Consider the following 72,089-nt stretch of genomic DNA (forward strand, 5'->3'; position numbering starts at 1 on the left):
ATTAAAACCCTAGTTGATAGTCTTAATGTTCAATCTCTATGTTCTTAGTTATTACATGTCTACTGCATTAGTTAATGTTTATTGCTTCCTTCCGTTTATGTTTTGGTGATTAGAGTGCGAGATAGTGCCAGACCCAACTACCCGATTAGAGTGTTTAGGTTTCCTTTCCGTTTCGTGTGAGTAATACAATTAAAGCCCTGCTAAGCCTTCCGTGTGAGACGACTTGAGTCACCTTACCACCCTAGGACGACCTCGTATAAATTCGAGTCCATCCGCTAGGTGTTTTTGGATGAGTCAAATTTTGGCGCCGTTGCCGGGGAAGGCTTTAGGCATTTGATTGTGTTGCATTTGTTTTCAGTGTTTATTTTGTTTCTTTCTTTTAACTTGGTTATTTTTCTCCCTCCGGTGCGTTTGATTTGTTTGTTCGTGTTGTATATGCAAGGACGCAGAAGCTTGAAGAGAAAGCTTGCACCTTACTACGACAATATTCACCGACCTCGTGAGGTCCTTTTAAGCCTGGAGGAGGAGTCCGAGTCCAGTTCGAGAAACCTTGTGGAATCACAGTCTCGAGAGGAAGACCGTGAAGAGAGAATCACTTCCAACCCCATTCTGGAAGCCGTTGAGGATACGTCTTCATTGCACTCTGAAGGAGAAGAAGAAGCTCGGCCTAATCCTGACCGAGAAACCATGGCGGAACAGAATGTACAGTACATGGGAGATTTCTTCAGGCCGGTTATTGGGAACACTAGCACTTTAGCGATAGTGCTTCCCACGGCGGTCCGGAATTATAATCTGAAGCCCAACGACTCGAACCTGCTGCCGCTCTTTCATGGGATGCCGAGTGAGGACGCCTTACAGTTCATCCGTGACTTCTGCACTCAAGTGCAGACCTTCCCACTGTTGGAGCTCACCGAGGATCAGTTGAGACTCAAGTGCTTACCTTATGCACTCAAGGACCGGGCTAGAACGTGGTTGCTGTCCCTGCCGCCGAACTCTATCACTACATGGGGAGAGGCGTGTGAGAAGTTCATGCTCAAGTACTACCCTAATCACAAGACTCAGGAGATTAGGACCCAAATAATGAACTTCATGCAAGGAGCTGACGAGCCCCTCCACGAGGCTTGGGAGAGATTCCAAGAGCTCCTCCGCCAGTGCCCACAGCACCAGTTAGCACCCGTCATGTTGATGCAGTTCTTCTATGACGGATTGATTCAGACGGCACAGTTTATGGTGGACAGTACAGCAGGGGGCAACATTGCCCGAAAGACAGCTGATGAGCTCAAGGAGATCTTCGACACACTTGCCGCGAGTTCTCAACAAAAGTCGGTTAGAGGAAGGAGGGTTGAAGCGAATGCAGTAGCTCCAAACAATGAGCTTCAGAAGCAGGTAGCAGACTTGATGAGGCAAGTACAGCACCTCACAATGAATAAGGTGGAAGCTCCACCCGTTCGCGCGCCACCAGTAGAAGGTTGTGGCATATGTGGCGAACTTGGCCATGGAATCAACGCGTGCCATCGAATGGGAGAATTCACACCTGAAGGAGAAGCAGAGGTCTATGCTGCTCAGGGCTATCCGGGGAGGCCTCAATTTGAACAGAGGCCCATCTCTAATCAAGGGCAACAAAGCTCCAACTCGGTTTAGAGAAATGAGCAGAATTCGGGATGGAGGAACCAAACTCCTGGCCAAGGGTCGAGATCAAACCAAGGCAATCAGTTCCCCCGACCTCCACAGCAATTGGGGTATCAGAACCAGCAGCAGTTCTACTCATCTCAACAACAGTCGTCATTTCCTCAGCAGCAGCATTACCCTCAACCATATCAGCAACAGCAACCCCCGCAGCAACTCTACCCACCTCAGCAGCACCAACCTCCAGGCCCCTTATTTGAAGATCAGATGCAAGCTTTCATGCAAGCTAGCAAACAGGCGATGGAGGCTCAGAGTGCTACCATCAAGCGTCTCGAGACTACAGTTGGGCAACTAACATGAGCCTTGAATCAGCTGCAGCAAGAACCGCCAACTGGGAAGTTCCCAAACCAGGACCAACAGCCGCATCAAGCTCATGTCGTGGTGGTGATCAAGGAAAATACCCCAATACCCACGGGGAAATGGAGAAGCAAAACCGTGCAAGCAATCAAGGCTACCCAATGCCCCAGTGAGCCACTGCCACCCTTCACTGTTGCATCAGACCAACCACCACCCAAGCAAGGAGATCCAGGTAGCTTTATTTTTTATATTAGTTTAGGTGGGGTTGAAAAGGTTTTGGGAATGCTTGATTTGGGCGCGGCAGTCAATTTGATGCCGCTTGATATTTTTGAGAAATTGGGGAATAAAGAGCTGAAATGCACGAATATTAAGATAGAGCTAGCTGACGGCTCTATTAGCAGCCCACGAGGCCTTGTTGAGGATGTTGAGGTGGTTGTGAGGGGGATTAGTGTTTTGGTTGATTTTGTTGTACTTGATGTGGGAAAAGGGATTAGAGGAGAGAATGGGCATCTCGTGCTGCTTGGCCGACCCTTTATGGCTACCACCCATACTCGCATCGATGTGGGTACGGGAACTGTAAGTACGGTAGGGGCAGGTAGAGCGGTAACATTCTCTGCTTTTGATAAAAAAACCTACTACCCCCACTCGCTTAATTCAAATCTGCTCTTATGTTGAAACATTTGATGCTTTGGATGAGAACTATATTGTGCAGGAATTCCTTAATAAGCTGCAGGAGGAGGACGAGATCGTGGAGGAATTCCTTGCTAACTTGCAGAATGAGGCTGACATTGAGCAGGAATTTCTGGAAAAGCTGCAAGAGGAAGATGATAAAGAGCAAGGCCTTCTGTGCGCTTTGCTATTGGAAGAGAAGCTTGATGAGGTTGGGTCACTCAATTTCGTTGGATGTGTGGATAGAGGGCCATCCCAGGATATGAGCGTGGAGGACTCATTTGGAGGACCCGCAGCTGCAATTCAAGAAGATGTGTTTACAAGGGCGCTAAGGCAGCTGGATCTTCAATCGGATTTTGGCTAAGGGGTTCTCTTAGTCGGGCTGGCGACTTAAAAACTAGCGCTGCATGGGAGGCAACCCATGTTTTCTTGCTTTTTCTTGTTTCGTTTTTCTTTCGTTTTGTTTGTGTTGTGTTTTGTTGCTTCTGTTGTTTGGTGCAGGTTGTTGCGTTGGAGACTGCTTGTTCTATGGATGAGAGAGAGGCAAACATCGTGGGACACTACAGACTCACCACTGGATCGGTATTTAGGGAAGTTTCCTCTTTCACCCCTCTTTTTGTTTGCACTGATGACAGTGCCAGATTTTAAGTGTGGGGGGGGGGTGTTTGTTGGTATTTGTAAATCCTGTGGGTGTCTTCTTGTTGTGTTCTTGGGCTTTCTTGTGTTGGGGCGAATGGTCCCCTTGTCTTGATTTCTTGTTTGTTTTTAAGTGCACCTCGCATGTTGATGGTGGTTCACTAGCGATTCTGGTTTGTGTTTCGAGTGGTTTGTTGTCCTTGTCCTTTGTGATTGATTGGTTCCCAATGTGGTGTAAGTAGTTTAATGTTTGGATGCAACACCCTGATGAGCAACTCTTGATGTGATTTGTCCGATAGAGGCTAGGGGGAGTGTTTTCATTGCAATATCCTAATATCTTTCTCTGTGTTGAAATGTATGGTTGGTTGTTGAGTTTTTGATAGCTCTGGGTCTCTGCTCCTCTGATGGCATCATTATGAGCATGGGAAACCACACGAGAATATTTTGGATCACCTCCAAAAGTTCAATCTCGTGAATTACGGCCTATCTATTAAGAGCGAAAATAACTTGACCAAAAAAAAAAAACAGAGAAGTGAGATGTGAAAAAATGAAAGAATGTGAAAAAGGAACGAGATATGATTGTAAAGGGAATTGCATTAGGAAATTCACCCCTAGCGGAGAATCGGGTCTGATCGGATTGAGTTGTATCACCTTGTTGTTGCATTTTTAAACCTTGACTTTGAACACCTGATTGGGGACATTGATATCTTGAAGGACTTGGTTTGGTTGGTGTTTCACTTGGTGAGAAGAATCGTTTGTGGATTTTCTGTTGATGTTGTGATTGTTGCTTGAGGACAAGCAAGGATTTAAGTGTGGGGGGGTTGTTTACCTCATTTTTGGGTAGTATTTGCGAGTTTTCTGCTATGCATTCGAGCGTGTTTCTTATCGTCTTGCTCTATTTTTCATGTGCTCGATGACTTTTTGGGTGTTCTACTGTCGTGCGCAGGATTCGGGAGTTGTTGAGCGTTTTTGGCATCGTTTCGAGCAATTTTTGGAAACAAGCTCACGGCCGCCGCGGTGCGCGCCGTGCAAATCTGGGAGAAATCAGCGAAGGCAGGCCACGGCGGCGCCGTCCCACGGCGGCCGCCGTCCACGGTGTTGGACCTTTGAATTCCCTGCTCGAAGCGATTCCTCTGGCAGCGGGGAGACTTCCCTGCTCGCCGCGATTCTTCTCCTCGGGGAGACTTCCCTGCTCGCCACGATTCCTCTGCTCGGGGAGACTTCCCTACTCGCCGCGAGATAGTGCCAGACCCAACTACCCGATTAGAGTGTTTAGGTTTCCTTTCCGTTTCGTGTGAGTAATACAATTAAAGCCCTGCTAAGCCTTCCGTGTGAGACGACTTGAGTCACCTTACCGCCCTAGGACGACCTCGAATAAATTCGAGTCCATCCGCTAGGTGTTTTTGGATGAGTCAACTTCCACCAGGTCGAGCTCTGCTCTGTGGAGTTCCGAGTTTTGCTCTGCATTGTAAGTTGTAATGCGATATGACTCCAATCTAGCCTCTGCTGGTATTACTGCATTGGATCCATATACCAGGGTAAAAGGCGCCTCTCCGGTTGCTGTCTTTGGGCTAGTTCGGTAGGCCTAAAGGACAATATCCAACTCCTCGACTCATTTCCCTTTGCTCTGGTTCAGCCGCTTCTTGATTCCCTCGCATATTGATCTGTTTGCCAACTCCACTTGCCCATTTGCTTGCGGGTGAGCCACGGACACGAAACGTTGAGTGATGTCCATTCGGTCACAGAAATCAGCAATCCTCTGCCCTGTGAATTGAGTTCCATTGTCTGATACAATGATTCTAGGGACTCCGAATCTACGACAAATGTTTCGCCATATGAACCGCTCCACTGTCACTTCGTCGATCTTTGCAACAGCCTCAACTTCCATGCACTTCGAAAAGTAGTCCACTGCTACAATGAGAAAACATTTGCCCCCAGGTGCTGTGGGCAACTTCCCCACGATGTCAATGCCCCATTTATCGAATGGGCACGCAGTGTACATGACTCCCATGGTCTCTCCTGGAACATTGATTCTTCCGGCGTGTTTCTGACAAGCTTCGCAGTTGCGGACGAATTCTCTGGCATCTTTGTTGATGTTTGGCCAATAAAACCCTGCCCGAATGATTTTTCGTACAAGATCCCTGAATCCCGTGTGCCCACCACAGCAACCTGCATGAATTTCTTTTAGGGCAAAGTTAGCTTCATCGGGAGATAAGCATTTTAATAAGGGGTGGGTAAAAGATCACTTGTAGAGTTGATCATTGATCCAGCAATAATTCTCGTATCGAGCCCTCTGATTAGATTCTTTATTCAGCCGCTCCCCTGTCTTGAGGAAGTGTATAATTGGGGCCCGCCAATCATCTCGGATTTCTACTGAAAAGACCTGTGAAGCCCCCATTTCCCTGGTGTCACAGAGCAGCGTGATCTCATCGTTCCACGTCTGTTCCACTGCGCTGGCCATTCGCGCTAGTAAGTCTGCCTTTGTATTCTCTTCCCGGGAAATCTGTTCGATTTTAAACTCCATGAACTTTTGCTTCATTTCATTGATCTTGCAATGGTATGCTTTCATTCTAGGTTCTTTGATATGATAGCCCCCAGAGAATTGTTGAGCCACCAACTGGGAATCGGTTCTGATGATGACACACTCGGCCCGTAGCTCTGACAAAATGTGCGCTCCTCTGACCACAGCCTCGTACTCAGCCTCGTTGTTGGACATTTTGCAAGTGAATTTTATGGCGAATTGATACACCTCCGAGCTTGGGGATACTATATACACCCCGATTCCACATCCCTCCTTTGTGACTGACCCAATCACAAAAGCTATCCAGAATTCTTGTACTGGGCGGCGAGTAGTTTCCTGAATGAAGTCCGCGAGGGCCTGCGCTTTGATAGCCGTCCTTGGCTCGTATTCCACGTCATACTGCCCCAATTCCACAGCCCACTTTACCATTCTTCCTGACAAATTCGGTCGCCCCAACACCTGCCTGAAAGGTAAAGCAGTTCGCACCACTACCCGATGTGATAAGAAGTAGGGCCTCAGCTTCCGAGCTGTGACCATAACTGCCAGAGCAGCCTTTTCAATCTCCGAGTAATTCAGTTCGGGGCCCTGAATGATCCTGCTGACAAAGTAGATTGGCCTCTGATGACTCCCCTCTTCTCTGATAAGCACAGAGCTGACTGATTCCTCTCCCACTGCTATGTACAAATACAGGACCTCTCCTGGTACCAGTTTGGTCAGAGTTGGGAGCTCCGCTAAATATGCTTTAAGATCATCAAATGTTGTTCGGGATTCCGCTGTCCACTGAAACTTGGTCCCTTTCCTCAAGATTTTGAAAAATGGCAAACTCCGTTCCGCTGACCGTGAAATGAATCTGCTCAGAGCAGTGATTCGCCCATTCAGAGTCTGCACTTCCTTGATTCCTCTGGGTGGTACCATATCCATGATGGCCTTGACCTTATCTGTGTTAACCTCGATTCCTGCGGGAGTAACTTTGTATCCTAAGAATTTTCCCGTGGTGACCCCAAATGTGCATTTCGCTGGATTGAGCATGAGTCGGTGATTTCTGATGACTGTGAAGACCTCTTCCAAGTCAGAGACATGATCCTCCTTTCTGACACTGCGCACAAGCATGTTGTCCACATAAACTGATATATTCTTTGAAAGTTGTTCTTTGAAAATTTTTTCCATCATTCGTTTGTACGTAGCCCCCACATTCTTCAAGCCGAACGGCATACTCCTCCAACCAAAAACCCCACAGCAGACGGCAAAAGCTATTTTAGCAATATCCCCTCTGTTCATTTTCACTTGATGGTATCCCTAGTATGCATCCATCATTGACAAGAGCGCGCAAATAGAGGTATGGTCATTTGGGCAGGCGGCATTCAAATCTCTGTAATCCATGCACATTCGCCAAGTATTCATTTTCTTTGCCACCATTACGGCGTTCGAAATCCATTCAGGGTATTGTACTTCCTCGATATGACCCGCGTCAAGGAGTCCCTGCACTTGTTCCCTGATTGCTGCGTCTTTCTCAACCCCAAAATGTCTCGTTCTTTGTTTCATTGGTTTGACCTTAGGATCCACATTAAGGCAATGTTCTGCCAACTCTCTGTCTATTCCCTTCAGATCGGCCGTGCTGAAAGCAAATACGTTCGCATTTCTCCGCAGACATCTGATTAGCTCCTCTTTGGTTTGGTCGTTCATGGAAGACCCAATCTTGGTCTAGAAACCCTCTCGCCTGGGAAATAATTCTATCATATTGCACACATCGCTGGTGGAAACCAGTGTGGATTTCTCTGTACTATCCCGATCTTTTAACAATTCCGCCAACTCCTGACGCTCCTCTACCGGAGCAGTGATTTCGCCCACTTTTTCTTTCTTTCGGGTGTCCGATTCCTCTGTTATCCTTTCTCTTTTCTGCCCCGAAGAGTGTGTAAGCATCTGCACATGGCATGCTTTTGACATTTTCTAGTCGCCCCATACTTCTCCCACTCTTCCCCTTCCGATGGGGAATTTCATCTTTAGGTGGAACATGGAGATGACTGCTCTGAACGCTGTTAAGGCAGGGTGGCCGAGTATTACATTATAGGATGGTTTCGGCATGTCCACTACCAAGAATCGTATTACCCTGGTCCTGCTGGCGTCGGCGTTGCCAAGACTTAGCGACAGTTCCACAAACCCTATCGGCATAACCATTTCTCCCCCAAACCCGAATAACGGGGCATTCGTTGGTTCAATGTGGGCTTCGACTCTCATGTTCTGGAGACACTCCAGATATAAAATATTCACTGCACTGCCCGAGTCTATGAAAACACGATGGATAATGCAACCAGCTATGTCAGCGGTGATCACCAGTGCATCGTCATGTGGGTACATAAGCGTTCTCAAATCTTCTGATCCGAAGGTGATGGTTGGCTCCTCTGCTACATCCGTAATCCCCATCGCTTGCTTGGGGTAGTACCCTGATTTTACTGCGCGTACAACTTGTTTCTTGGCCCTATTGGATGTTGGTATCCCATTTCCCCCAAAAATCATGTGTACTTCTCTTCGGTACAGGAAGGGAGGTAGCCGACCCTCTGCTGCCCCTCTGCGGTTGATTTATGCTTAATTTACTCTATTTTTGAGGATTTATACGTGCGTGTTTAAAGATAATCTTCTGGAATTTGGTGCGTTTATGGTGTATTTTATGCTTTGCAGGAGATTTAGGCTCTCGAGATGGAAGAATGCAGTTTTGGATGAATCTGGCGTTTTCCAGAGGAACCGACATCTCCAGAGCAGAGAAATCACCATTGCACTGGAGTCAGAAGAATCAAGTCTCCAGTGCAGAGGAATCGTCAGAGAAATCACTTCGCCAGAGAAGTCGCTAGTCAGAGAAGTCAAGTCCTCAATTTCAGAGGAGTCACCATTCCTCTGAAGTAAGCCAGAGCTGAAGAAGACCAGAGCGGAAGACATTCCGCTGGTGACCCATTCCGCTGACGAAGTACCAGAGATATCACCCGTTCCTCTGGCGAATGCCAGAGAGATCATCATTCCGCTGGCAAACCATTTCTCTGGCGAGGTCAGAGAAATCATCTAATCCTCTGGCGTGACCCGTTACTCTGGTGACATCCATTCCTCTGGCGAGAACTGCGAATTTGGCAAGAGTAGGAGTATTTTCCGGAGCGCGCATCCAGCTGGAGAGTTGCCTTATTTCACACGATTCTATTACCTTTAGAATTCCACTTTGCATGGCAACTTCCATGGTGATCCGAAGGAAATCTGAAATCTATAAATAGGTTCTCTTTTGACCTATTCGAAGAGAGACCACCAAACACCCGAACCCTAGCATTCATACTTTAGTTTTTAGCTTTAGATTTTTATTGTTTTCTAGTTTTCAAGGCTTGGATCAAGATTGAAGATTCAAGCCGCTACTTCAGTTTTTATTCGGTTTTTATACAATTCAGTTTTTACAATTGCGTTCAATTTAATTATGCTTTTGTTTTATTTTGCTATGTCTGGCTAGTTTCTTTTAGCTGATTCTAGGGTTTGTAAATAGTTGATTGAATTTATGTGATTTATTTGTTAATACCTTTGTGCCTTCCAGTTTATGATTCATAATCCTGGTGCTTAATTTCTTGTGAATTATCTGATCAATAGTTTGCATGTTTAGCTATTCGGTTTGAGACCTAGCGGAGATAACTGTTTAGCGGATTCAGGAATGTATGATATGATTTTAACCTTGAGACCTAGCGGAGATAGGTGGATCAGAGGGAGCTATTCTTAGGAGCTATTGGGAGTTAGTAGATTTTCTTGAGACCTAACGGAGATAGATAATTTACTAATCTACGATCGTTGCTGCTCTAGCGAGAGTGATTGATTAATTAAGTGATCTCTCATCATAACTGGATTAAATTGGTACATAGGATTAATAGATTTATTGCATAGATTTAATTAATGAATTTACTACCCTAGGATCAGTTGCTTTTAATATTTGATTTTCTCCTACGTACTTTTATTTTTTATTTGTGTTTTAGTTTAAGATAATTGAATCTTCTACTTTTGTTTACCTGTCTACTATCATAGTCTGTTTAGGAGATAGATAAAGTCGTTTCGTTGTGTCAATCCCTGTGGATACGATATCTGGTTACTATTTCTGTGCTACAATTACACCGTGTTAGTTGCGGTATTTTGTGCTAATAATTTAGTGATCAACTTTTTGGCGCCGTTGCCAGGGACTATTTAGAATTTACTTTAATATTTCTGACTGGACTTAAGTATTATTTCAGGCGTTATAAGCTTATTTTTATTTTCTAGTTTTTAAATTTCTGTTTTTGTTTGTTGTCTCAGGCGTGTATGATCACGAGATCCAAAGGAAAGGAACATCTAGTACCTTTGAACTTGGAAATCGAAGAGACAACCGCGAAAAGAAGAAGCAAGCAATGGCAGAGCAACAGAATAACATGGACCTTGAAACTCTTGTGCGAGCCGTGACACACCTTTAGAGGCAGCTAGACGAAGAGAGAGAGCGCAACCGGGATCCTCCACCAGAGCCACCACTGAATCACATGTATCAGCCTCGAGTTGATCAATTCCAAGGAGGCAGCTGGGGACCAACTGTGCAGGCTAACACGTTCGAGCTGAAGCCGGGATTGATAAACATGGTGTGTAACGACCCGACTTCTCCACGGCAAGAAGAAATAGGAAAATAATTGAAGAACTTAATTAAGCTGAATAAACTTGCCAAATTACTCGTTAAATCGGGTATGCATATCTAAAGAGATAAGATGAAAGGAGATAAAATGAAAGACATTAAGAGATGCTAATCAAATGACAATATTCGAACTCAGGATCGCATACGTTTAGTTTCGTGACTCTGATCATAATCAGTGATAGCTTCATTAAAAGAAATATGGGTTAAAAGTCTAAGCCCAACAAGATAATATTATACCACACAATAGAAATTCTCAATTTAGGGGATGGAGGATGAGGTGACAAGATAGTTATTAGCGGAAGCAAAAGACATCGTGGAACCTTAGCCTCAGCTCAGCCTCGTCTGCACCAACTGATCAACCTGAAAACATTTGAAAATAATTTGGGCTGAGTACTAATGTACTCAGTGGGCACAAGTTTCTGAAATATTTTATGAAGTAATCGAAGCAGTTTATCCAATATCTCAATCATGACTTAGAAGGTTTTAAAACGGAATCCCACTTCTAAGCATGACAAAACTTTTTTCATTAAGTGGCGCGCCATGTACGTTCGATTGTTACTCACTTTCTCCCCCACGTTCACTGATCTCGGGACACACCCAGTCAGATCCAAAAATATGTTATTGATCTCGGGACGCACCCGGTCAGAATCAATAGTCTTAACTGTGCTCCGGATAACCTCCTGTCAAGCACCGTGCTCCGGATAACCTCCTGTCAAGCACCCACCCTTATAACGTTCTAAATCTGTTAGTGCGCGATGGTGATCAACCCATCGAGCCACTAACCCTGTGTACACAATCCTCATTTAGCGTGTTAGGCCAAATGAGGATCTCGATCGATACTTAAGTGAGCCTTAAACAATTACAGAACGCACATAAAAACATTTATATTGGATAAACAGATAATTTTCATGAAATATCAGAGCTTATATAACTCAAGATACATTGTATGTAAAATATAACCCACCTCGAAGTGGAGATTCAGTGCTTGCTCTGCTTGAAGCTCTAATGCCCTTGGTTACTCGAACCTACAAGAAATCTATTCTTAAATAGGTCTCGAGGTGTCATCCTAATTTCTAAGTAAAATGGGAATCGCTAACTATTGATACACTTTGTCCGAATTAAGGAATACGTATTTATTGAGGATCAAAGTTCCAAAAATAACTAATAACTTAATGAAAATTAAATAAATAATGAATTTAAAATTTTTAAAATACTTAGTAATTTAATCAAAATATAAATTTAATCCATGAGGAATTAATAGACTACTTAAGTCTCATTTATAAAATAATAGAGTCCAAAGAATTTAATATAAGAGGCCTGCTTAATTTAAATGAGCCCAGATAAAAATAAATAAAGAGAGCCCAGTCAAAATAATAAAATCGGCCCATTAATAATTAAGTGGGAGCCCAAATTGAAAGTTCAATTAAAAGGGTCAACACCCTAAATGAAAAAAAATCTGAAATTAAAAACATATTTCCTCACTTTCTCTCTCCTCTCAAACGGCTCTCCCCCTCTCCCTCTCTATCTCTCTCTTTCTCCCTCAAAACCACCGCCCTTCTCTCTCTTGGCCGGACGGCCATCGGCTTCTGCCGCCGCCGCTCCAAGTCCGGCGGAATCATCGCCGCAAACCACCTCCGGTCGTCCCTCTCTCACCACCTCCCATCCGCCTCTCTCTCTCTCTCTAAAACTTCTCTTTTTCTTTCTCTCAAAGCCACCGCCTCTTCTCCCTCCACAGATCCGCCGCCGCCGCCTGCTCCAGCCCCGGTGAATCGACGGCAGCCGTGCCTCCTCACGGCCCATCCCCTCTCTCCATCTCTCTCTTGCGTTCTCGACGACAGACGGCCAAGGAAGGAGCACCGCTGCCGCCGCTCGCCTCCCTCGTCCTTTCTCTAGCGTTTCCGGCAGCGGCTTCGGCCGCGCCGCCCCGGCCTCGCCGACGACGCCGCCTTGCTCCGACTCCGTCTGTCTTGGCCGTGGGTGCCCGGCAGCCGCGGCTTTGACAGCTCGACGTCGAGCTCAGACAGCCCGCACTCGTCTTCCTCTCGTCTCTCACACTCAACAAGGCAACGAAAGGAAAAATTCTCAGATTTGGAAAGATTTGATTTTGGTGTTCTATATTTCTGAAAACTTTTAGAAAAACAATATCTCTTGCTTGCTCCTATTCAGAAATGTAAGAAAAATATGCACTTGATTTCTGTTCTTGCTTTTGTTCTTCGTTCATTTGAATAATCGTGAAATGAAATAAAGTAATAATGTAGAGGTGTTTTTGGGAGTCATATGTCTGTTCTTCTGTCAAAGTCTAGGAATTTGAGCAAAGAAAAATGATTTGGGGAGAAGATGAACCTGGTGCAGAGTTCTTAACTCTTGAATATGTTGCTGCGTTTCTTTAGGCTTTTCTTGATTTACTGAATATGATCTGAAATGAACTGCTTCGCAGCTGCAGAGATGGGAGCATGTGGATGGAAAATATTTGTGGGTGAAGGGTATACTTAAATGGAGGTGGAGGGGGTTGCTTATAGGCTGAATTGCCAAGATTTAGAGACAAAGTATAAGATTTGATACTGCAGAATTTTTGGGAAAGAGGGAAGATTTGATACAGCAGAATTTTTGGAAAATGGAGAATGTTTCAATTCACAAACTGCTACACACACGTTCCAGTTTCTCCTATTGATCTCCTAATCTTGGGCTATTAATGAGTTCACAAATTTTGGACTGCAAGCCCATAAAAATAAATGTATAAATATATAATTAAATACATAAATAAATAATAGATAAAATGGAAAATGCTTGAAAATATTTCACGTATACATTAGCAACGAGCTCAAGGTCTTTGATCGATAAAATAGTAATGAACTACAATTTATGAAATTTCTTTGAAGTATTATAAGTTACATATAAAAAAAATCGGACGTGTATCAATAGTATACTACTTTAAGGGTTTCTTATATTCCTCATGAAAAAGTCGGGGTGCTACATACCACCCTCCTTAAAAAAAATTTCGTCCTCGAAATTTACAAGCCGTAGCAATCTAACTCGGGGTATTGAGCTTACAACTTTTCTTCTAGTTCTCACTTCGCTTTTTCTACAACATGGTGGTGCCAAAGTACTAACCAAGGGATTTTGCTCGTTTCTTAAAACTTGGATCTTTCGATCAAGCATCGGGATTAGCTTATCTCCATAGTTCAGGTGTTAGGCTAGAACTACTTCATCCTATTTTACTACGCGCTTTGGATCAAACACGTACTTTCTTAATTGTGAAACATGAAACACATCGTGCACATCCAAATTGCTGGGTGGTAGTGCCCACATATAAGCTATGGGTCCCACTCTACCTAGGGTCTCGAAAGGTCCTACATAGCGGGGTCGCAATTTATCTCTACTTCTAAAACGAATAATTCTTTTTGTGGAAAATTTTGAGAAAGAGTCGATCCTCAACATCGAATTCTAATTCAGTGCATCGTGTATCGACATCTGACTTTTGTCTATCTTGTGCTTCTTTTATCTTCTGCTTAATCTAGTCGACTTTCTCAATCATCTGTTGAACTAGTTGTGATCCCAACAATTTTTGCTCACCTGCTTCTTCCCAAATAAAGTGGTAATCTGCATTCACGTCCATGTAGCGCTTCGTAAGGTCATTCCAATCGTTGACTAGTAGCTGTCATCATAGGTGAACTCCATGAAAGGCAGCAGGTCCTCACAATTTCCTCATTTCTCTGCAACAATTGCTCGAAGCACCTCTTCCAATAATTGGATTGTTCATTCAGATTGACCGTTTGTTTGGTGGTGGTAAGTTATGCTAAAGTTTATCTTGGTGCCCATGGTTTCTCGTAAGTTTCTCCAGAATCTAACTGTGAATCTGGAATCACGATCAGATTTGATTGACTCAGGTACATCACCAAGACGCACAATTTCTTTAACCTATAGCTCCGCAAGCTTCTCCAATCCGAAAGTCATTTGTATGGGGAGGAAATGTGCCGAACTTGATAGGCGATTCACGATCACCCAAATGATGGTGTCTCTATGCGTTGATCTGGGTAAGCTCACCACAAATCCTATATTGATATGCTCTCATTTTCATTCCGGAATTGACAACCGTTGCAGTGTTTTGTAGGGTTTTTGGCGCAGAGCTTTGATTTGCTGGCATGCAAGACATCGTTCCACGAACATAAATATACCTCTCTTCATTCCTTTCAACTGGAACGTTTTTCTTCAAGTCTCGATACATTTTCGTGCTTCCTGGGTGGGTTGTAAACGGCGTGTCGTGTGTTTCACTCATGATTTCACTCTTCAGCTCTTCTTTGCGTGGCACACACAATCTTTCACCAACCATTAACGCATTATCCTTATCTTCGGTGAATCCTTTAGTTTCACTTATTCTTGCAACGAGACGAATCTTCTCCAAGAACCCATCTTCCTTTTGTTCTTGCACAATTCTTTCGCTCAAATCAGGTTTAGCTATTAGTGCAGTTACACAACCTGATATTGCATCTGATGATTAGCAATTTCTAAATTGAGTAAGGCGAAGTCACGGTTCAGTTCCCTCTGTTGGGTGGTGAAATACCCTAACTTGGCTCTCGTCTTTCGATTTAAGGAGCCAGCTACTACATTCGCCTTTCCTAGGTGGTAACTGATGGTGCAATCGTAATCCTTTACTAATTCGAGCCATCTTCGTTATCTCATGTTCAAAATCCATTTTGCTCGAAGAGGTACTTCAATTCTTATGATCTGTGAAGATCACACACTTAACTCCATAGAAGTAGTGTCTCCAAATCTTCAGCTTGTACATGACGGCCGTGAGCTCTAAGTCATGAGTCGGGTAGTTCAGCTCATGGGGCTTCAGTTGACGAGACGCGTACGCTATCACTTTCTAATTTTGCATCAACACGCAACCTAGTCCTAGCTTTGAGGCATAATGCCAACACCACAAATCCTTCATTTTCTTCTGGTATTGCTAACACTGGGGCAGTAGTCAGCCTTGTCTTGAGTTCCTAAAAATTTTGTTCACAAACTTCGGACCAAAAGTATTTGATTCTCTTTCTCAAAAGCTAAGTCATTGGCCCAGCCAATTTTTAAGAATCCCTCAATTAATCTTTAGTAGTAGCCCGCTAGATCGAGGAAACTTCTGATCTCATTAACGTTTGATGGTGCCTTTCATTCCCTGACTGCTTCGACCTTGGCAGGGTCCACTTTGATTCCTTTAGTCGACATGATGTGACTGAGAAACATCACTTCTCCTAACCAAAACTCACGCTTGCTGAATTTGGCGGGTAGTCTCTCATCCCGCAACGTCTCGAGTACGATGCGCAAGTGTTCTTCGTGTTGTTCTTCAGTCTTAGAGTAGATGGGAATGCCCTCAATGAACACTAAGGCGAAACTATCGAGATACTGATGGGACACTCTATTTATTAGGTCCATGAAAACGACTGGGGCATTTGTTAATCTAAAAGCATCACTGTGAACTTGTAATGTCCGTAACGCGTTCGAAATGCTATCTTTGGAAAGTCTCCCCTTTTTATTTTGAGTTGATGGTAACCAGGGCTTAGCCCACTCTTAGAAAAGACACCGACTCCCTTCAACTTATCAAACAGGTTGTCGATCCTCGAAAAAGGATATCTATTCTTTATTGCAAGCATGTTTATTTCGCTATAATCGATACACATTCTTGGCGAACCATCTTTCTTCTTAACGAATAGGACCGATGTTTCCCCACGGTGGTACGCTAGGCTGTATGAAACCTAGGTCCAGCAATCCTTGCAGACGCACTTTTAAATTCTCTGGTGGGGCCATTCTATACGACGTCTTCGACACTAGAGCTGCTTGAGGTTCTAGGTCAATTGTAAATTCTAGTTGTCGGTCTAGTGGCAAACCGAGCAATTCTTCAGGAAAAACATCTTTGAAATCTCGAACAACTGGAACTTCTTCGGTCGTTTTCCTCTGATTCTAGTTTTCCTGTCAAATTGACTAAGAAAGTCTAATATTTCCATTTCCTCATTAGCTTGGTAGCAATGACTCAATCGTGAGAGCTCTGCTCAGTGTTTGTGCATAAGTGAGACCTCCCTGACTTGCTAGGGAATTCGATATCTCATGGCCCAGTCCGTTCCTGAACTTCTCCGCGCATTTCTCATCAGTATCCAATAGGAGTGGAGCATATCGTGACAGTTGGTCGAAAGTCCTGTCATACTCAGTCACCGTTCCAGCCTTCTGCCTCACGTTCCAGAACTCGTTTTGTTTTCTCTGTCGGTAACATTCCGGTGTGCACCTCTCATATAACTCTGCCAAAAGTAATCCCCGGTGAAATTCTCCCATTGCTTTGATCCCCTTCTCGGCACTCATAGGGTCGCCAAAACCGTCAAACCTAGGTGACTTCTCTTCGCAGAATCCTTCCACTACTAAACGATCTGGTGCTACTTGTGGTGCACATCAGGGGAAATTCCTCGTCGTCGTCCACGCTCTCTTATTGCCATATCCATTGTGTGGTTAAAGGTTCGATTGGTTATACGTCCTAACAGTACCGTATGTGAATCAATCATAAAATCGACGTGTTATGAGAAAGCAATTTGAACAACACGCACCAGGTATGAATAAATTACTTATATATCTGCCTCAAAGGAGGACTTCTATAATATTCAAAATAATAATAATGTATCTCAAAGGGGTTATTTTGATTAACACGATTGAACAATGTCGGGTCTAAATTAATCATAATAACTAGGCGTGTTATGAGGAAGGAATTTTGAACAACACGCGTTAAAGTACAAACAAACTACTTATGTATCATATGCCTCAAAAGAAGACTTTCAATATAATGAATACAATAGTATACTCCAAGTGTTTCTTTGGAATACATTAAGCATAATATGAGAATTTATTAAAAGAATTGAGGCTTTAGGTAGGGTCTGAGTTAGATGTAGAAGAGTTCGACCTTACAATCAAAATGATTGGTGATTATGTCAAAAGAAACGTGATTCCACACAACTGGTACCACCACTAATCTAATAACATATGCAGACAATTGCTCTCTCGTAAATTTCTTGTGATAGCTTCCTCAATATTGTTCTTATGATCTTCTTACGCTGTCAATGGCCTCGGCTTGGTGCTCTTGGTCAGCGGCGGAAAATTGTTGATCACAATTCTTGGGCATGTGTTGGTTGTCCCTATATTCCATTCATTTGAAAGGTGCCGCACGAGCCTCGTTGATGATTCGATATCTAATACTATTCCATTGCGCGCATCTATTCAAAACATGAAAATCTCCCAAAATTCTTTGAAGAAAACATCTAGGTTCTTGATGTAGTCATGGAACTTCTCTTCATATTGTTCTTGCAAGTACATTGGAGTTTAAAGCTTGCAGAATTTCTCGCCTTGTTTGTCCGTCTAAAAAGAAAGATCAATGACATTCAAACAGAAATAGCGCAAGGCTAGATCTAACCAAGTTTCTCTATTCTATAAGCATCATAGGTATTCTGAAAGCATTCTATGTTCATCAAGGTTCTATTCTTCGTCCTTCTAAAGTCTCTAGGCAAAGGTATAGTTCATATGGATTGAAATCCTATCATAGCATTAACTAGAGCACCTCTAACTATGAGGCAAAGCATACTCTTATAAGTTCATAACTTTGTTGACTATTGAGTCAACCTACTTATAACTATAAGGTCAAAAAGGTCATGAATAACCGAGGTAAACAAATAAGGTCACTTATGCCATCTGAAATATTACTCAACATGCATGAAGTTAAAAATCATAACATATCTTTAATCATAAATGATTCATAGAATCAAAACATAAACAACAAATCTTTTCTCTTTCAAACATGCTTATTTGAGCTCAAAGAGACTCGTCATAATATACTTATTCTGAAAATAGATCATGTGGGCTCGGAGAGTCCCATCATGATTACATACTTTGCTTCTTGTAAGGACTCGTTGGTCCAAAAATCGCACTTTTCTTTCTTTGCATAAAAATTATCTCCTTGCATATGTGGAATCATTCAAGCACTTCACAAGATAATCTTTTGCGCGCACTTTCTTGGAACAAAACCATTTATTTGAAAATTTTTGAAAACGTACCTTTGTTGATCAAGCAGTGAGACGGTGAGCTGAGGGTTGCAGGAACGCTTAGAAGTCTAGAGGTACTATTCTAGACTCGGAATAATTCAATTAGCGATAATCAGAGACACGAAAGAAAACTTATGCTCTGATACCACTTGTAACGACCCGACTTCTCCACGGCAAGAAGAAATAGGAAAATAATTGAAGAACTTAATTAAGCTGAATAAACTTGCCAAATTACTCGTTAAATCGGGTATGCATATCTAAAGAGATAAGATGAAAGGAGATAAAATGAAAGACATTAAGAGATGCTAATCAAATGACAATATTCGAACTCAGGATCGCATACGTTTAGTTTCGTGACTCTGATCATAATCAGTGATAGCTTCATTAAAAGAAATATGGGTTAAAAGTCTAAGCCCAACAAGATAATATTATACCACACAATAGAAATTCTCAATTTAGGGGATGGAGGATGAGGTGACAAGATAGTTATTAGCGGAAGCAAAAGACATCGTGGAACCTTAGCCTCAGCTCAGCCTCGTCTGCACCAACTGATCAACCTGAAAACATTTGAAAATAATTTGGGCTGAGTACTAATGTACTCAGTGGGCACAAGTTTCTGAAATATTTTATGAAGTAATCGAAGCAGTTTATCCAATATCTCAATCATGACTTAGAAGGTTTTAAAACGAAATCCCACTTCTAAGCATGACAAAACTTTTTTTCATTAAGTGGCGCGCCATGTACGTTCGATTGTTACTCACTTTCTCCCCCACGTTCACTGATCTCGGGACACACCCAGTCAGATCCAAAAATATGTTATTGATCTCGGGACGCACCCGGTCAGAATCAATAGTCTTAACTGTGCTCCGGATAACCTCCTGTCAAGCACCGTGCTCCGGATAACCTCCTGTCAAGCACCCACCCTTATAACGTTCTAAATCTGTTAGTGCGCGATGGTGATCAACCCATCGAGCCACTAACCCTGTGTACACAATCCTCATTTAGCGTGTTAGGCCAAATGAGGATCTCGATCGATACTTAAGTGAGCCTTAAACAATTACAGAACGCACATAAAAACATTTATATTGGATAAACAGATAATTTTCATGAAATATCAGAGCTTATATAACTCAAGATACATTGTATGTAAAATATAACCCACCTCGAAGTGGAGATTCAGTGCTTGCTCTGCTTGAAGCTCTAATGCCCTTGGTTACTCGAACCTACAAGAAATCTATTCTTAAATAGGTCTCGAGGTGTCATCCTAATTTCTAAGTAAAATGGGAATCGCTAACTATTGATACACTTTGTCCGAATTAAGGAATACGTATTTATTGAGGATCAAAGTTCCAAAAATAACTAATAACTTAATGAAAATTAAATAAATAATGAATTTAAAATTTTTAAAATACTTAGTAATTTAATCAAAATATAAATTTAATCCATGAGGAATTAATAGACTACTTAAGTCTCATTTATAAAATAATAGAGTCCAAAGAATTTAATATAAGAGGCCTGCTTAATTTAAATGAGCCCAGATAAAAATAAATAAAGAGAGCCCAGTCAAAATAATAAAATCGGCCCATTAATAATTAAGTGGGAGCCCAAATTGAAAGTTCAATTAAAAGGGTCAACACCCTAAATGAAAAAAAATCTGAAATTAAAAACATATTTCCTCACTTTCTCTCTCCTCTCAAACGGCTCTCCCCCTCTCCCTCTCTATCTCTCTCTTTCTCCCTCAAAACCACCGCCCTTCTCTCTCTTGGCCGGACGGCCATCGGCTTCTGCCGCCGCCGCTCCAAGTCCGGCGGAATCATCGCCGCAAACCACCTCCGGTCGTCCCTCTCTCACCACCTCCCATCCGCCTCTCTCTCTCTCTCTAAAACTTCTCTTTTTCTTTCTCTCAAAGCCACCGCCTCTTCTCCCTCCACAGATCCGCCGCCGCCGCCTGCTCCAGCCCCGGTGAATCGACGGCAGCCGTGCCTCCTCACGGCCCATCCCCTCTCTCCATCTCTCTCTTGCGTTCTCGACGACAGACGGCCAAGGAAGGAGCACCGCTGCCGCCGCTCGCCTCCCTCGTCCTTTCTCTAGCGTTTCCGGCAGCGGCTTCGGCCGCGCCGCCCCGGCCTCGCCGACGACGCCGCCTTGCTCCGACTCCGTCTGTCTTGGCCGTGGGTGCCCGGCGGGCTGCTACAACGCATGCAGCGCCGGCAGCCGTGGCTTTGACAGCTCGACGTCGAGCTCAGACAGCCCGCACTCGTCTTCCTCTCGTCTCTCACACTCAACAAGGCAACGAAAGGAAAAATTCTCAGATTTGGAAAGATTTGATTTTGGTGTTCTATATTTCTGAAAACTTTTAGAAAAACAATATCTCTTGCTTGCTCCTATTCAGAAATGTAAGAAAAATATGCACTTGATTTCTGTTCTTGCTTTTGTTCTTCGTTCATTTGAATAATCGTGAAATGAAATAAAGTAATAATGTAGAGGTGTTTTTGGGAGTCATATGTCTGTTCTTCTGTCAAAGTCTAGGAATTTGAGCAAAGAAAAATGATTTGGGGAGAAGATGAACCTGGTGCAGAGTTCTTAACTCTTGAATATGTTGCTGCGTTTCTTTAGGCTTTTCTTGATTTACTGAATATGATCTGAAATGAACTGCTTCGCAGCTGCAGAGATGGGAGCATGTGGATGGAAAATATTTGTGGGTGAAGGGTATACTTAAATGGAGGTGGAGGGGGTTGCTTATAGGCTGAATTGCCAAGATTTAGAGACAAAGTATAAGATTTGATACTGCAGAATTTTTGGGAAAGAGGGAAGATTTGATACAGCAGAATTTTTGGAAAATGGAGAATGTTTCAATTCACAAACTGCTACACACACGTTCCAGTTTCTCCTATTGATCTCCTAATCTTGGGCTATTAATGAGTTCACAAATTTTGGACTGCAAGCCCATAAAAATAAATGTATAAATATATAATTAAATACATAAATAAATAATAGATAAAATGGAAAATGCTTGAAAATATTTCACGTATACATTAGCAACGAGCTCAAGGTCTTTGATCGATAAAATAGTAATGAACTACAATTTATGAAATTTCTTTGAAGTATTATAAGTTACATATAAAAAAAATCGGACGTGTATCAATAGTATACTACTTTAAGGGTTTCTTATATTCCTCATGAAAAAGTCGGGGTGCTACATGGTGCAAGCTGAACAGTTTAGTGGAATGGCTGATGAAAATCCGCATGTTCACATCACTCAGTTTCTAGATATCTGCGACACTATTAAGCAGAATGGAGTGCCACCAGATGCCATCAGAATGAAGATGTTTGGATTCTCTCTCAGAGATAGAGCAAAGGAGTGGTTCAAGAGTTTGGACAGAGGTGCTATTACTGGATGGGAGGATTTGTGTAGAGCTTTCCTGGCAAAATACTTTCCTGCTTCTAAAGCTCAAAAAATCATTGCAGAGATTTCTCACTTTTCCCAGCTAGGAGATGAGACCATTCATGATGCTTGGGAAAGATTTCGTGAGCTGCTCAGGAAATGCCCACAACATGGTTTCACGGAGGATCAGCAAATCATTCACTTTTATAATGGTTTGACTGGTCTGACAAAAAGTATGGTAGATGCCACTGCAGGTGGATGTCTTCTCCATAGAAATACAAAGGAGGCTTATCGTGTGATAGAAGAGATGGCCTCCAACAGTTATCAATGGCCGAATGACAGAAATTCCACGAGAAGAATTGCAGCTGTGAATGAGGAGAGAGATGATTTTAAGGAGAAATATGAAGCTCTTCAAAAGCAATATGAGTTGGAGAGAAAAGCACTGCTGGCCAAAATCCCTCAGCAGCCGATTTTATCCGATGTGGCACAGTCTGAAGATGCTAATTTTGTCCAGCGGCAGTACCAATTCCATAGGCCAAACTATCAGGGACATCAGGGTGGAAATCCCCCGTATCATCCAAATAATAGGAATCATCCTAATTTTTCCTATTCAAATCCCAACAATGCTTTGCAACCTCCACCAGGATTTTCTGTTTCCAGTGGGGGAGTAATCAATGAGCCAAAGAAAGATTCAATGGAGGAAATGATGAAGCAAGTATTGGTGAAGGTCACCGGGATGGAGGCAGACTCGGCAAACTTGGGAACCAAAATGTTCAGCATGGAGCAAAATGTGTCAGCACTGTCCAAGCAAGTGCAAATATTGGAGACTCAAATTGGTCAGATTGCCAACCAAGCAGTCGCGCAGCACAAGTCGGGCCAATTCCCGAGCAACACTACTGTCAATCCAAAAGGCCAATGCAATGCTATTTTCGATGGCACTCTGTCTCCAAAAGACAGGAGGATGAGCAAGGAGAACGAACAACCAAGTGAGGAACCATACAAATCTCCTACTCCACTTAGGGAGTACATCCCAAAAGCTCCATTCCCCCGTAGTCTGCCGAAGAGGGAGGTACATGAAGAGCAATGTGCTGTGAAGCCAAGCAAAAAGTGTAACGCAATTCAATTCAGAATCAGGCCAGAGCAGCGAGATCGGCCAGAGCCAGAGCAGCGAGATCGGCCAGAGCAGCGGGACGGCAAGGATGCCAAGGAAATCAAGCTGGAGATCCCCCATTGCAAGAATGAGAAAAAAGTTGCCAATCCCGAGGAGACAGAGCATAGACGCATAGTGGATGAGCTAGAGAGGCTACTTGAATAATCAGATCGGCGTGCACAGCCTCAAGATATCAGAGCAGCGAAGCAAAGCTCAGTGCTCAACAGTCAGAGCAGAGAAATCAACCATTTCTCTGCCAATATCCGTTCCTCTGCCAATGATAAAGAAGAAAAGGCAATTGTTCACACCAAGAAGATGGGGGATGAGGATAAGAAAATCTCGCAGGCAAGAGCTGTGTGCACTGAGCTGCCAATGAAGCTACTATCGAAGAAGAAAGATCCGGGTAGCTTCACCATTGAGTGCGAGATTGGAGGAAAGCTCTTTTCAAGGCTCTTTGCGATTTAGGAGCTAGTATCAATGTGATGCCCATCTCTGTTTTCAAGCGGTTGGGAATTGGAGATCTCAAGCCGACCTTGATGGAGATTCAAATGGCGGATAGATCAAGAGTAAAGCCGAGAGGAAAGCTCAAAGACATCTTTGTGAAGGTTGACAAGCTCGTCTTCCCTACGGATTTCTTGGTCCTCGATATTCCTGAAGATGCAAATCCACCGTTGATTCTTGGTCGATCATTCTTAGCTACGGGAAGAGCTATGATAGATGTGCCAAATGGAAGTGTCGTCTTTCACGCAGCCGATGAGCATGGGTATTCTACCTCTGTTCGTGTAAAGCGTTCTGTCACGCCCGCTGTGTTTGATGTTCATTGAGATCATGAGGTATCGTCGAGCTCTAGACGTTAAATTAAGCACTTATTGGGAGGTAACCTAATTGTTTTTCTTTGTTTTGTTTTCCTTTCTTTCTGTATCGTTTTGTTTCGTTTTGTTTTTCTTTGTTTCTTTGTTTAGTTTGGGGCAGGTGTTTCTCTGCCAGATTTCTGGTGATCTTCATGTTTCAGTGCAGCCACTCTTTACTCTGCCCAAGGCCGCAAACCTCCTTTTTCGCCACCTCTCACGATGGTTTAGCTTTTCATTGCCGATAATCAGGGATGTTTTCTACACTCTTCGTATTTCTTTTATGCCCTGAGGACATGGCATGCTTTAAGTGTGGGGGAGTGGTGTTTTGTTGCTTATATTTTTCAAAAATTGGGCGAAATTGATTTTTCTATGCTTAGTTTTTGGTCTCGAATCTGGCTAATTTTTATGAATTTGTGGAAGAGAAGATGGTTTTCGATGTGAATTTTGGGTTTGTGAATGAATGGAGGATATTCTTGTTTTACTTTTGATATATGTTTCTTGTTTGTGCAAAGAATTATGAGTTTTGTTGCAACACTTTTGTAAGTTAGTAAAACGTGATTTGTCCGGTAGATGCTAGAAGGAGTGTTGTCATTGTGATTGCCTACGATCATATCTTATCTGTGAAATGTGAAAAATGTTGGACGAATTGCCAACTTCAAAATTGCCAGCTCTGAAACATCTGGCCTGTTCTGAAATGTGATAGCTCTGAGTCTCTGCTCCTCTAGTTTAACTATGAGCATGGGAAACCACGTGAAAAGACTTTGGATTACATTCAAATGGTTTTATTTCATAAATTATGGCTCAACTGTCGAAATCTCAAGCACACAAAGTGTGAAAAAATGGTGATATTGATTATAAAGGCGGTCACATTAGGGAATTCACTTCTAGCGGAGAATTGGGTCTGATCGAATTACTCGCATTACTCTTTTGTTGCTTCATAAACTTTGAGTTACTTGCATGACCGAGAGATGTGTGTTGACTGTAAAGTTTTGAATTGACTTTGTGAATGTTTGATTGGAAATTTACATTGTTGAAATCAATTTCTTCCTAGGATTCATATAGATTTTGCTTGAGGACAAGCAAAAGGCTAAGTGTGGGGGAGTTGATTTATGCTTAATTTACTCTATTTTTGAGGGTTTATACGTGCGTGTTTAAAGATAATCTTCTGGAATTTGGTGCGTTTATGGTGTATTTTATGCTTTGCAGGAGATTTAGGCTCTCGAGATGGAAGAATGCAGTTTTGGATGAATCTGGCGTTTTCCAGAGGAACCGACATCTCCAGAGCAGAGAAATCACCATTGCACTGGAGTCAAAGGAATCAAGTCTCCAGTGCAGAGGAATCGTCAGAGAAATCACTTCGCCAGAGAAGTCGCTAGTCAGAGAAGTCAAGTCCTCAATTTCAGAGGAGTCACCATTCCTCTGAAGTAAGCCAGAGCTGAAGAAGACCAGAGCGGAAGACATTCCGCTGGTGACCCATTCCGCTGACGAAGTACCAGAGATATCACTCATTCCTCTGGCGAATGCCAGAGAGATCATCATTCCGCTGGCAAACCATTTCTCTGGCGAGGTCAGAGAAATCATCTAATCCTCTGGCGTGACCCGTTACTCTGGTGACATCCATTCCTCTGGCGAGAACTGCGAATTTGGCAAGAGTATGAGTATTTTCCGGAGCGCGCATCCAGCTGGAGAGTTGCCTTATTTCACACGATTCTATTACCTTTTGAATTCCACTTTGCATGGCAACTTCCATGGTGATCCGAAGGAAATCTGAAATCTATAAATAGGTTCTCTTTTGACCTATTCGAAGAGAGACCACCAAACACCCGAACCCTAGCATTCATACTTTAGTTTTTAGCTTTAGATATTTATTGTTTTCTAGTTTTCAAGGCTTGGATCAAGATTGAAGATTCAAGCTGCTACTTCAGTTTTTATTCGGTTTTTATACAATTCAGTTTTTACAATTGCGTTCAATTTAATTATGCTTTTGTTTTATTTTGCTATGTCTGGCTAGTTTCTTTTAGCTGATTCTAGGGTTTGTAAATAGTTGATTGAATTTATGTGATTTATTTGTTAATACCTTTGTGCCTTCCAGTTTATGATTCATAATTCCTGGTGCTTAATTTCTTGTGAATTATCTGATCAATAGTTTGCATGTTTAGCTATTCGGTTTGAGACCTAGCGGAGATAACTGTTTAGCGGATTCAGGAATGTATGATATGATTTTAACCTTGAGACCTAGCGGAGATAGGTGGATCATAGGGAGCTATTCTTAGGAGCTATTGGGAGTTAGTAGATTTTCTTGAGACCTAACGGAGATAGATAATTTACTAATCTACGATCGTTGCTGCTCTAGCGAGAGTGATTGATTAATTAAGTGATCTCTCATCATAACTGGATTAAATTGGTACATAGGATTAATAGATTTATTGCATAGATTTAATTAATGAATTTACTACCCTAGGATCAGTTGCTTTTAATATTTGATTTTCTCCTACGTACTTTTATTTTTTAATTGTGTTTTAGTTTAAGATAATTGAATCTTCTACTTTTGTTTACCTGTCTACTATCATAGTATGTTTAGGAGATAGATAAAGTCGTTTCGTTGTGTCAATCCCTGTGGATACGATATCTGGTTACTATTTCTGTGCTACAATTACACCGTGTTAGTTGCGGTATTTTGTGCTAATAATTTAGTGATCAGTGGTTATAAGATTTTCCTCTGGTCTACGGTCTCGGTTATTCCCCTGATCCTGTCGGGGCTCATTTCTCTGTTCGGGCCTTTGATCTCGGTCTTCATTCCTTCCGGCGATGAACTGATCCAGATTACCCTGGCGCACCAAAAGCTCCAGCTGATACTTAAGGTGCCCACAATGCTTGGTGTAGTGCCCATAGGAATTGTGATACTGACACAACTTGTTGTTGGGTCCTTGTTACGGCTGCCCATCTCTGTAAGTCTTAGGCGCCCTAAAAAACGGTTGATTCTTGATTAGGTGAAAAATCTCCTCCTGTGGCTTGTTCAAAGGGGTGTACTCGTCAAAATGATTGACTTCGTTTACGGTGCGCTATTGACGGGGTGGCAGCTCTGCTTGGGGAGGAGGGACCCTCGGGGGCAGCCCTCTAAAGGGAGCCCGGTCTTGGTGTCTATTTCGTTCTGGTGCTTCTTCAGCTTTTTTGGCCTTGTGTTTGTCATTTTCAGCATTTCGTGCCATCATGGCATCCTCCAACTGTAAATACCCTGGCAATCTAGCCATGATGTCATCGAAGTCCCTGGCCGGTTTGATTTGCAACTCATCGAAGAAGAGCCCCGGCTTTAACCCTCTGACGTAAGCGCAACTTTTAATCTGTGACTCTGCCTCTGGCACCTCCAGAGCAGCGAGGTTGAACCGGGCAGTGTACTCTCGGAGTGTTTCATTTTTATCATGTTTGATGTCCATCAGGGAAAGAGCTGACTTCCCAACCCTTCGTGAACTGCCTCAAGAAACGTGTATGGAATTCCTCAAACGAATGGATAGAATTTGGGGCGAGCGTCCCAAACCACAACTGGGCAGGTCCAGTTAACGTGGTGGAGAATATCCGGCACTTGATGCCATCCGTGTACATGTGGAGAGTGACCAGTCCCTCAAACCGGTTGAGGTGTACCTCCAGGTCGGTGGTACCATCATAATCCAGAGAAATAGGTTTGTAACTCCTTGGTAGAGTATCTGCCACAATGTCAGCGGAGAAAGGACTCCGGCGGATAGTAGTGGGGACCTTTGATGTCCTGGCCCGCTTGTCCTCCTTGTGCCTCCCGTGTTCCCTCCTCTCATTAGGTGAGTCGTGGGCGTGATGGCGTTTGTGAACCCTATGGTCTTGCTTCCCAGAGGAATACTCTTGCTCCCGTCCCTCTGCCCTTCTGGTCTGGTGTGACTTCGCTGACCGGGGCGATTTCTCAGACCGGAGTGATCTCTCTGGCCTGTGGGATCTCTCTGACCTCTGCACCCGTTCGTTCCTCTGAGACTTTTCTCTCAAAGAATCCTCCAGATCCCTAAGCTGATTTTTTAATTGTGACACTTGATTTTTGAGTTTTGCATTTTCCCTTGGTCTCTCCTCCTCGAACATGGGAGTGATAGAGTGGCTGTCCGATTCGTCAACCCCTCCCTCCTGACGATACTTCCCAGCCTGACGCGACTCCCCTCTGGCCTTCTCTCCAATTCCCTCTCAACAGGGAGCCTCTGTGTTTCTTTCGGCGGCACGGCCTGTTCGTTAGCGAGTTGATTGTTTATCTCCAGAACAGCGGGAAGCGGGACTTCAGTGCCTTGTTGGTTGAGCACCCCCACCAGGGGAGCTGTAGTAGGGACAGTAGACAGCAACGGGGTCCCTAGCGCCTGGCGCACAACAGCATAGTTGAGCAAAGCCATCATTTGCTCTGCCAACACAAAGTTCAGCGGTCCACCACCAGATGTGGGGACCAAGCTTTGCAGCTCCGACCCAGGGGTCACCAGAGCAGATCTCTAGGTAGTAACATTCTGGCCCGTCAACGGTGTAGCCGAGACAGTGTGGAAACCCGGCGGTGTGGTGAAGACGGTGCTGGCTTGCAGACCGTTGAACAACGAAGAATCTCAGTAGTGTGGGCAGCGGAGCTAAGTCCAACGTTATCGGACTCCTTCTCAAGAGTGCGGCGAGCTTCAGAAGAATCCATAGTACCTACACAGGGAAAATGTGAGAAAATATTTCGAGTAAAAAACAGATCAGACCGTCCGCTATCAGAGAAATACGAAATGTAGAATGTCCCGAACATTGGCACGAAGGCTATTAAGAGATCCCATGAGAAACACCCCCGTGCACTGGGAAATAAACCCAGGACACGGTTTAAAACGTAAGCAGAGAAAACGATGGAGATTTCCCCTAGATTCGGAGTCAAACTCGGGTGAGAGAACGTATTACCTGGTAAAATAACCGTGAAAACCCAAAAAACACAAAAACAGAGCACCAATTAACAGATCGTTAGCGAAATACGTTAGATTCGTAAGAAAAACATAAATTATGCGAGAAAACATTATAACCACATACAATTATCATGATTACGTAAAATAATCACAAATTAACGCCCGATCCTCAGTGCCTACCACCTTCCCAACATGCACATGCAAGAAAAATTGTAAAAAACCACAGATCCCAAAGGTTCGTAGGTAGATCCGCATGAAAAACATGAATATCGGTCCGGATTTGCTTGGGTAATCAGATCATCAGCTCAATTGGGGCCTACGCACGCAAATCCGATCGTAATTACGGATCTGCATGCGCAGGTGGTCGAAACTCACGCCTTAGCCCAGATTTCCCACAGACGGCGCCAGCTGGTGAAGTATAATTGAACGGACATAGATTTAATCGGTGTGTTATTGATGAATTATGAATTATACCTAGTGTTGTTTGGAAAAGCGAGAGAAATGCTAAGTAGTTGAGAGCACGAAAATAAAACTGCAGTAGTATTGCGGGTGAAGATAGCGTCGATTTTGCATGGTGCGTGTGCATGGCTATTTATAGATTACATGTTGAGGGCAAAATAGTAAATTCGTTGTTAAAACATGCTCCTCGCGTGGTCGAGGGCATAATAGTAAATTTGCCCTTAGACGGGAGATTTCTCCGCTCTTTTAGTGATCTCTGACAAAGGCCATTCCTCTGGCGAGAGCCATTCCTCTGGCAGGGTGACTTCTCTGACAAAGGCCATTCCTCTGGTGGGGGTGACTTCTCTGACTGAAGCCACTTCTCTGGTGAAGACCGTTCCTCTGACGAGGCCCGTTCCTCTGACCAAGACCGTTCCTTATGCTCTGCACATATTACTCCTCATCAGGATTCAAGATAATCCATGGAAAATTTATCAAAGCCATAGATTACATCCCAGACTCTTGTGAATTGAAAGAGGCTGATTAAAGAGGCTTCTTCGAATTCAAATGAATCTTCAGTTTCAGTGTTTTGAAGATCATTGACCTGAGGGACGAAAAAAAAAGAATACGTGTCAAGATTCGTGGGACGGAGGGAGTACAAATAATACTTCGCAAATGATATTTTTAAAAATAAATGATCAAAGTTTATATAAAAATAAATGATACATTACAAATAACACTTTTAATGCATGCAAATGTACTTTTAATAACAAAAAAAATGATACTTTTCTTAAGTGCAAATGATACTTTAATTGTAAATGAATTAATTTTTATTTTTTCTCTTTAAAAAAAAATTATACTTTGTATAGAAATAACATGATGCATTACCAAATACATTTTTAATGCAGACAAATGACGCTTTTAGTAAAAAAAAAACTTTGTTTAATGGATCAAGCGAAAAAAAAAGTAAGGCTAAGAAAAAGAAGTGAGGCAAGATAGGGCGGACACAGGCGTGAATTTGACCTGGCCGAGGTCTTCAATTCGTAATTAGAGAATTTCCCAAAATGTTACCCATAGGTGACAAGTGTCCACAAGATAAATATTAATTGTTCATATTATACATCAATAAGACAGTGCATGAGATACCACACAAATTTAAATATAACTAAATATCAATACATTTTCACGTGTAATTAGGGTTGTCAATATAACTTGAAACTTGTGAACCGACCAAAATGGACTAACAATTCGAGAGGGTTAATAGTAAAAAATTTTAACTCAATAAAATTTCAGTCTGAATGCCCTGTAAATTAATAGTCCGACAATCCGATAAGGTTAGCCCGAAATTAACTTGAGTCCTATAGGTTTGACCTAAAAACGTTGTGTTGCCCTGATTATATGAAAATTTTCTTGTTATTGGATTTTCAAACTTCATTACCTTATTTCTAAAAGTTAGTACAATAAGATTTTTTCCTTCTAAAAGTTAGTAAAGTAAGAGTTTTTTTTCCCCCCAAAGGTTTGTGGAATGTATTTTGATTCAATATTCGAAAGTTATACTCATCAATCATCATTTCACTTCTATGTGTCAGTAAGTGTTTGTGTATACAGTATGTAACTAGGAGCTGATGAAGGTATCGGTTGGTCACGGTGATCGTGAGCCGTCTAGCCTGTCTGTTGGTCACGATATTGAGAAGGAAGTCTTCACCTGGATGATATATATACAATAGTTGGGGTACATTGTCTAGAGACTTATGATCTATGTTGCACAGGTGCGAGGGGGCGGGGGCGAGAGCGATACGATTCGGGTACGGGGATACGGATTTTCAAAAATTATAGGGTGCGATTCGTGAAGGATACGTCTGTTATATATATATATGAGATAAGTAATACATGTCATGCTTTAAACATATGATAATTAATTTACTTAAAATATATACATAATAATAATATTATTATTATGCAAATTATTTTTTAAATAAATTAATTAAACTAATGATGTCTCATTTAAGTAAAAGAAGCTGGGCATCATTTAATTAAAAGAAACTGGACAGCCCAAGACTTATTTTAAAATAAGCCCAACTACTTTAATAAATTATAGAGGCCCAGCTGAATTAATTAACCCAAATTACCCAACCCTATTTTCTTCTCCTTCTCTATCACACGCACACACGCACAGATCTCAGATCTGTTTCTCTCTCTCTCTGTTCACGCACCCACGCCTGCAATCCGACACCTCCTCCTTCAAGCAAGTCGTCCAAATGCTCACCGGCTCCACTGACGCCGCCGCCGCCGCCCGCCCCGAACCCTTCAGAAGCCCGATTCCGCCTCCCTTCGGCCCACTGCCTCCTATCTGTCCTCCCTCTCTCTCTCCCACGCGTTTTTGACAGCAGACGGCCAAGAAGGGCCGTCGTTTCTACTGCTCCTTTCTCGGCTGCATCAGCGGCGCCTGCCCTTCGGCCCCGCCGCCCTGCTCAACCGTCTCGGATCATGCCGCCTCGCCTCCTGCCAGCCAACAACTCCCGATTCGCGAATCCAATTTTTTTTTTTTTGGGGGGGGGATTCGTCAGGTGGCGAATCCCGTGCGAATCCCACGCGAATTGCGCCCGCACCCGCCCCCCGCGCGAATCGGATACTGCACGAGGTTGATTTCCGGCGAATCCGTGCATTATAGCTTATGATAATATGAGATTCTAATGTTTAAAATAAAAAATTTAGATGTAAAATTTAGAAAATGATTATCATTTAAGGAAAATATATGCAGAATTATCCCTCTAAAAGTTACATATCAGTACGTTATTATGTAAATTGATGCTGAAATGTCACTTATTTATATTTATGTGTTTAGTTGTTACAAATATAGAATTGTCAAATAAATTTATTAACTAATTTTTTTATAAATTTTTGAGCCCAACTATAAAACTATAACCTGAAAAAGATTTCAGGCCAAATAATTTGTAACAGAATAGTTTACAATTCGATAATTCGATGAGTTAACTCGATTACCATTCCTACCCATAAGGCGATAAACACGTTCGAAACAAAAGAGAAATAATATATTACTATAAAATAAATAGTGAGATTAAAATCCAATGTCCTATCTAAATATAGGGTGAAGGAAACTATCACTATTTTAATTTGGAAAAACAAAACATCGTTATTATTTATTAAGATTTAGAAAGATTTCAAAAACGTGGGTGTACAATTGAAGATATCTGCACTGTACATATATAACTAACAACCTGCCGCACCTGTGGCGGTGCTGCCACAGCCACCACCTGCGGTAGTGCTGCTGCAGCCACCGCCTGTGGTGGTGGCGCAGCAACCACCGGATGCTGGCGGTGGTGACGGCGGTGTCAGCCACGGCGGCGGCCAGGTTCCTGCAGCAGTATTGGGGCGCCGGTGATTGCGGAAGCAGTTTGCACAACCAAAAATGATCAAACTCAAAACTGAGATGGACATACTAACCATTCCAAACATCAACTCCAGCTCTGAATACTCTCTCGTTAAATTTCCTCGCAAAATTCTCACCATTTCTAATTATTTTTAGTGACTAGCTATGAATATATATTTACTGATTTTGATTGTAACTATATACTATTCAATTTTGATTTGGTCAGCATCGATTTAATCCAAGCAATTGTGTAACATCTTAGTTTTTCTACGTACCTATAGCTAGAATGTGATATTTCCTTCCAATTAATGAATTACCAATATATAATTCTCACCATTATTTTTGTCAACTATACAGTAATACTTGATGATTTTGCCAACACATTGCATGATTGAGTATTTTTATTTTAAGTGTTGGATATCTACAATATCACAATTTTCATGGGATAAGAATAATCAAGTAAAACTAACTTGAATGATAAAAATAATCAAAGTCATTGGGATATCCCAAACTTTTAATCCATCAAAGTATACAAATGATTAGTCTTCCTATTTTTATCTATCAATGCTAATTCTCCAAAGTAAATGCCTCGTTAATGTTTGGGTGACGGAAATCAATATTTAGTATTCCCTCCGTCCATAAACTGTGGAGTATGACACTTTTGTCATTTTTTGTGTTCATTAAAAGTATGATACTTTCTTTTTTAAAAACACGAGCCTACATTTTTTTCTTATACTTTATCCTTACACATACCATTTAATTACATAAAAATCACTTAATTCAATCTCAATCATCCATTTTAAAAAATGATGGGGCCTTTTATCCACTACATAAAAATCATCATAAATTTTACTCCCTCTGTCCCTCAAACATCTTCCTCTTTTTTTATTATGGGTCGTCCCTTAAAATATCTTTTGAACCTACTTATGGAAATAATTGCATTCACTATTATTATGGGACGAAAATAAAACTACCCACTTTGATAAAATGTCTATGGAAACTACCCACTTTGATAAAATGTGCTTTGATGTTGATAGGTAGACATTGAAATTTGAAAAAGTTCTTACACTTTCTTACACAAGTACAATTGGTGTAAGAAATGTGTAAGATAGGTAGTTAAGAATGGTTCAAAATCTGAGAAAATGACATTAATTGCTAACTCACGTCAGTTTCAAGCACTGTAGGTTTAAATTTTTTGATAAAATAGGCTACGTTTGTGCGTTATAAAATATCAATACGCAGGAAAAAAGTTTCAAATTTAGGTATATTGTGAACAAAAAATATTCTAAAGCCAATGGAGTAACAAGCCTCCCATAAACCCAAGCCGCCTGCATAAGCCTCGAGGTATTTTCACGCGCGGCTTTTGCAGAAGGCTAGGGTTTATGGGAGGCTTGTTACTCCATTGGCTTTATAATATTTTTTAGTTGACAATATATCTAAACTTGAATTTTTTAGATTTTTTATTAATGTTTTATAACCCACAAACGTGCCCTCATTTCGTATTTTTATATATATATATATATATGTTCTAAAAAAATACATATGAGTGATCCAAAATGATGATATTTATATAAATAATTAAATAGATATAATCGAATATATATATATATATATAAAAACAAATACGAAATTAGGGCACGTTTGTGGGTTATAAAACACTAATACAAATGCTAAAAAAATTCAAATTTAGGTATATTGTGAACACAAAAATATTTTAAATCCAACGGAGTAACAAGCCTCCCATAAACCCAAGCCTCCTGCAAAAGCCGCGCGTTAAAATACCCCAAGGCTTATTCAAGAGGCTAGGGTTTATGGGAGGCTTGTTACTCTGTTGCCTTTGTAATTTTTTTTTTGTTCACAATATACATAAATATTATTTTTTTTGCCTTCGTATTGATATTTTATAACATATGTATCGTTATTTTTATAAATTTTAAGTTTCAATTTTTTTTATAGTACAAAAAGTACACATAGATGTGAAACATGAGAGAGAGTGAATCTGTCAAAATTTGTATTATAGTGGAGGGTAATAATACTCACTTTATTTATGATTTGATTGCACATAAAATAATAGAATTACACATAAAATTATAGAATTGCACATAAAATAATAGAAAATTATCAATTAAAAATATCCAACCTCATATATTCTGAACCAATATAATGTTATCTAGCTAAAAATGTGATAAGCCTCCCAAAAACTATTAGTCGGCGTCACTAGCCTCGTGTAAATTCACCGAAGGCTAGTGAGCGAACGATTTTTGGGAGGCTTGTTGGTCTGCTAGGTAGGAAATACTTTTTAGTTTCACAATATATATTATTTTGTAATTTTTCGCATTGTCATGAATGTTTCAACGTAACATACATATCCTTATTTTGTATTTGTATTTTTTTGTTAATTTTTCAGAAAAAAAGTACATGCTGACATGAAATGTAAGAGAATGTGACTCTGCAAAAGGTTGGATGGTAGTGAGGCTTTAATGCTCACTTTATGCATGCATTCCATTGCACATGAAATAATAGGTTGAATTGTACTAAATGAACAATAAATTTCACGTGAATTTGTAAGGAATCTAATATTAGTCCTTATAAAGGCTGCATGTGTGAATGAGAATACACAAATTCAAATACTCATAGATTTTCGTGAGTTTAGAGAAGAAATTGAAGAATAGATCCCTAAAGATTTGAGAAGTGATTTTTTGCGAGAGGTGGTGCAATTTGTGTTGAATTTCTGCCTCAAAAGGTGATTATCTCATATTCTTCGTATAAATTATCGTTTTCATGTTTGATTGTATGTTGGTTTTAATTAAAAGAGCATGTTTTACATTATATTCATGGTGATTATCTCATATTCTTCCTAGTTATGTATATTGTGAAAACAATTTATCTGTAAGACATGGAATTAATATGAATTAACAAACAAGCCTCCCAAAAATGATTGTACTTAAGAACAAGCCTTTGTCTTTTTTTGTGCACGGCTTGTGCCGAAGGACCTTCATTTTTGGGAGGCTTGTTGGTTAATTCATATTAATTACATGTTTTATATAGGATTCAATCGATATAAAAGTGAAAAATAACATTACAGATATTCACACTTATTGGATTAATTGATATGTTCATGACGGATAATAATAAATGGTTTTCTTTGGGATATCAATTGCAATATATTTAAGGAATCATAAAAACTCTGAACATTGAACAAGCCTCCCAAAAAGTTGAGTGCACGAGCAAAAGTCGTTCATCATTTTATGGGCGGCTTGTGATCGCCCACACAAATGTTTGGGAGGCTTGTTGGAGTTTTAGAGTTTTTATGATGTTTTAGAAGTTTTTCAACTCTCAGATTTTACAAATTGTAAATAGAAATTAGACTTCTATAGTTATGACCACCATTGACATGTCATGACAACTATGAGTTGTAATTATGACTGAGAAGTTTGGCAAACATATAATGTTTAGAACAAAAGTTGAGTACATGACATAATATAACTTATGAAGCCTTGGTCATGCATAAAAGTGAAAAATAAGCTGAAAAAACCCACAAGCCTCCCAAAAATGATATGCCGGCGCTAAAAGCCTTTGACGTTTTGGTCAAAGGCTTATGCCTCCAGACCTTCATTTTTGGGAGGCTTGTTGGTTAATTCAGCTTATTTTTCACTTTTATGTAAGATGCAATTGATAAAAAAAGTGAAATGAAATTTTGAATTACAGATATTCAATTATCAAGCAACTAGGATTGTTTTTTCATAAAATAGTCATAAAAATGTCAAAACTACATAATCAAATATCAGCTTGTACGCAAAACTCGAAGATGCTACTGGCTATCTTACGCCTATAGTCAGTGGCATGCTGATCGCCCCACTTAATGCTCGGCGACCCTGAAATCAACTGCTCCACAGACATGCACGCATAGACACCGGAGCTGCACTGGTCAGGCTGGTGAAACATTTCAGTCATATCGGCATAGCGGATGTTCAATTTACGCCAGCTGAGGTTCTCTATTGGATTATGGACAATCCTCGTCCTCTGAAACCACAAAGCCACGTCAAGCAGCCTACTAAAAAGGCATTGCAGCGGCTTCAGTTGGATCAGCTGGGTCCGACGCGGTTGCGCCAACGTTTTGAACCACTGAGCGTCGAAGACGTCACAATTACCCGTGAGCATATCGACTCTACAGGTAATGAAACGACCGTCTATAAATATAGGCATAATGACCTGCACACGCAAATACAATTGGTTAACACTTTATTGATCAACAGCTTCAAAAGGATTTATAATATAGGCATATATGAGTACCTGTGTGGCATCCATCCAATCATTTTGAGTCGATGAGGTTCGTTGGCCATACACTGCATACAAGCGGTTGGGGTGCGGGACCCAGTTACGATAAGGCATGTCGCTTTCCAAAATCCTTTATTCCTTCTTATCGAGGAACATTGCACGAGCAGCATCCATGAGGATCTTGAATTCCTTTTCCAAATATATCTGTTTAAAAAAACATTATATTAATGGAATATTTGATTGTAAGCGCAGAATAATTAATGCTTACGAAGAATTCTGTATCCAATATGACAGTGGTCCGAGCATCAATCCCATCTATCAAATCAGCTTGCTGCATCAACCTATGCCTTACAATAACAAAAGCCTTGAATTCCTCTTGTACTCATTGGGTCAAATTCCCCTTTGCAAAACCCGTGAGCTTGCCGTCCAATCTATCTCAAAAGGCGCATTTATCTTTTTTTGGTTCCAATGTGGATTACTACAAATCAATGTGGATTCCTATTGTTTATTTGTTGTGAATTATTTCCAGTATATATATCCGTGAATTATTTTGGGTCATTCTAATTATTTATATAAATATCATCATTTTGGGTCTTTCATATGTATTTTTTCAGAAAATATATATATAAAATAAATAAATACGAAATGAGGGCACGTTTGTGGGTTATAAAACATTAATAAAAATGCTAAAAAATTCAAATTTAGGTATATTGTGAACAAATTATTTTTTCTAAAGCTAATGGAGTAACAAGCCTCCCATAAACCCTAGCCTCCTGCATAAGCCTTGGGGTATTTTAACGCGCGGCTTTTGCAGGAGGCTTGGGTTTATGGGAGGCTTGTTACTCCGTTGGCTTTAAAATATTTTTTTGTTCACAATATACCTAAATTTGATTTTTTTTAACATTTGTATTAATGTTTTATAACCCACAAACGTGCCCTAATTTCGTATTTGTTTATATATATATATATATATATATATATATATATATTCGATTATATCTATTTAATTATTTATATAAATATCATCATTTTTGGATCACTCATATGTATTTTTTTAGAAAATATATATATATATAAAAAAAATACGAAATGAGGGCACGTTTGTGGGTTATAAAACATTAATAAAAAATCTAAAAAATTCAAATTTAGATATATTGTCAACTAAAAAATATTATAAAGCCAATGGAGTAACAAGCCTCCCATAAACCCTAGCCTTCTGCAAAAGCCGCGCGTGAAAATACCTCGAGGCTTATGCAGGCGGCTTGGGTTTATGGGAGGCTTGTTACTCCATTGGCTTTAGAATATTTTTTGTTCACAATATACCTAAATTTGAAACTTTTTTCCTGCGTATTGATATTTTATAACGCACAAACGTAGCCTATTTTATCAAATTTTTCAAACCTACAGTGCTTGAAACTGACGTGAGTTAGCAATTAATGTCATTTTCTCAGATTTTGAATCATTCTTAACTACCTATCTTACACATTTCTTACACCAATTGTACTTGTGTAAGAAAGTGTAAGAACTTTTTCAAATTTCAATGTCTACCTATCAACATCAAAGCACATTTTATCAAAGTGGGTAGTTTCCATAGACATTTTATCAAAGTGGGTAGTTTCATATATTTACACTATTATTATTATAATTTTCACTTTTTGTGTAATTTATTTTTTATTCATCAAATACACAATTAATTTTTATTAAAACTAGTGTCATTCTTTTTTAGAAAAATGATTGAGAAACAAAGAAATTATTAAAATATGTGTCATTAAAAGTGTCATATTGTGCATTATTTTTTATGGACGGAGAAAGTATAAAAGAGGTATCTTGAGCCGAAATTCTCACCATTTCCGCTGCAATAATGAATAGTTATGCCGTGTGAGGTGTGTGTAACTATGAATAAATATTAGTACGTGTTAATGTGTTAAGAGTATGATCTACTCCCTCCGTCCCGCTAAAGTTGACAACGTTCGTTTCGGCACGGAGATTAAGAAATTGAGTGTTATATGTTTTAATAGAGTGTGGCCTACAATTGTTGACCAAATTAGTGAGTAATTGTTGACTTAATTAAAGTAATTTTGGCATTTTTAGAAAGTGGCCTACAATTGTTGACCAAATTAGTGAGTAATTGTTGACTTAATTAAAGTAAACTTTTGCCATTTTTAGAAAGTGGCCAACTTTAGTGGGACACCCAAAATAGAAATATTGCCAACTTTAATGGGACGGAGGGAGTATTACTTATGTTGACCGTAACTATTAATCAAATGTAATTTACTATGTCAGGCTACCACGTTAGCAGCCAGCTGCCTTACATTCATTTATTTATTTATTTTATTTGCGATTTTTCGTGGTTAGTATTCAAACATTCATTTCCTAAACAAAGTATTCTGAAATTCATTAAAACAAGTTGCGTGGAAACTCATAAAAGAACTTTCAAGGAATGGAAACTGCTCCCATTCTTCCCTTGTCATTTTCAGCGTTGGGGTGATTTTCCATTTCTTTTCCTTTTCCCCCTTTTTAATTATGTTATGCGTTAATATTATTTGAAGCCTCTCTTAAATATTATCACCACAATTTTCCCATCATATAACATATCTTATTTGTTGATCCCATTGCATTTTCATGCTAAATTATCAACACGGAATTGAATTCTTTTTCATCGGATATGTCACAAGGGGAAAATATATAACATAATCTTTTTATATATATATTTTTTGAAAGAACAATTTCACTCTCATTGACATCGTCACATCGCAATTCGCACGAACCTAGTTCCCAAAACTCTCATCATTTTCCTACAAAGTTAATTTAGACCACGACGATGCCATGATAACGATGGATATTTAATTAATTTAAAGTTTCTAAATTAAATTCATAATTAATGATGCATCAACAACGACAATTTTAAATAAAAAATTAAACAAAATTATAAAATTTATTATTAGCGACTTCGTAACAAAGGCTGATTTAATTAATAATTAAGGACACATCAACAACAATAGATTTAAATAATAAAAAAATATATCGATTATCCGATGAAATATTTAAGAAATAAAAGAAAAAATTAAAATTACTATTAGAATTAGAATCAATCACTTAATATAATAAATCAATGTTTGCAATTCCATTAATTTAACAACAATTACATTGAAAGCATATAAAAACCTACTTCTATGCGTTTTTTGAAAAATTGTTTCATCTTCTAAAACAATAAACAAATTTCATTATCAATAGTTCATAATTTACTTTAACTCGAGGATTGACTCAAATTCAACATTAAAAAAATAATTAAGAGAGAAAAAAATGAGACAAAAATAACTCAAATTTAACATACCGATATAACAACATATAAAATGTTGAGCAATTAATATAGATACTATAATTTTTAAAACAATTTTCTATTGAATTTAATGAGAAAAGATATATTTTTTTTCTCTCTCTCTCTCTCTCTCACACACACACACACACATATATATATATATATATATATATATATTAAAAAAAGAATTGGAGGTACAGTTGTACCCCCTTGGCCCTTGCACCCATGCATATTCGCCCTGTTTGTGATACCTTATTTAGTTTTCAATAAATTTTCTTTATTAAGAAATGTTTTTCTTGTCCTCCAAGTGAATGTTCATATTTCCCGTTTAATTAATTTGTTTTTTAAATTAGTAGTTTTTTGTTTTGTTTTTTTGGGAGGGGAGGTGAAGGTAAATATACTTCACACAATCTACTTCAAATAAGAGTGTGATTTTTTTTCCTGCTTATATACATTCAATTAATATTTTAAAATTTGTACTCTCTTCGTCTCACTTCAAATAGTTTAAAATTATAAGATTTATTATATAGTTCTGGGCAATTTGAAATGAGATGAAGGGAGTAATAGTTTTAAATTAATAATCATTTGGAAGAGAAAGGGAGTAAGATTTATATTGGACCTTCTTGTTTAGGGAATATCGGAGCCGTGTTAGTCGGTTTGAGAGAGAGAGAGGGAGGGAGATGAGAATGTGTAAGTTGGCATTGGAGAAACAAGATGAGCATTTTAGACTTACTCGTAGCTGCGACCAATGTTGTTGTCCCCTTAAATTTAACAACGCGTAAATGTTCTCCTGCATTTTGATTACGACTAAAATTTTGAAGTAGCCAAAATGAAGCATAAAACACAATTTATGGCCACACATTGAAAAAATATAAAATTTAGCTATTTTTATTGATTTGGACGTTTTTACCCTTAATGAAGCGGACCGGATAGGATCAGGCATGCGGGTCGCGTGCCGGGTCGGGTTAGGCACTTATGACACTATTAGTGTCATAAGTGCCAAGATTTTACTTTGGTTTTATTTTGGATTTCCGTTGGCACTTATGGCACTATATAGTGCCAAAAGTACAAACGGAAATCCAAAATAGAACCAAGTAAAATGGTCTTTTTGGCACTTATGGCACTATACGTGAAACAGAAACAACAGTAATAGAATCAAGAAATCATAAATGGATCATCTAAACCCTAAATGGATAATCTAAACCTTAAATCGAACATCTAGACCCTAAATGGATAATCTAAACTCTAAATGGAACATTTAAACCCTACGTGAAAGTGTTTAAAATGATCCTTTTGGCACTTATGGCACTAATAGTGCCATAAGTGCCAACGAAAATCAAAATAAAATCAAGTAATAAAATGATGCGTATGGCACTTATGGCACTATTAGTGCCATACACGCAGTGGGCGCTGGCTTTTCCCCGCGAGCGCGCAACTCACCTAAGCTTCCAGCGACCGAGCAATCACCCCAGCGGCCGAGCAATCATCCCAGCGGCCAAGTGAAAAGGGCAAATTAGGCATACCACCTAATTAATGGCCATATTTTGATGTTTTAAGATTAAGGGCCAAAAATTGATTTTCAATCTTCATTATGGCCATTTGACTACATTGTTTCTTTGATTACGTACTGGAATTTTAAATCACTTTATATTACGTTGAAAATAGAGTAAAGTCCACGCCCACGGGCCACGGCCCTACTCGCCAATACAAGAATTACAAAGTCAATAATAAAATAATACTACTTTTTTCGTCCCCTAAATAACTTTTTAGGAGATGACACGAGTTAAAAAATAGGGTTAATTGCCGCTAAATTCAAAAGCTTTTTGAGATTCTCGATATTCTCACCAACTTCAAAATCGGCGTATAAATACATGAATTGAGAATTCGTTCTTAATGTTCCCAAAATTATTAATTCCGACGAGATGAGGTGGCAATCACTGATTATGTGTCAAATACGTGGCAATTAGGCATTACATGTCAATTTTTTATTTTTTTTAATAATCTTATTTTAATAAAATCTAATAATTTATTAATAAATTAATTTAAAAAAAAAAACAAAAAAAAAAACTTACCTCCATCCCCAAACACCCCCCAAACCTACACGCATCCCCAAACACCCCCAAACCTACCCCCTTCCCCAACCCCCCCGACCACCTACCCCCATCTCCCCTCTCTCATCCCTTTCCCTGATCTGCCGGAACAAGGCGGCAAACGCCACCACCGCGCCGCCGTCGTTCGTCTAGCCAGGCAAACGCAGCTAGCGCGAAAGCTCAGGCAATTCCTTGAATTTGCCCCAAATTTGCCCCTTTCTAAAATCTCGTAGATTGATCCCGGAAATTGAGAAGTCCTCTTGCTCAGCGGCTAAATCTCGTGAATTTCTTCGTCTGGGGTTTGGGGAAAGAGGTGCCGGAGGAGGAGGGCGGCAGAGCGAGCGTTATGGGTGCGAAGAGTGTGGGTTTCTTCGTCTGGGGTTTGGGGGGAGAGGTGGCGGAGGAGGAGGGCGGCAGAGCGGGTGTTGTGGAAGAGCGCGGTGGCGGCGGGAGGAGGAGGAGATGGGGAGGGTGAGGTGGCGCTTGGAGGTGGTGGGTGGTGGGAGGGAATTGCGGTGGTCTTGGAGGTGGAGGAGGGCGAAGAGGTGGCGGTGGTGGCGCGATTTCGGAAACCGCAATTTGGGAGAATAGAAAGGAAGAAGAGAGAGAGAGAGAGAGAAGAGTGACCAAGGAGGGAGGCGGTGACCGGCGTCTAAAGAAGGTGTCTGAAAGAGAGAGAGATTTGAAGGAAGGGAGGCCGCGATTTGGTGAGGCGATTTGAAGGAAGGGAGGCCACGATTTGCAGAGTGGCGGTGAAAGGCGAGAGAGAGAAGGACCGACGGCGGTTGTAGGTGAGTGTGTGTGTTGTTGTTGACAGTTGAGAACATGCGGAGATGGGCGGTGGTGGTGGTCTAGTGGCTGAAAGTCCAGAGCTCGGCGATGGTGGTGGCTGGAAGTCCAGAACTCGGCGGCGGTGGTGGTGTGCGAGAGAGAGATTTTTGCAATTTTTTTTCTTCTTTTTTTTAATGTTGTTGGAAATCAAAACGATGTCGTTTTGATTTTTAAGAAACGACGTCGTTTCCTTACGCCGCCGACTATGCCATGCTGTAATTACGGTAGTCCACGTCACCTTCAAATTGGAGATTATTTTAACATTTGGGAACATTAAGAACGGATTCTCAATTCGTGTATTCTTACGCCGATTTTGAAGGTGGTGAGAATATCGCGAAATCTCAAAAAGTTTTTGAATTTAGCGGCAATTAATCCTAATATATATATATATATATATATATATATATATAGGGAGAGGTTCAAAAAAGAACCATAAATAAAAAAAGAATGGAGAACCATTTTCAGCCATTCGATTATCAAGATCTACGGTGGATCATCTTGTTGGATGAATGCAGATCCTGGGTTCGAATCCTGAAGGGAGCAATTTTTATTTTTTTTGGAGTGCATTAATTTTAACAGCGAATGCATCAATTTTTACAGTGAATGCATTAGATTTGATGGTTCTCACGTTCTCACAAATAATATAGTTCTTTTTAGAACCACACCCTATATATATATATATATATATATATATATATATATATATATATATATATATAGGGAGAGTTCAATGGAGACCACTCCCCTATATAGAGAATGAAGACCAAATCTGGTTCCTTGATCTAACTTAATCTAATGGTGGTAATTTAATTGATTAAATTTATTAATTTTAATTTATTTTATAATCAAAAGGTTAAGCATGTCATTTTCTATTTAACCCTAATCTCACTCACTCTCTCTCATTCACGCTCTCTCTCTCTCTCTATCTCTCTCTCTCAATCACTCACCCCCCTCTCCCGCCGCCTCCCCCAATCCCCTGTTGCTCCGCCGCCTCCCCATCTCTGCTGCTCCGCCGCTTCTGCTCCGATGCCATCCCCTCCATTCTCCCTTCCACCGCCTTCCTCCCCTATCGCCTCCATCTCCTCCTCCTTCTGCTGCTCCGTCGGCGTCGCAGGCGGAGGATTCTCAAGGCTGTGCTGCCCCGGCGTCGTCAGGGTGAAGCCGATGAAGACGACAATGGTAGAACGCTCATGGTGGCGACCGCCGTGCCGCGCCGTCGCCGGATTTGCAGATCTGCATATCGTCAATGAAGTGTTCGTAGAAAATATCAATGAACATTCTGATGTTCGTTAATATGTTCGTAGAAAACCAATGAACATACCGATGTTCGTCGATATGTTCGTAGAAAAACCAATGAATATACTGATATTCGTCGATATGTTCGTAGAAAAACCAATGAACATACTGATGTTCGTCGAAATGTTCGTGGGAAAACAATGAACATACTAATGTTCATCTATTATGTTCATTGACGGATTAGGTCCCAGAATGGAAAAAGATGAATTTTCGGGATTTGTTCAATGGAATCCCATATTTCAGTAGATTTGAGTGGACGTTTTTGCCCTTTCTGGATTAAATAAATGTAATTAACCATTATTTAATTACACGAAAAATCAAATCATGAAATAATCTGGATCATTGATTGGATTGAGATGAATGGCCTTGATTTGGTCTTCATTCTCTATATAAGAAATGGTCTCCATTGAATGCGACCCTATATATATATATATATATATATATATATATATATATATATATATATATATTGTTAAGTGTATTAATATTAGAGAAAAAAATTATTATAACTAATATTAAAAGTGATGAAAATGTGTTATAATTAGTAATGAGAATATTGAAAGATTAAAAAATAAGAATAAATAAAGTATTATTAGTGATTAAGTAATGTACCAAAATGGATAGGAAGTTATTTGAGTGACGTCTTAAAAAGGAAATATAGGAAATTATTTGATGGACGGAAGGAGTATATATGTATATATATATATATATATATATATAAGATTAAATAATTATATATAATTAAGAATTATTTTAATATAAGATTGAGAATTATATATATATATATATATATATATAATTATTTTTAAATATAAATTAAGAATTATTTTTAATTCTTAAATCATGAAGATTATAAGATTAAATAATTCATAATTTTATTAAATTTTCGTGAACCCTTTATATATAGAGAGATGGATGAAATAAGCTAATTTTAGACTGCGCAAATTATTATTATTTTTTTTTTTAGATGAAAGGAACTATATAATAAGATCGGAATGAACAATATCTAGCTGCCACGACGGAAAGTCGGACTTCCAGATCATTACATCCTGAAAGAACTTAGCCCTAGCATCTAATTCATGAGCAGCCGTATTAGCTTCACGGCGCATATGACAAAAATCCACAACGATAAACTTCTTCGCATGTTCAAACACTTCCCAGAGCTCGTCGGTCAGCGAGTCAGCTCCTTTGGAGGATTCATGAAGGACATGGATCGCCAAAATAGAATCTGAGAAAATGAGAACAGGACCAACGTCGTTGGTCCTTCTGAAGACAACACCCAATGCCGATCAACATGGCGTCGAGCTCCGCCATGAGAACCGTTTCTGTAGAACCCACAGTTTGGCAAGACGCCAACACTAGACATGGCCACGGTCCGGTTCCCAGTTCGAACCGAACCGGAACTGGCGGTTCCACGGTTCCGAACACGGGAACCGGAACCGAACCGATTTATCACTTACACGGTTCCGGTTCGGAACCGTGAACCGACGGTTCCGGTTCCGGTTCCGAACCGTGAACCGTGATTTAGTTTTTTTTTTCATTTTTTTTAAATTGTATTCAAATAAAATATGTTTTAATTAATAGAAATATGCTTTAATTAAATAAAATATGCTTTAATAAAATAAAAGTTGCAATTCTTACAAATATAAAATAATTAACTTATATATTCTTACAAAGAATATATTCTTATATATTCTTATATATTCTTAACTTATATAATTAACTTATATATTCTTACAAAGAATATATTCTTATATATTCTTAACTTATATTCTTATATAATTAACTTATATATTCTTACAAAGAATATATTCTTAACTTATATAATTAACTTATATTCTTATATAATTAACTTATATATTCTTACAAAGAATATATTCTTATATATTCTTAACTTATATAATTAACTTATATTATTATATAATTAACTTATATATTCTTACAAAGAATACATTCTTATATATTCTTAACTTATATTCTTATAGAATATATAACAAAAATATTTTATTCAAAGATTTGGTGAGCAATAAGCATCATTGAAAATGTCAAATAATGTCAAATTTGAAATAAATAACATAAAATTCAAAAACTTTACAGAATTAATCTCAGGCTGATCTGCCGGAACCAGCCGATCCATCACAAAAGCTAGAGTAAATAGGAGCTATTTTTCAGTAATTAATACATGATACATTAAATAAAGTTAAGCTTGAGATCAATTCTTAAAACGTAAATCAAACTATAAATATTTATGAATGCTAAAACAATAATCAAAACAGAGCAATATTTTTATTATTATTTTAATTAAAGAACTATAGTGATTAAGATGGAGCCTACAAATAAAATTACATCCAAGAAAAATTTGGAAAAGCAATAGGCCCATTTCGATTATTTTGACTTGTTTTGGTAATAATGGTTGAACATGAAATGGCCATCTGCACGGTTCCGGGCCGGTTCTGGCGGTTCTGGCCGGTTCCACGGTTCCACGGTTCCGGTTCCGGTTCCGGTTCCGGTTTGGAACCGTGAACCGGCGGTTCTTGAAAATGGAACCGTAACCGAACCGTTTTGCGGCGGTTTCGGTTCCCGGTTCGGAACCGTCTCTAACGGTTCCGGTTCTGGAACCGTGCGGTTCGGTCCGATTCCCGGTTTCGGTTCACGGTTCCGGTTCGGATGGCCATGTCTAGCCAACACCACTTCCCCGCGGTAGTTCCTCAAAATGAAACCAATACCCACTCTCTGATCAACACCAGTGAAAGCAGCATCAACATCTAACCTGAGAACCCTCCTGTCCGGTGGTCGCCAAACACCTTCTCCTTCAGGTGGCAGAACACGCTGGGAAATAGCAAGCAAGTTGCGAGCTTCTTTAAATTGAGTAAGCATGGTGGCAGCTCCTGTGAAGCAATCTGTGACTCTCCCCGTTCTGGACTCGTGCTTGATCCCACAAATGAACCGCCATGCACTCCACAAAAAGACAATCCACAACTCGAGTCCCTCAGTTCCCCATTCATCCTTAATAGCCCGGCCCATATCAGCAAGAGAAGAGTGTTTGTGACGTTTAATAATCATCCAAAAATCAGAAAATTTCCACGCTTGACAGACCACCTTGCAGAAGATGAGACAATGAGTAGAGGATCCCCACGCCATATTGCACCAAGAGCAAATGTCGTTAGTTGGGACATAATGAGAGAACAAGTTGGCGTCGATAGCAATCAAATCATTAAACGCCCTCCAAGCAAAATGCTTCACTTTCGGGGGAATGTTAAGAGCCCAGATGGTCTTCCACCAAAAATCAAAGTTAGACCCCGAAGACGACTCATGTTGGGAGAAGAAACCCGTCGCGCATAAGTATCCCGATTTCACAGCATATTTTCCTCGTTCGTCAAACTTCCAAAACCGTGTATCAGCGCGACCAATCTCAGAGATATCGATTGAAAGAATTCCATCCACCAAGTGAGAAGAGAAAAGTTGTTTAACCAGATCACACTTCCACTGCTGGTCAGCGGTGATGAGCTGAGAGACCAACAACTGACCATTGTGCAATCCCCCAGCAGAAATGTCAACCGAATCAGACCTGGGGATCCAGATATCCGCAAAAACCCGCACTTTCTGTCCATTCCCAATTTTCCACCTTATTCCAGTTTTTAAAAGGTCTCGTCCCCAGCAGATTGATCTCTAAATGAACAATCTATTAGATGTAACTCTAGCATCAAGGATGTCAACATCGCGAAAATACCTCTGCTTGAGGACTCGGGCAACCAAAGAGTCCGGGGATTTGACGAGCCGCCACGCCTGTTTGGCCAACAGAGCCTGGTTAAATGCTGAGATTTTCCGAAAGCCTAATCCGCCTCTCTACTTTGAAATACACAGTTTATTCCACCGAGCCCAGTGGATATAACTCCGCGACTCATTCTCACCCCACCAAAAATTGCAACAAATTTTCTCAATGTCATCACAGATTCCAAAAGGAAGCTTGAAACACGACATAGCATAAGTCGGAATGGATTGTAAGATGGATTTGATCAAAACTTCATTGCCGCCCATAGAGAACCATTTGTGCTTCCAACTGCTAACCTTTTTACTGATCCTGTCCCGTAAATATTCGAATTGAACCTTCTTATTGCGCACAACAAACGTGGGAAGGCCCAAATACATTGAATGCCCTTGTGTTTCTTTTATCCCAAGGACAGAGGTCACCTCAGTCACCTCCTCCATCTTAGTATTAGGATTGAAAGAAACAGTCGATTTTTCAAAATTCACCTGCTGCCCAGAAGCAAGTTCAAAAATATCGAGCACCTTCTTGAAATTGTGATTACTGTGGCTGTCCGTTTTGAAGAAGATGAGGCTGTCATCTGCAAAAAACAAATTAATAATCGACGGGCAATGCCTAGCAATAGTCACTCCACTGATAAGACCTTTCCGTTCAAAGCTACGAAGAAGAGAGGACAACCCTTGAGCGCAAATGACAAATAAATAAGGAGAAAGCGGGCACCCTTGTCGAAGCCCCCTGGTCGGAACGAGTGATCCATAAACCTTATGGTTAATGACGAAAGAGAAATGAATTGTGGTGACACACTGCATAATAAGGCTTATCAAAGCCGAAGGAAGGCGCAAAACAATGAGCATGTCCCTTAGGAAGTCCCACTCCACTCGATCATAGGCTTTGCTCATGTCGAGCTTAGCCGCTGCAAACCCATCTTTACCAACCTTCTTGTGGCGAAGCCAATGCATGCATTCGTAACCGAGGATAATATTATCAGAGATCAACCGACCTGAAATGAACGCGCTCTGGGAGTCATCAATGACCTCCGCTAAAAGGCTCCTCAACCTGTTCGTCAACATCTTGGCCACCACTTTATAAATAGTGTTGCAAAGACTAATAGGCCGGTATTCCCTTACTGACAGTGGCTTCTTCGTTTTAGGAATCAACACAATGAGTGTGTGATTCCACTCCCTGATGCTAGCCCCCTGATTCACAACACCCAGAACCTCATTAGAGACAGCATTACCCACTGCAGCCCACATTTTCTGGAAAAAGAACGGCGGGTACCCATCAGGTCCAGGAGCCTTGTGAGGATTCATTTGAAAGACCGCTTTCTTAACCTCCTTATTCGTAAAAGCCTCAGCAAGAACCCCCTGGCTACTGTCCGAAAAGAAAACCTCAATCGTCCTTGATACCTCTTCGATCTGAACAGAAGTGTATTATAATCATATATATTTACAATTTTATACTACTAATTTTAGATCTTATATAATCTATGTATATAAAAGGAGATTCATATCTAAAAATAGTAAGTTATATTTTCACCATCAAAATCATCTTACTATTTCTGAAAATATTTTATTATTACTACTTTTATTTACTTTTTATTTTTATACTTTTTTTATTTTTTTTTCAATTAAAATATTAGCTAATTTTTTTATCATGCATATTCTTTTAAATTTTTTTATTTTTCAATTAAAATATTAGCTAAATTTTTTATCACCAAAATATATTATGGGTGTTAGTTATACGAAAATATAAAACGATCACAAATGTTCAGTAAAATATATATATAATAGAAACAATAGGGCCGAATGGCCCTACTGGGCATACAAAATCAAAATTTAGCCTCAAATCTTAAAACATCAAATTTTAGCTATTAATTAGGCGGTATGCCTAATTTGCCCCTTTTCCATCGCACTCCAATGACTGCCTCTTCCGCCGCGCTGAACTCAAATGGCCTTCGAAGTGAAACCGCCGAGCTGCTCCACTATCCTCCATCCTTCAATTGTCATCGCGGAGTTCTAAGCCTGCCGTCGAATGCTCTCACGAACCGGAGTTTAATCTGCCAGCGCCGCTTTCGCCGCGTCGGAGTGGTGAGATCGTCCGCCACCACGGTGGAGTCGGAGGCTGACTACGCCGCCAGCGAAGGAACACCAGGTGTCGGCAGATCTGATCTGATCTGTAGGCGGCGGCGACAGATCTGATCTGATGAGGCGGCGGCGGTGGATCTGATCTGATCTGATCGTTGCGCCGCCTCCTCCATCGACAGATCTGATCTCCGCATCCTTCGATTTCAGCCATCGACAGATCTGATCTGATCTGATCTGTGCTGCACTTATGGCACTATTGCACGTATGGCACTTATGGCACTAATAGTGCCATAAGTGCACACTTCCCCCTAGGGTTTAGATATTCCATTTAGGGTTTAGATTATTCATTTGGGGTTTAGATATTCCATTTAGGGTTTAGATTATCCATTTAGGGTTTAGATGTTCCATTTAGGGTTTAAATGATGTTGTTGTTTCTGTATTTGTGCTGATGACCATTTTACTTAGTTTTATTTTGAATTTCGTTGGCACTTATGGCACTAATAGTGCCATAAGTGCCAAAATGACTATTTTACTTGGTTTTATTTTGGATTTCCGATGGACCCGACCCGGCACGCGACCCGCGTGCCTGATCCTACCCAGTCCGCCTCATTAAGGGCAAAAACGTCCAAATCAATAAAAATGGCCAAAATTTGTGTTTTTTCAATGTGTGGCCATAAATTGTGTTTTATGTTTCATTTTGGCTACTTCAAAATTTTACTCTATATAATATTCAGTAAACATAAATAAAATCATTAAAATATTAACATTGATACTATGATTATACATGGAATTTTAAAATATTTATTTATTTATTATTTTATGAATATTTAATTAACAAGTGTAATAGAAATTTTGAACATTTAAGATTAATCAAATCACTATAATTGTCTATCAATTATAATGCCATCAAATTAATTATACATAATCATAGCACTATAATTTATGAGTTAATACATCAAATTGGCCACTTTGCTATAAGAAAAATAAAAATTATCGACTCACATAAAAAACTTAATAATTAGTCATTTTTTATGTAAAAATATAAATTTATCCCTAACATTAAAATTTAAAAAATAACTATTTTTTCTCATCTTTCTCACACTTTTCTAATTTCCTCTCTCTCTCTTCGGAGGAAGGTTCCACTCCGCTTCAGCAATAGCTACAACAACAAGGGAAACTACTCAAGAGATCCGGGTTCCCTCAGATTGAAGCAGAGCAAAAGTCGAGTGAAGCTCATCAATTTCATCTGCAAATCTCTCTCTCTCTCTCTCTCAGATTGAAGCAGAGCAAAAGTTGAGTGAAGCTCATCAATTTCATATGCAAATCTCCCTCTCTCTCTCTCTCTCTCAGATTGAAGAAGAGCAAAAGTCGAGTGGAGCTCACCAATTTCATCTCCAAATCCTTTGATCCCCAATTTACCTCCATCCCCGTCGCCACCAAATTTGTAATCTAGTTACGCTGAATCCCGTTACACTAAATTAATAAATTAATACTCCCTCCGTCCACTAAGATAATTACCCGATTGGACGTCTATAAAGAGTGTAATGACCCATATTTTCTCCTTTTAATTCTTTGTTAATTCAACAGAAAGGATTTGACTTAGCCACACATTAGTAATTTAAGAATCAGTCGACCAACGCATTGCCAGATGGGTGCTTTTACATCCATGTATTTTGACCCCTTTAAAACTACGATTATTCCTCGACCATAATTTAGTTTCTGTAAAAATTTTACTTTTCTAAATGAGTAGATTTTGCTCTTATTTTTAATGATTTTTATAAATTTGTGTATTTTTTTTTTTCTCTTTTGTACATTTTTGACATGGGAGTATCAAATTCTGAAGCTACGAATATAGAGGTGAGTTTGAATCACAACTGAATCGCTAGTTTTGATTGTGAATTCGACTTTTAAACATTTACACAATCGACACTATTTTTAGTTGTAAAATTAAATTTTAAAACTCGAATTTATAATTGAATAACTAGTGTTGGTTGTGAATTCAAGTTTTAAAGCTTGAATTAACAACTAGAAATAGTGCTTATCGTGAATTCGAGTTTTAAACCTTGAATTCATAACTAGCAATTATATTGGTTGTGAATTCACAACCAACAGTATTTCTAATTGTAAAATCAAGTTTTAAAACTCGAATTCACAACTGAATAGCTAGTGTTGGTTGTGAATTCAAGTTTTAAAGTTTGAATTCACAAGTAGAAATAGTGATAGTTGTGAATTCGAGCTTTAAAATTCGAATTCACAACCAACATTATTTCTAGTCATGAATTCAAGCCTTAAACTCAAATTCACAACCATTAACATTATTGGTTGTGAATTATAGCTCAAAAATAAGAATTCACAACTTAAAAATCAGTGGATAACTTTTAAGTTTTTTATGTGAAGGGTAAAATAGTAAGTATGACAATTTTTTTAATTTTTTATTTCGGTGGACATTTTTTATTTTTCCTATTTCAAAATGGTTATTTTTCCTATTACAAGAGGTATCTAATATATAATCAAATAAGCAACCCACACGCAGGCGGGACCTCTACACACTACTACAAATTTAGGCTATCTCTACACCCCTATAACTACGGTTTTATAGAAAAAACGTAGTGTATTCGTATAGACTATGCTTTTTTTGGTGAACTGTAGTGTATGAGCGCCATTTTTAAATTTTAGACTACACTGGCGAACAAAACGTAGTCCCATATGTAGTCTATAGTAGTCTATTACTACGATTCCCATAAAAACGTAGTGTATGAGCGTGACTTTGATGTTTATCTCTACACTTTATGAATTACCGTAGTGTATGAGCGTGTTTTTGAAGTTTGTCTCTACAGTTTATGAACTACCGTAGTGTATGTCTTTGTTGTGTATGAAGTTTTGACTACAGTAATTTTCTAGAGCGTAGTATATGATATGTATATTCACTTTTGTCTACATTTGCTTTTAAACCGTAGAGTATATGCAAGTTTTGACTGCAATATCTAAATTTGTAGTTTATAATATCTGTTAAAAAATGTAGTGAAAATTTAATGCCGTTAAACTTATTATTTTAAAAATTAAATAATATTTAACATTAAATTGTAAAAACTAATAAAAGAATCTTAAGAATTTAAATAATAAAATTTGAAAAATATTACAGAAAAATTTAATAATGCATTTTTTACTAAATATTATTAATTCCAAAATGAAATGAATTGCTTTAATTTAGTATTTAATAAATATATATAAGAATGTTTCACTTAAAAAAAATAAAAAAGACCTTATTATTTAAAAAAGTGAAAATGACTAATATTTTTATTTTAAACAATGATTTATAATTTAAATAAATAAATTAAAGAATTTTACATATAAACTGCCTTCTCCTCTTCTCTACTTATGCTGCCCCACCCTCGCAAACCCTACCACTACCACCAAAGGAAGACACAATATTATCACTACCGTGCCTCTCTCTCTCAACCAAACCAAGACCGTGAGACACCGCCGACGAGCAGGAGCAACTAGTTTCCTCGCCGCCGTGCCTCCATTCTCGCCGTTGTGCCTCCGTTCTTGCTGCCGTGCCTCCGTTCTCGTCGCCAAGGTTTAGAGGTGGGTTTTTCTTCTATTGTGGATGAAATTTGGTGAATATATACTAGGATCATATTGTTAGATTCTGTAAAATTTTCATTACAGTTCGATGACAGGAGGCCCATGAAATCGTCCCTCAAACTGATTATGTCGGACGTTTTCACTTATCTGAGCAGTAAATTTGTAAAAATCTGTAGTCATGGTAAATGGTGTCCGATTGAATTGAAATTTGGTGGTTATATACCAGGAACATACATATAGGTACTGCAAAATTTTCACTATGTTTTGATTATGGGAGACCTATGAAATCGTCCATCAAACTGTTTCTTCTGGATAGTTAGTGAATCTGAGCAGTAAATTTGTAAAAATCTGTAGACATAGTAAATGGAGTCCGATTGAGTTGAAATTTGGTGGATATATTCTAGGAACATACAGATAGGTACTGTAAAATTTTCATTCTGTTTTGATTATGGGAGGCCTATTAAATCGTCCACCAAACTGTTTCTTCTGGATAGTAAAAATCTGTAGACATAGTAAATGGAGTCCGATTGAGTTGAAATTTGGTGAATATATTCTATGAACATACAGATAGGTACTGTAAAATTTTCATTCTGTTTTGATTATGGGAGGCCTATTAAATCGTCCACCAAACTGTTTCTTCTGGATAGTTAGTGAATCTGAGCAGTAAATTTGTGAAAATCTGTAGTTAATATTTTGCATTGAACATGTAGATCGCCATATTAACATAGATTAGTTCTCCAAATAATATTTGTTAGGACTGGTGGTCTAGATATGTTCATAACAGAGAGAGAGCATAGAGTCTTAATTCACAACTTGATTTCAAACAATGTGGAGCTTTTGCCTATACATTCACATGTACGTAATTTGTCTTAATTCTCAATTATACGTTTTTCATATAAAACAATAGTTTATCTTTTATAGTTTAATAATCAGAGTTATTCTAAATAGGATATTGATGAAGTTCGTGTTGAGTGGGTGAATCTCATTCTTAGTCACATATAAAAAGTAGAGGTAATATTCTACAACTTTGGTTTACTAATATGGATTTGTGTTATAGATATACTAGTATATGTTTATTTGGTCTATTGATTTTAATGAAAGAAATATACTTTTGAAATAATATATGTTGCAATTAGCTGGAATTTTGTTTGAAATGTAAGAAATGCTTTGTTGACATGATTGTTTTATATGTTTTCATGGCAAATCTTGTTTTAATTTTGTGCCAGGATATGCTGGAAATGAAGCCAAAACAGGAGACTTTTGTTGAATTTTCCATGAAGATTCTTCAACAATAGACTACTAGATATTGTTTTGAAAAAAAATATTGTACTCTTTGTTTTGTACTCCCTCCGTCCCGCCCAAGATGCTACATATTCCTTTTTGGGCCGTCCCAACGAAGATGCTACATTTCTATATTTGGCAAAAATAAAGAATTTTAAACACTTAATTTTATTACATTCTCTCTCCTACTTTATCACTTTATTACCTTCTCTTTCTTACTTTATTACTTTCTCTCTCATACTTTATCATTTTATTATTACACACTTAAAACATTAATCTATAACTCCTTAAATTCCGTGCCGATAAGCAAATGTAGCGTCTTGGCCGGGACGAAGGGAGTATATTTAATCTCTTGTCGTTGTTAGCTTCATTTCAGTGTACATTAACAGAATATGAAATATTGTGAAATTATATATGACAATTATAATTTTTTAGTGTATCAATATTTGTATTTCATTTTTTGTTAATTTTAAATAAAATAACAATAATTTTTAGTTGACGATAGCCAACCACTACGACAATAGGCGTAGAGTAAGATCACTAAAAGTGTAGTCTTTAAATACTATAGACTACCATTTCTAGTTGACAAACCGTACTCTATTCTTCCAATACACTACAATTTCGAACAGAATTAACTACGGTTTCCACTTGTAGTATATGATTACACATAGACTACGGTTTCCACACGTAGTATATGTGCGTCTAAAAATGTAGTCTTAAGTAACTATAGACTACGGTTATAAAACCGTAGTCTATATTGATGGGAATAGACTACAACAACTATCACTACGTTATTAAATCACATAGACTACGGTGTTAAACTGTAGTCTATGAGCTTTTTTGTAGTAGTGACACCACATAAATGTGGGGAAATAAATCGCATGCAGACGGAACCACTAACCACACAAAAATGGGGAAACTATCTTCATGCAGGCTAGATTGAACCTAAGACCTCTCACGTAGAAGAGTCTTTGGGTGCCTCAACTTTGCCACTTGAGCTAGGCCTAAGGCGTATTAGTTAACTTTTTATTTATAGGTGTTACACACACACACACATACACACACACACACACACACATACACACACACACACACACATATATATATATATATATATATATATATATATATATATATATATATATTTAATATGACCACATTGCATAATTTCCTTATTAAATGAAATATGTAATACTCCCCCGTCCCTGAAATAAGTTCCTCTTTTTTCCTTTTTGGAACGTCCCCCAAATAAGTTCCTCTTTCTTTCTTTTCATTTTTGGACAACTACCCCACCACTAATAATACTTTATTTATTCTTACTTTTCACTTTTTCACCACTCCCAATACTAATTATAACACTTTTTCACATTTTCATCACTTCTAATACTAATTATAACATATTTTTCTCCACTATCAATACACTTTACTATTTTTCCTTAAAACCCGTGCCGTCCCCAAAGAGGAACTTATTTTGGGGACGGAGGGAGTAATATATTTTTGTCTAAAATTATCACATATATATGTTTAGTAAATATAAATAAAATATTTAGTAAACGTAAATAAAATTACTAAAATACTGATATTGATAAAATTTAAGATTATACATGGACTTTAACATATTTATTTACTATTTCTTGAATATTTAGTCAGCATATTTATGACTTAACTGCATAATGTAACGGTTGACTAAGAATATGAAACTTTAAAGTATGAGTATAATGAGTTGAAAGAATTTTCATAGTAATTTTGTGAGATAACAGTGGGTATGCATTTATCGATCTCATTGTTTAAATAATTTGAAGATACAATAAGAGATATTGTTTCAATCATTTACTCATCCTACTCCAATAATATTCACGATAATTCTTATTTCAAAATACGAGGAATAGTTACCTCAATCCATATATCATATTCAATCTAATTTGTTTAATACTCATATATTATTAATAATTAATTAAATTTTAACTTTAAAAATTATTCTATTTAATATATTTAAGAAATAATATCACTCGTGCATCGCACATACGCAAAACTTATGTTAACCAAAAGAACGGTACATTATCTAATGTGAGGTTTGAATTTTCATACAACAGTATATGCAGTGAGGTAGCCAGACATTTTGGTCGGGGTGGCCAAATATTCTCTCTATCCCAACTAACTTAATTAATATATATATATATATATATATATATTTTGGTCGTTCAAATACTATATATGATTGCGTGATAGCATATTCATAATAAATTTACAAATTTAAACATTGGGTCGAAATTGGAATATTGGCACTACATAGAAATTCCCCTGAAATGGTGGGACGTTGTTTCCGAGAAATTTACGCCCCAATAATTAGTAGTAATAAATTAAGTTGAGCATTGTGGCGGTGAATCTATTATATAATAGGATTAAGCCTTAACCTATGTGGCATATCTAAAATCTCACAATTTCAAAATTTACCATATATAATCTTCATCATTTATTAATTAATTAACTATTACATTCTATATAAAGATTCATTAATCATAATAAATATAATTAATAATATTAACATTACATATAATCTAAATTAATAAATTTTATTATTTATTTTTTCTAGATAAAAATTAGATTTACATGTCTGATAAGAAAAAAATTATAATCTATATACGATAAATTATTTTAATTGAATGTTAGTGATTAGATGTATATTTGTTATTAATTTTATATTTCTCAATAGTGTACATATTATATGTATATGTTGCAATATATTATATTGTATATATATATATATATATATATATATATAATATTTATATTCTTAATTTTTAATAAAATTAATTTTGAATTGAGACATGCACGTATATGTAAATTATAAACGGGTCCGGTCATTGATTTACATGTTTGCATAATAAGGCACAAATTCTATAAACTGATTACTTTAAAACAAAATCTTATTATATGTCTATCAAAATAATTAAAATTTTATTTTTATTTTTTATAAAATAAATCCATACATTTTATTTATATAGGGAAGAAAAATATATTTTTCATTTCTGCAAACTTTATTTGCTTCTGTTCGTCCATTACTACAACAACAACAACAACAACAACAACAACAACAACAACAACAACAACAATAATAATAATAATAATAATAATAATAATAATAATAATAATAATAATAATAATAATAATAATATCTATTCTATAATACGATTAGGCCTTAGCCTACGTGGCAGGCCTCAAAATCTTTCTTTTCAATCTCAATCTGCAACGTGGCATTTGAGAATCCAATTTATATATTCTCATTCTCACTTTTAAAACAAAAGTCAGGCCTCCCTCTTCCTCACGCCTCCATTTTCCTCACCCCATTGCCGCCGTCCCTGAATCAGGTCGGCGTCGTCTCCCCCTTCGTTGTCTCTCTCTTCTCTCAATCCTTTTATCTCTCTAAAGTCGATTGCACACTCAAATTGAGCCCTAATTCCCCCCCTTAAACTGTCTGCCTCTCTCTCCCTCTAAATTCAGGCGTCGCCGCCGTCCTAAGGGCGGCGTTGCTCCGCCTCATCTCTGACTCCCTCTTCCATTCCTTAATTAGTTCGATTATGTTTCCACTTCTTAAACCCATGAGAATTCTCTATTCGAAGCAATTAATACAAGAGCCCTAAGATTTCTTTTTCCTATAACCCGTTGTCGTTCCTTCTTCTAAACTCCGGCGAAATAGTCGCCGCTGAGCTTGCGGTTCGTCCGCTGCCGAGTCACCGCTGAGTTGAGCTGCCAGAGCAGAGCTACCAGAGCAGAGATGCCAGAGCCAGAGCTAGCCAGAGCAGAGATGCCAGAGCCAGAGCTAACTAGAGCAGAGATGCCAGAGCTGCCAGAGCAGAGTTGCCAGAGCAGAGCTTCCAGAGCAAAGCTGCCAGAGCCAGAGCTAACCAGAGCAGAGCTTCCAGAGGGCCAGAGCCAAGTTGCCAGAGCAGAGATGCCAGAGCTAAGTCATTAAAGTCAGAGCCAGAGCCAAGTCGCCAGATCCAGAGTCAGAGTTAAGTCGTTAGAGTCAGAGCCAGAGCCAAATCGCCAGATCCAGAGTCAGAGCTAAGCTATTGGAGCCAGAGCGCGGAGCCACACGCAGAGACAATTCGCCAGAAGGCGGAGCTATTTAGCAGAGCGGAGCCAAAGAGTAAAAGTCTGCCCCAAGGAAGGAAATCCAGAGCTACTAGACAGAGCGGGATGATGAGGACAGAATCCAACTCTGTAATTAGGGGACAACGACCTGACAAGTTATAATCTAATAATAGCCTTAATTAGTTTAATGGCGAGCATGCGGAATAGATGACCAAACGAATTTACTACTTTACCCCGACTGTAATGCCTATAAATACCTACGATGATGAAATAAAGCACACGCTCTCTCTTTTACTGCTTTAAGATCTCTTATCTTTCCTTTCTCTCTAGAGTTTGAACTAATAAAATTACATATATAAATAAAATATCTAAATTGTTAGAGTTATGTTTGTTAGATAGTTGACAATTGGAGTCATGGTTGAATATAATTTCATATTTGATGATGCTCTCTCAAACTCTAGATGAGATGATGCTCAAAACTCCAGACGAGATGATGCTCTTTCAAGTTTTAGACGAGATGATTCTCTTTCAAGTTCAGACAAGATAATGCTCAGAAGTTAGAGATGATCTGTCAAGTTTGCGACTAGATGATGCCCACAACTTGGTTGGTCTTAAAACTCCAAATGATACGATGTTCGATAAATCAGTTATGGTCTTTTAAATATCAGGCGAGATTATTTTCATAATTATTTATGCTTTTAGAAGTTCGGAATTATATGATACTCACAATTCAATTATGATTTTTCAAACTCCATATAAAATTATGGTCAAAAGGCAAAAAAAAAAAAAAATTGAACAAAATTAATAAATCTTGTAACAACAAATGCAACAAATCAATCCGCCATCATACCTATGTCAAATTTATATGTATTTCTACTCTTTTTTTTTCTTACGCGTTAACTTTTTATAAAATTTCATATGAAAACTAATGAGTATTTTTATGATCTCAACAAAATTAATAATTTAATTGCTAAAAGTTGTTGAGATTAATATAATTTAAAATGTATTACTAATTTAATTTAATTTAATTAATTATATAAAAAATTTACATAAAAAATTATTTTATATAATTATCATAAGAATAACATAAAATATATAAATGACAAAAAATATGTACCCGTCGAATTTCGACGGGTAATACACTAGTTCAAATAGAATACTGAACAAAGAAATTGAGGCTGCCACAACTAGCTCGATACATCAATTTCTATGTAAATTTGATTTATTGCATTGTGTCGTCTATGTATATAAATATATGACCGGCTAATCCTCTGAAAGCCTCTACTTGCTATAAATAAAATGGCTACACATTTTGGGCCGGTGATTAGTATGGTCGAAACGTGTACGAGTTGTGGCACAGGCCACAGCAGTAGGAGCGGCGGCAACCACCTCGGCTGTCACGCGGTGGCGGAGAAGGTGGTTGGTGGCGGCACAAGGAATTGTGTCGAGAAATTGGCACCGGGACTGGTGAAAGGAGTATTAATTAATGTTTATATATATATATATATATATACTACATCCACCGTAGATCTTGATAATCGAATGACTGAATTTTTTTATTTATGCTTCTTTCTTGAACATCTCCATATATATATATATATATATATATATATAGGAAGAGATTCTAATAAAAACCTCTCTTAAAATGAGAACTAGGAACCTAATCTTTACCTTTTAAATATTATATCTAATGGTTAGGATTTAGTCAACAAAAGAAACTGTGCATCTATTATATTTTACTGTGCACTTAAAAAATATGCAATTTATGCAATTGAAACCAACAATGCAAAATACTCAAGCAAATCAAAATTGTGCATCTATGCAATTGAAACTGTGCATCTATGCAATCGAAATTGTGCATCTGTAGTTTAATCTCAGCCCTCTATTTTATTTAAATCAATGGCTTTAAATTGGTTCCTAATTTTCATCTTAAGAGGGGTTTTTATATTAACCCATATATATATAGTAATTGTATGAAAATTCATGGTGGTTTTGGTTTTGGGTAGGGGTGTTAGCATGTTGTGTTTTAATTTCGAGTTATGTTTGTAACGAAAATTATCTGTGAATTTTACATGAGGACATATATATGATTGGAACACACACGTGCATATTTTAATAGAACACTTATAAATATTCCATTTTAATAGGACACTTATGAGTTAATGAGTATTTGTTAGAGTTTATATATGTGTTCGCACACATATTGTAAATATAATTTTATGACTTTTTTGTATTAACGCCCATGTGTGCACATGTGTTATAATTTAATATTTTATTTGTTTGCAAAAAGTTTTCACACCGTAGACGATCCAAATTTTAATAAAATGTAAGTGAAATTATTTGTGGAGTAAGGATCATATTTTAACTGTGAGTGAAGTTGGACAGGGTCTTATTATTATAAATAAAAATGATAATTTTTTTGTGGACGAATTAAGAAAGAATTATATATGGCAAAATTTTCACAAACTGAAAGAACATAATCAAATTAAGTGTTGTAATTAAATGATGTTTCATTTCTTGTTACTTTATGCACACAAAAATATATGTAACAACCAACATATCTTTAACAACCAACATATCTTTAATTAATATGTGAAAAATAATACACAAGTTGTTTTGAAGAAAAAAATCCTAGAAGAACACACATGTTATATACGTAAATAGTATCATTCCAATACACATACATTTATATTTTCAACGATTTTCACATTTAATATTTATAAGAATCTCATCTCCCAAATCATTTATTAATTACTTAATAAATTAACTTTAATGAATCTATTTCATCCCTTTATACACATCTCTCAATTATTTATTAGAACATGTGCCCTTCAAAGCACATCACACTTTTGATGAATGGATGGAGTAAATCTTTTTAGTCCTAATTTGAGCAGGTTCAAAATATCATAAAAATTAATTTTAATAATATAATAAAATATTACCCTCTCCATCGAGAAAAAAATATACTAGCATGATTTGGGGGGACGAGTTTTAATAAATGATTAAGATGTGTGTATAAAGTAGAAAAAAGACTCATAAAAATTTATATGTTAAATGGTTGAACTTTTTGTAAATATTAAGTGTGAATGTGGTTTAAAATATAAGGGCTAGTTTTCAAATAAGAAAAGGCTATAATTTTGTGGATAGATGAAAATAGTAATAAGATTACGATTTTCACAGACGAGGCGAGTAACTTTTTGGAGAATTCTTTATAAATATATAAGTCCCAACAATATTATGGAATGTTATGATAATATTGTTAAAAATATGAATCTACCGTTGTATGATTTTTCTTTAAATTGAAAATTGTTGTACTCACATAGCGCTTTTATGCTTTGATTAGTCATAGACGATTTTTGGATACTTTTTAGATGAGAAGCCATAGTTAGGATCTACGAGCTTAAACTTTTTTTTTCATTGTTCCATTATATTTCATGTACATGAATATATTTAATTAGTTACAATGTATTAGTTTATACATGAAATATATTTAATTAGTCACATTGAATTTGTAGTTGCATGAAAATATTTGATTAGATACCAGTAATTTTGATAGATACGCGAACATATTTCATTATAATGAATTGTTAGATAAATGAATTTGTTTAATTAACATTCATGAATCAAATATTGTATTTTCTTTTTAGTTTACTTATTAAATTTTGTAATTTAAAATTATAATTTGTAAATGTTTACTTTTAATTTGTAATATTACAAATTTTATTATAATTGAATGATATAACTTTATTTCATATATTGTCTTTAACAATTAAATTAAATATAATACAAATTATACTTTCTAACTAAATAATAAAAATAATTATGAAAACTATCTATTCGAACAAAAAAATCGGTGATTCAAACCTGAATCACTGAATCATCGATTTTGGGCCTACCAAGAACCTTCCAATTTTTTTAACAGGCCGAAAAACCGACGATTCAAACCTGAATATCTGAATCGTTGTTTTTGGGCCTGCCCAGAACCTTCTACTCTTTTTAACAGGCCGATTCCCGGTGCATAGGCAACACTAGTATGAAGTTTGTGAAAGGATTAAGTGATTAAAAGTGATTTGCATTATAGTTTTGAGCTTCTTATTTTTTTAATAGGAGACCAAGATAAAAGTGGGCTGAGCATGGGCCTATCCAGTTTTCCATTTCAAAAAAACACAAGATCCATCAAATTTTTTTTGTTAATTGATTTTTGTATACAAACACATTGCCAGGTGGAGGTCAAAGTTTATATTTCAAAATGGGTAAATATCACTTTAAACCTCAAATTATTTTCGCACCATCAATTCTATTATGAACTATAAAAAATAATTAGATAAATATCAATTTTTGGCCCATTGTTTGAGCGTTTTTTCAAAAATATCCCAAACCCTAAGCATAATTATAAAATAATACCCATCGTTTCATTTTTTTTTCTTATTTATGGCCCGTAAAAAATTTTCGACTACCGGTATTTGACATGTTCCGGCCAAGTGCCATGTCATTAGTACACGTCAGCATTTAAAAATAGAAAAAAACACTAAATATACGTAAACTTTAAGAATAAAAGAAAATTAAAAGTGTGACTCCTCCGGCGAACACTCCCATACACAATTTGCCCCTCTCTCAATCTCAGCTCCGGCGAGGGGCCCGACGTCACCGCCTCGTTGAGCTGCTGCCTCCGCCTTCTCCTTCTCACATCTCTATCCTTTTTATCTTTCAAGTCTTCAAACCCTAAAACCCAAAATTGAAAGAGCAAGGAAAACCCTAACTTCCTAAATCGGAGGTTGCCGCCGCCACGACCTTCAAGTTTCCGGTGAGGCCGCGCCTTCATCCCGGACTTCGCTCCATTCGTCCGTCTCTTCCCCCTTCAATTATTCTTTCAATTTCTCAGTCCCAAATGAGATGACGCAAAAGAAAAACCCTAGTCTTCTCTTCCAGAGATTTTGCCGTCGCGGCCTTTGGATTTTTCTGCGAACAACCAGCCATCCTCCGCCTCTGGCAGGGCAGATATCGTTTACTCATTTTCCCCCTGTCTTCCCCTTCGTTTGGGGTTTGTCCCCGCCACCACTGAGGAACCGGCGATCGCCGCCCGAACTCGCCTTCGTCTTCGGAGTCCGCCACTGTGCTTAGACTGTCGTTGCTGCTGTACTCGGGTTCTAGCGAGTCAGCAAGAGCTCGTCGTTGTCGTTCCCTCGGGCCGGACTGGACAGGGCAGCCGGTCCTCCTCCAACAAAAGCTAAGTTCTATACTTGCAACTTTCCTTACCCATTGTGATAGAGTATCGATGAATACAGACTTCTTTGAGTAGGAAAAATCAAAACTTAATATTCTATTTGTGCGAGTATGCCATGGTTGAAATCTGTCTTCGATTTGTGCAATGTGGATCTCTTTGCTTGTCAGTCAAATACTCGAAACAAAGGTTTTATTTTTTAATGCTGACGTGTACTAATGACATGGCACTTGGTCGGAACACATAATACCGGTAGCCAAAATTTTTTTGCGGGCCATAAATAAAAAAAAAATGAAACGATGTGTATTGTTTTGTAATTATGCTTAGGATGAGATATTCTTGAGAAAATGCTCAAACGATGGGCCAAAAAATGATATTTACCCAAAATAATTTTTTAAACCTTAAACTATCAATTTTGTATCAATTGTACCATTCATCTATTTTTTTAGCTTCAAAAATGTGACATAGCTCACCGAATATCACGATGTATTTAGAATTATTCTTTCTTTGACATGCATTATATAAAACGACATGACTATATGCTTTACTAATTAAAAATTGAAGGGATGAAAAATGGATAAAAGGTACAGTTGATACAAAATTGATAGTTCAAGGTTTAAAAAATTATTTTCAATAATTCAGAATATAATTGATAGTGCGAAAATAATTTGAGGTTTAAAGTGATATTTACCCTTTTAAAATTGGTAAAATATAACCGGTCTTATATAGATAAATAAACTCAAGTAACTAATAAACCCAGTTAGATTTTGCAACAATTACATGTCGGTAAAATAAATATTAGTCAGACTCCGTGTTAATAGTAACAAACAGTTCTAGCACATACACAATAACAGAAGTCTATCAATATTCATGTAATTAAACAATAATGATATCATTATCAATATATGAAATGAAACACCATTAACCAACAACACATACTTATAAATCCAAATAAAACCCTTATGAAATTGATCTCACCATATTCACATTCATATAAAATTGACAACTGAAACAATAGATGAGAACTTAATTAAGTTTTTTAAAAAAGCTAGAAAATAAAATCAACAACCTCCATATATAATGAATGAGTTATGAAGCACCACCGCCGCCGCAGCCACCGCCGCCGCCAGCTGCGCCGCCTGTTCGGCCCTGGCGGTTCCGAGGCTTGCCGGAGTCCTGATCAGCACAAGCAGTGATAAGCAGAGACAAAAGCGAAATGGATATAAGAAGCATGCCTAGCACGTAGATGAGCCCTGCACCCTCAAATACTCCATTTTCAACACCTACTTTTCTCACCATTATTTTTGATCCTGCAAAATGAAGAGGATAACTCAGTTGGTTATTAGTTTATAGATGGTTGCATTTGTTTGGATTCTAGTTGATGTAGTATTTTTTTAAACTCGTCTTTATTCAATAAATTTAAACTTGTAATAAACGTAACCCACTTAAATATTTGTGTACTTTTATTTATGTAAATTTCGCTTTCAAGTCACGTAGACGAGTCAACGCAGATGTATGCCAGCTTTTTACACGACATTTCTCTTCGGATTCGTGGCAGTTTTGCCGCTGATTATGTATATTTTGTAAGGTGTTTGGTGATTTATAAATTTTAATTATTTCGATTTTCATTTGATTTGGAAGGTGTTTGGGTCAACCTATAAATTCTTTAAAACGAATTATAAATTTCTTTTAAGTGTTTGATAAAATAAACTTTTAAACGGCTCATAGCTCATAGCCTCTAAAACTAAATTCTAAGAATTATTAAGCTTTCAAAAACTTAAGTTCATTTAATCTAATTTATTTTTTTATAATCTTATATACAAAAAATCATCTTACAAATTCAACAATAATTTATTTTTATCATTATATACCATTTCAAGTTCATATCTTTCCGATTTTCTTTCTCTAACAAATATTTTCTCTTTAGTAAAAAATTTCTCTCTAACTTATAAAGCTCAATTATCCAAACCGTTTAACAATTTATAAGTTTTAAAAAATTTACACCTTATAAGCCTTTAAAATATCTTATAAATTATATATTAATATTTTTTTAATAAGCTAAGTCAAACACGCTCTTAGTCTTTTTAGTAAGATATAATGGAAAAGGATAAGGATGGCAATGGGCCGGATTTGGATCGGATCTTGTTTGGTCCAGATCCATATCTAGATTCGAATTTTCTTACTTAGGCCCGGATACGATCCAAATCCATTGGATCTAAAAAACGAGATCCTGGTCCAAATCCATAAGATCCACAGGGTCTCGGATCCAGACCCGGATCCATATTTTTCTTCTATTTTAAAATAAATTTATAAATCTTAAATTAATCAAAAATAAAATCATAATTTTTTTCTAGTGTTTCAAAAATAAGTAATTAAATCATAATCTATAAAAAATAAGATAAAAATCAAAATAAGTAAGAATATAATAGTCAAGTACTAAATAAAATATTAGTAGTAGATAAGTAGATAATGATGTACACACTTATTTTAATTGTATATGTACAAAATAGATTAAAATTAACTATCATATCATTAAAATAAATTTTATGTCTAATTGCCTATAAATCCATAACGAGTACACGAAATTAGTTTTTGCTCCTATTTTAAAAAATCTACCTCTAAATACATAACAGTTCATTTTTTTCTCGTTTTTGTCCGGTGACCGATATCTTCTTACGTCGACGCCGAAAATGACATGATGGCAACCAGAATTGTCATGGTGGCAGCTGAAATTGACACCTAGGCATATTTATGACATGTGGAATAAAAAATAAAAAAACAAAATCTCCCCAACCTCATCGTCTTCTTTCCCCCACCCGCCGCCACCACACGCCACCGCCCCTGCCTTCACCACCGGCAGCGCCTCTCCTCCGGCATGGGTCGCGGCCTCGCGCCGGAGATCCTTTCTGTCATCCACGGAACCCCCACACCAAAACGAGCCCAAAAGGTTTCCTCCCCGGTCTAGGTGGTGTCGTTCTGTGCGTGTTCTGCCACTGAGTGAGGGAGAACGGCGATGGTGGTTTGTTGACTATCGACGCTGGAAATTGAAGTTTGAGGCGACGATTTTAGATCTAGGATTAGGAGAAGACGGGCATCGGCGTTGCTGCTTGAGACACGAGTGGCGGCGACGGCTGGTTTGGGTGCGTGTGTTTGTGAGGGCGAGCGAGGAGGGGCATTAGAGGCGGCCGTAGATTTTCTTCGCGGTTATTGCTGCGTCGGATGGGGGACCAGCGTTGGCCGGAGATGAGGGTGAGGATGGCGTCGCCCGTCTGTGTGTGTGCGTCGAGAGATGAGGGAGAAGAGAGAGCAGAGGCGAGGAGAGAAGGGATGGCGAGGCGGCGGCCGTCGCTGACAGCGGTGCCTGTCGCCGAAAGAAGAGAGGGGGGCGCCGCTGCGGGAGTGGTGTCCGTGTGTGTGAGTTGCGTGTGTGTGTGTGTGTTTAAGAAAGAGGAAGAAAGGGTCTGGCGATTTCGCCGTTGAAAGCTTGACAGGGGAGAGGATGGGGGAGGGACAGACGGGATCTTGGGAAGGGGAGGGCCGACGGGTCTGGGGTGGGGAAGGGGATAGCCGGCGTCGGTGTATGGTGGCTGCAAGCAGCGCCGACGGGTGGAGGGAGGGGAAGTTAGGGTTTGAGAGTGTGAGAGATTTGGGAAGATGATGATGTGGATATTTTTTTTAATTTCTTTTCCACATGTCTTAAATGTGTCAGCGTGTCAATTCCAGCTGCCACCGTGACAATTCCGGCTGCCACCATGTCATTTCCGACGTCGGTTATGTATTTAGAGGCAGATTTTTAAAAATAGGAGTAAAAATCAATTTCGTGTAAACGTTATGGATTTACATGCAATTACCCCATTAAGTAACTGTGGAACAATGTGTCTTCTATTTTACATTGAAATAATAATAATAATAATAATAATAATAATAATAATAATAATAATAATAATAATAATAATAATAATAATAATAATAATAACAACAACAACTGAAATTTAAATTAAGATAAAAGTAGAATATTATTAAGAAAAGAGATGTATAGATTAGTCACAGTGCTTTAGAGTTAGATAAAATAAAATAAAATTATATACTCCATTCGTCTCACAAAAACATGAACAATTGAGAGTGTCATGAGTCTTAAGAAACGTTAGTTGATAGTTATTGTGAGTGGAAAATAGGTCACACTTTATAAAGTGTTATGAGAGTGATGAGTTAATTGAGGAAAAATAGTGGTGTGCTATTATGATGTTTTTGTGAATAAGTATGAAAAAAAGGAATAAAAAAATAAGGGATATTGTACAAAAATGGATCTGTTCATGTTTTTGTGAGACACCCCAAAATGGAAAATTGATCATGTTTTTGTGAGACGAATGAAATATATATTTTTAGAAGGGTTAATAGCCGAAAAATACATCAACTATTTCCGAATTTGCAAATTGCACATGACCTTCAAAAATAGCTCCAGAATACATGACCTTTTAATTTAGTCGCAATTTGCACCCGACGAAAATTTCGATCACTCTTATGTTTGACCGGCGATGACGTGGACACTATTTTAAACTACATGGCATTACGTGTGGCATTTATTACACGGTGGCAAGCCACGCGTTCAAAATGACGTCGTTTTGACCGGGAGAAAAAATAAAAAAATAAACATTAATTCCCTTTTCTCTCTCCCTACAGTCCCAGCCTAATTCCATCACCCAGATCTCGCCATCTATGGAAGACGACGACGAAATTCAGTCCCAGCCTTTCCCGCCGCACCCAACGGGCAGATCGCCGTCACGGTCGCTGCCCGCCCCTCCGCCCCTCTTCCAACTCCCTAACCCTCGCTCTCCCCATTCAGAACCAGAAAAGCCCCGGCCCCCTTTCTCTCTCTCTACAGTCCCAACCTAATTCAATCACCCAGATCTCGCCATCTATGGAAGACGATGACAAAATCCAGTCCCAGCCTTCCCCCGCCGTACCCAACGGGCAAATCGCCATCACAGTCGCCGCCGCCCCACCGCCCCTCTTTCAACTCCCTAACCCTCGCTCTCCCCATTCAGAACCAGAAAACCCCCGACCCCCTTTCTCTCTCTCTACAGTCCCAACCTAATTTAATCACCCAGATCTCGCCCATCTATGGAAGACGACGACGAAATCCAGTCCCAGCCTTCCCCCGCCACACCCAACGGGCGAATCGTCGTCACCGTCGCCGCCGCCCTACCGCCCTCTTCCAACTCCCTAACCCTCGCTCTCTGCATCCAAAACCAGAAAACCCCCGGCTCCGGTGGCGGCCGAGAGGATTGCTGGAGCAAAGGCGCCACCGCCGTCCTAATCGAGGCCTGGGGCGAGAGGTACCTGAAGCTCAGCTGTAGGAATCTCCACCACTCCTCCGCCGCCGGAGTCCAGTAACCATTATCAAAGAGTTCCCATGGAAATCCCCATCGGGATTCAGTCCAATTCCACCCAATTCCAGCTGCCGCCTAACCGCAAAAGGCCTGATGTCGACTCCGAACCGGAGAACTCGGCCGATTCATCTGATGGCTTGCCTTCCGAGAGCTACAAGAGGCCGAGAGAAGCAAGAATGTTGAAACGACGGTGGTGGTGGATTGCAGATTTGAGGATTTTTTTTAATAGTTATAAGATGTCGTTTAGAGTGTTAAAATGTAAGTAAAAAACAACGTCGTATTCTCATCGTCGTCGGTCGTCCACGTAGGAAAATTCCGGGAGCCACGTCAACAAGGATTAATGTGTTGGTCAACGCGTGTGCAATTTACAATTAAATTAAAAGGTCATGTATTCTGAGGCTATTTTTAAAAGTCATGTGCAATTTGCAAATTCGGTGAATGTTCGTGTATTTTCTGGCTATTAATCCTTTTTAGAATAACTGGATCCACGGGTCGGATCTGGACTGAATCTGGGTCTCAAAACTTTTACTCCAGATTCAGATCTAGAATCATAGGAATAACTCGGATTCGGTCCAAATTCATCGAATCCATTTTTTATAAGGTTCAAATTCTAAAAAAATAATGTGGATCCACGAACCTGGACCGGGTCCAGGATCCATTGCTATCCCCAGCAAATGATGGGGGAACTTCACTTCTAAATTCTAGTCCTCGGTTTCAAGTAAGCTAGGTGTTTTCTTTAAAGGCTTACAATAATAAAGGTGTGTTTAGCCCAACAAATAAATGAGTTAAATACCAAATACAACCTCAAGGTTGACTCGTCAAGTAAAAACAACCCCAACGAAATGTAAGTTGCATGACACCTTATTATAATTTTTTTTTTAAATTTTTTGTTCAATCATCTGACGTCCGTTACCCTGTCCTTCAACTATTTTTATTTTTTAATTTTAAATTAAAACGGGCCCCAGTACCTCATTAACCTAATAGCACACCCACACACACTAAAACACATTCTGTCACACACACTCAGCAACACACACACACACACACACACACACACACACACATTGCCTCTTTCTCTCTCGGCACTCTGCCGCCGCCGTCGATGGTGGCGTCGCCCGATGGGCCGCCGACTCTCTCTCTCATCTCTTTCACATCTCTTCTCTGATCTCTCTCTCATCTCTCCCAATATCTCTCTCCCTCTTAACCTTTCTTTTTCTCTCACTCGGAAAACAGGCCAGCACAGCCGCTACCGCGCCGTCTGCCACTCTTTCCCCGGTGGAACTACCGGAGGAACCACCGCCTCCGCCTCGCCATGTACGCCCTAACCCTCCTCCTTATCTTTTCTTTATTCTCCCTCTTTATTTTTCTTATTTTAAAATCTGAAAATCTTCCCTTTTCCTTTTCGAACTGACTGAACGGAGAGAACGAAGACTTTGTCGCCGCCACGCTAATCGATGACGACGAGGATGAGCCACAGCGGCTCCGCCATCGACCGCCGCCTATCTGCTCCAGGTAACCCTAGTTCTCTTTTTCCTTTTTAATTTTGTAAATTACACAGACACAGACACAGACACAGACACACAGACACACACACACACACACACACACATATATATATATATATATATATATATATTTAATCATAACTCTCTCATCCCTGTTTCTTTGATTCTCTGGTAGATCGGAGACAACGGCAGGTCCACTACCGCCGCTCCGTTGCCGGTGAGAAGCCATCGCAGCTGCCGCCATCTTGATCCCGCTACTCACACGCAAAACAGAACAGGGTCTCAGCCCCGACCCACTCAACAACATAGATCGCGGCTGCCGCCATCTTGATGAATCATGATCAATGGCTGAGATTGTTTCACCTTTTTTTGCAAATATTTATTTTTCTATTGAACTTCCTCATATATATATATATTCTTAATTTCTTCATAAATGTTTACCGTACGAGATACGTAAGAGGAAAACTATTCTTTTTTTTTTGAAAAAAAAAAGAGGAAAACTATTCTTAGGATTGACGTTTCCATAAGTTTTTATTAACTAAAGACAACAAGTTGAAATCTATATTGTAATACTAATTAAATAATTGATTCCGGAACCCGTTGGAATATTTGAAAGTTGAAATCTATATTGTAAAAACAACTAGTATTGCCCACGCGCGTTGCGCGGATATTA

The 72,089-nt window shown here is 38.7% G+C and overlaps 1 long non-coding RNA gene and 1 other non-coding gene across 2 annotated transcripts; both read right to left on the reverse strand.

The window, feature by feature from the left end:
• Positions 1-10,552: 10,552 nt before the first annotated feature.
• On the reverse strand, positions 10,553-21,604 carry LOC131012199 (uncharacterized). Its single transcript, XR_009097232.1, has 5 exons — positions 21,102-21,604; positions 19,695-19,755; positions 12,822-19,089; positions 11,443-11,503; positions 10,553-10,838 (listed from the first exon to the last, which is right to left on the reverse strand). It is a non-coding gene; the product is annotated as an uncharacterized LOC131012199 (long non-coding RNA).
• A 383-nt stretch (positions 21,605-21,987) lies between these two features.
• On the reverse strand, positions 21,988-22,094 carry LOC131013788 (small nucleolar RNA R71). The gene has a single exon (XR_009097869.1). It is a non-coding gene; the product is annotated as a small nucleolar RNA R71 (small nucleolar RNA).
• Between the last annotated feature and the right edge of the window lie 49,995 nt (positions 22,095-72,089).

Source organism: Salvia miltiorrhiza, chromosome 2, assembly GCF_028751815.1.
Source record: "Salvia miltiorrhiza cultivar Shanhuang (shh) chromosome 2, IMPLAD_Smil_shh, whole genome shotgun sequence".
In the NCBI taxonomy this organism is placed as follows: Eukaryota; Viridiplantae; Streptophyta; class Magnoliopsida; order Lamiales; family Lamiaceae; genus Salvia; species Salvia miltiorrhiza.